This window comes from Camellia sinensis, chromosome 2 (genome assembly GCF_055761805.1).
Source record: "Camellia sinensis isolate YWXY chromosome 2, ASM5576180v1, whole genome shotgun sequence".
NCBI lineage: Eukaryota > Viridiplantae > Streptophyta > Magnoliopsida > Ericales > Theaceae > Camellia > Camellia sinensis.
In genome coordinates, this window is record NC_138962.1 from 57,200,799 (window position 1) to 57,272,887 (window position 72,089).

Consider the following 72,089-nt stretch of genomic DNA (forward strand, 5'->3'; position numbering starts at 1 on the left):
TATAACTTTTTATTTATTTATTTACTTATTTAATATTATTATTTTCAACTGGATGGTTTTCTTCCTACTAAATTCTAACTAGCTTATTTACTATTAATTTAATCTATGTAGTTTTCACAACTGTATTTTGATACAGAAATTTAATCACAGTAAGATAAATAATTTTATTTAAAAGAATTTAATATTGATATTAATTATGGTGCTATTAACATTATAATTTAATAGTTTAATAATCACTATTGATTGACTTAATATTATTATTAATAAACTAATTAGTTGTCTAAAAATTCTGGTTCTTACAGTTTTGTTATATAGATTTTAACTAATTGATCAATCATAAGGAGCAAAGTCCCATCAATCAATTGTTGAAACTCATTGATTAAGTATAAAAAAATAAAAAATAAAAAATTGTAATTTGATTTTCTAAATTATTATATATATACTCTTATATATTTCCCACTTTCAACCCAATTTATAAAAAAATTTAACTGGAATATTAATTATGAAAAATGTGTATATTTTAAGTGAATGATAGTTATTGTGTTATTGTGCTTGCATCTATAAATGCAAAAATAACTCAAAATTATTTAGTAGTGCATGCTTACCATCTTGCACATGATCAGCATATGCGAATATAATAGATGAATAGTGATTCGGTAAAAAAATCAAAGACTTATGTTTCAAATACCAGGAAAAGTTAATGTAATTTACAATTTGTTTTTTTTTTTTTAAAAAAAAGAAAAATAATGGTAGGCCATCACATGCAACAATTTTTGATAAAATCAGACAATATAAAATCACATCCAAAGAACAAAATATCCTCACAATCCCAAGGGAAAAAAAAACCAATATAAAATCAGACAATTCAAGAAATGGGCATTGATAAGAATCGACAAACACAGTTCCAGATCTTCAATTTGCACAAACAAAATGATAAAATAATAATAATAGTTAAAAAGAAAAAAAAAAAGAAAAAAAAAAACAGGATGAATCAATGAATGAATAGAGAAATGGACCTGCAAATAGAACTAGCACGAACATCCATCCAAACAATGGCGTTATAAAGATGGAGACTAGTAGATTTGCTCGAAATGACCGTTGTTTCTCTCTGATTGGTGAGTTCAATTGCCTTAAGTCCACCGTCAACATTGTACCCATCCACAGTTGCTTTGTCAATTGCCTTGCTCATACAAATCCTCACTCTCTAGAATCTCCATCGGATCGTGATCTACCCATTTGCAGATTCACAAACAAAACAACAATAAAAAAAAAACAGAGTAATCACAGAGAGAGAAAGAGAGAGTTCTTCATACCCTGCTTGTGGGTAGAACTGAGTGAACTCGACCTGGTGAGATCCAAATGGGTGGGCATTCTTGTCATAGAGAATGAATCTGGTGCTAGTGGTTCCTTGATCGATTGACCCAATAAACACATTCTCTTTCGACATTTCTATTCTTCTCTTCCTCCTTCGAAAAGTGTTGTGTTGCGTCTCAAATTAACCAAAAAAAAAAAAAAAACAAAGCAAAATAGAGTTATGAAGACGGAGAGAGAGAGAGAGGGGGGGTGTGTTCAAAATTTGAAATCAGAAAGAAAGAGATGGAAGGAGTAAGTGTGTGAGAGAGAGGCATTTTCAGCCCTTAGATTGAATCAATCTAAAGGTCCACATTTTGACAAAGGGACAAAAGTCCCATCAGAATTCAAAAACTATCATTCCTTATTATATAGATTTTATACTATACAAATTTAATTTTAATCTCGCAATACTATTTGGAATAAATTTGAGATACTTAAAGTAAGATTCATAACATTTTTCTAGGATCAGTTGCCTTGTCTCCATAATTTCTTACCTCTCCGTACTTATTTTGTGGGTGTGAATCCGAACAATCATTTAGATTGTCCACCGGCAAGAGCAAAATGAAAATCCCCACCCCCCCCCCCCCCCTCCCCTCATTTTTGTTTCTCTCAATTATTTTGCCATTTATTTTTCTCTTCATTAAATCTTTTCAATTTCTTTTTGCCTCCATTAATTATTTCCATTTCTTTTGCCTCCATTAATTATTTCCTTTGTGGGTTTTCAACACTTTTCCAAGCTTCATTCGAAGCTATGGAACTCGGAACCTCATCATCATTGTGCAATTTTCCAACATTTGTAGAATTCAGGTGACTCTTTTCCAAAACCAAATATGGGTATTCTCCATCTTTGTTCTTTGGATCCAAAATTTCCAATGAAACCTCTCGAAAATCTCGCTCTAGCTCCATTAAACAAGCGCTTAGATCTGCACACTATCCTTAACAATTCTCTGTAAACATCTATCCAAAGTATCTAAATACTTGATGCAGACCAATTTCACAGCAGAACCAACACCAGAACCCAACCCTGAAAACCGATTCATACCCATCTCTCTCTCTCACTACGAAGTAGAACTTGAACAAATCATCTGATTTCTCATCTCCAAGCATTGGAGGCAAAGGCTTAAAACAATCACTCCCAGAGTTCTGTTTGAGTAAAATACACAAGAAATGATTGAACAAACAACGAAGCTTGTCTTCTTCAGCACTACCAACATAATCGTTACAAAACCTGTTTGTTTGAAGCTTTTGGAGGCTTTTGAATCGATTTAAAGCAGACCTATCAGCTATCTTTGACCATGGCTGGATTCTGGGAATTGTGCAGTTAACTGGATGATTGGGGGACAATCGGCCAGACTTCCAGCCAGTCGTCTGGCGAGTCCCACCCCCAACATTCATATATAGGCCAAGTTTGGCAACTCTTAAAAAATCTAAAAAGTCAAAAAGTCACTATCTTATTTAAATCACATCATCTTATTTAAGTCACATCACCTCTCTAACACATCACTTCAAACCCAACCCAAACTCAACCCATATTTCATAAAAAGTCAAAAAGTGCACTTATTTAGTCTTCCCAAACTTGGCCATAGTAAATTAATAAAAGTTGGTTCAGGTCCTCAGTTTGATAAAAAATTTGAGATGTTCTCAATTTAATACAAGTTTGATGAAATTATTAGAGATCAAAAAAGATTAATTTTTTATCAAATTTAAATTTAATGATAGATTTAGTTAAACTTTAGATTTAGCCGGCAAGCTTCGGTTTGGTGGCCGTTGGTTGGATGGGAATTTTGGGCAGTCCAGGGTGGGAAAACCGAGGTAGGTTCTTTCATTGGACTGATATTTGATTGGGCTGAGGAAATTGGGTAGGGGTAGGACAGCAGATTGGATCAGTGGTCGCTATAATTGGGCCGGCCATAACGCAAAATAAGACAATAAACTACACTTTCTACAAAGTAAACGGAATTAAATCGCATTAATTAATTAATTATTATTATTTTTTTAATCTTACAATTACCTTTCAAGAAAAGAAAAAAAAAAAAAACATCTGCTCAAATTATTATTACTTTCTTTGACCAAAAAATAAAAGCATTGCCCTTCAAATTAACTCATTTTTCTGACTACAATAATCATCTGTATTATACTAAGACCTCATTTGTCAATAAACTAAAATAACTAATAATAAAAAAATTATTATAAATTATCACATAACTCTCTTTAATTTTAGCCAAAATAAACAGAATTTTATACATGAAACAGGCGTCTTGTTAATTCTTTTCCTTGCATAGATTTTTGGCAGTGTATAGAACAACCATTTTTTTTGTTTTTTTCTTTTTTCAGGACAATCAACCATTTTTTCATATATTCCTCAATACACAAATTTGGTTCTTAAATGGGACAACTCGTTTCATTTCACACTGTAAATACTCCAAAAAAACATAAAACACTATTGTTATGTTTTTGTGGAAAACTGTTTCTGTGGAAGCGCCCTCCAACCAATGTCTCGACGATAGAACCCACCCTGCCAGTTTACTTCCTCGACAGCTTGGTAAGCTCTATCCCGGGCCTCTTGAAGGTCTATTCCCTTGGCAGTGACTCCAAGAATACGTCCTCCGATGGCAATGAAATTGCCATCTGAATCAAGTGCAGTACCGGCATGAAATATCTTAACAGACGGAGCGGCCTGCTCTGCTTCGTCAAGGTTTTGAATCACGCTTCCCTTCACATAGCTCTCAGGGTAGCCATTGCTTGCCATCACCACCACCATGGCAGAGCCCGGAGACCAGTTCAGAGACACTCCACTCAGTTCACCCTTGCAAGCTGCTAGTAAAACTTGTGCCAGATCAGATTCCAAACGGACCATCAACACCTGTGGATCATAAAAAGTCAATGTTTACTGAAAAGGTTGGATTAATTTATGTTATTATGACCAATAAGAACATGTAGACTGTTCTATTGAAGAGTAAATATGCCTATCCTACATGATGAACACAATGGAATTCTGTGTGCATTTTTTTTTTAAATGTAGACATGGTCACGTGGATGCACCCAAAAGACGGCCGCTACATGAAGCCTCAAAATTACAGCTGCATATCACTAACAGGCAATGGAATCATCATGCTCAAAATATCATTTTGAAAACATGGAGAAACAGACTGGATGGGCAATACGGGAGACCTGACCTATTTTTATTTGTTTCCCTCTTTACTGTTCAAAGAAGTTCTTCTCCATTCCATTTAGTTTCCCATGTCATTCGAAATACGTTAATCCTGTTAAAAGTACACAATCCTCGCCAACCCTTCTACACTAACCCTTTCCTAACAAAAGAAAGAAATAAAGAAATCTTTTATGCTTGGAAAACGGCAAATGAGTAATAAATTAATATCCACGATGACCACAGTCCACCTCAACATAATTTAGTGATGCGGGGTCAAATATGCCATGACAATATCTATGCTTAACTCAAAAACTGGCCATCAAATATATATGTCTACCAAAATATGGTCCATTCCATAGACTCAAATGTTGTTCAATCATGATTCTCTTGATGGTGATGGTAGTTTTCTTATTATAAAGGTAGTGGCAGGGATTTTATTGTTGAAGAGAAAGTGGTTAAAGGCGGTGGTGGGTCATTTTGTAGAGACTGAAAACAGTAAGAGAAGGAAGGGGAGGTGGCGGTGGCGGTTGTTTTGCTATAGACAGAATGTTGTTGTTGGTGGGAGGTAACTCTGTAGATGGAAGAGTAGGTATAGGTGGAGGAGGAGGGGGAAGTGGTGGTAGTTATACCTCACAGAAAGAAAATGGGTGGTTGTGGTGGTTTTTTACTTGAGAGAGAGTGTTATATAGAAAGAACACAAATTAAGTGGTTGGATTGCTAAATTTAGTTAATGAGGATGGAAAAATGCATTTATACAAGGGTAAAAAGGTATTTTACTATATATTTAGTTGATATATTTGGTTTTGATTGTCACAATTGAAACTAGAGAGACCACAGTGGGTTCAGGGGCGAAGTTTAAGAGTGCTAAGTATAATTTACCCAAATTAAATGAAGAAAATTCAAGGAAATGTTCTTGAAGTTGGATGATGATCAAAGCAAACAATACTCTTCCTATATGAACAACAAACACGGCCCAATAAACTATAAGTGTACACATGTATGAGAACTAAGACTTGTGGGAAATAATGAATGCCAACTAATGCAGATTCAATCCTACACAAGTGTCAAACAAGTAGGCAACAGGTCATCAGCATTTTTTAAATCACAATACTATTATAAATGGAATGTCATTTAACTATAGACTACAGTTTACTCACTTGGCACTCTGGATCTCCAAAGCGAACGTTGTACTCTATTAGCTTGGGCAATCCAGACTTCTTTTCAATCATGAGTCCAGCATAGAGAACCCCAACAAATTTGCACCCCTCTTCAGACATTCCTTTTACAGTAGGAAGAATTATAGATTCCATGACCAAAGACTCGAGTTCTTTTGTTAAGATAGGCGCTGGAGAGTATGCTCCCATTCCACCAGTATTAGGCCCCGTGTCACCATCTCCCACTCGTTTATGGTCCTGAGCAGATTCTAAAGGAATTGCATTCTCTCCATCGACCAGAGCAAAGAACGATGCCTCCTCACCCTCCAAAAACTCCTCAACAATGACACGGCAACCAGCAGATCCAAAAACACCCTTTACAAGCATTGAGTCGACAGCTTCAAAAGCCTCCTCTAACGTCATAGCAACAATAACTCCTTTTCCAGCAGCCAATCCATCTGCCTTGACGACTATAGGTGCACCTTGCTCTTTTATGTACTTCTTTGCAGCAAATGGATCCATAAAAGTTTGATACTGCACCACATCAATCAAAGCGAATGTAAAAGAATTTTCCAGTCTATACAGACAAATCACAATCATGTTGAAGTAAAATCCTGTATATTGTCAAAACAAAATGTTGCCACCTACAGCTGGCAACATGGGTGATTCAGTAGATACTGGGATCATTTGTTACTATCCAATAATAATCAACCCCTTTTCCAATGTTAGATAGCAAATTTCAACACCATAATGATAATGGATCATTCTTGTCTTCTATTTTCATACAAAATGAATAAAATTCTGGCATCCGCATACTAGACAAAGTAGTGTGACTATTGAAGGTAAATCATGCTTGATTAAACTTTTATAAGAAAGACAAAGAAAGGAAGGAAACAATATCTTCTATTTTGCTTTAAGATTAAAATGGGGGGCAACCTTAGCAGTGGGAATTCCATATTTGTCACACAAATTCTTCATGAAATTCTTGGAACCTTCCAAAGCAGCAGCCTCTGATGAAGGGCCAAAAGTAGGAATTCCAGCCTTCCCTAGGTCATTTGCAAGACCTGCAACAAGAGGAGCTTCTGGTCCAATCACAACCAATCCTACACCCCATTTTTGACAAAAGGAAATCACAGCCAAGCTATCAGAGGTGTCAAGGTTGGAAATACAAGTGGCATCCCCTGAGCTGGAAATCCCAGCATTTCCTGGTGCACAAAAGACAGCATCGCAAGAGGGAGACCTCTTCAAGGAATAACAAAGTGCATGTTCCCTTCCCCCTCCACCAATGACCAACACAACCATCCTTTCTTCTGCAAAAACCAATTTTAAAGAGATGGATAAGTAAATGGAAAGACATGGCAAAGTAGCTAAGCCATCATTAGTAAATTGTGCACCCTTATTCTCAGAGAGAGAGAGAGAGAGAGAGAGAGAAGGAACACAATGCAGTTAACTGTAGATTGATTACTAATAAAAACAGTCACAAAGATAAACAAGAAATGGAAAGCATATATTATGTATACATACACAACTCTAGCACAACAGACATTCTGATCTAATCTATTGTTTTCAAAAGATGCATCTTTAGCTATGTTTTGTAGCCAAAACTTGCTTCTTATAATTTTAACAAACAACTTCAAAGTTTCTCCATTTGGGGATTTCATATTTTCACTAGTTTCCAATCTTCTTCATGCATTTCATATTTATAATTATAAAAAAAAAAAAAAGCACCAAAAATTCTTGACCAAAATGCATTTTCTAGGGGAGTCAAATTCCAAGCCATAAATTCAAGAGTCCTTGACATTTTCCACTCATCATCAACATAACTAATAAAATAGAAAAAATTACTCCCTTACTAATAAAAATTATTAATAATAATAAAAAACAACTCCAGCAAAAACATACTGACCCCCCAAAAAAACTAATAACGCGGAGAAAATGGGTCTAAATTAATATGTTTTGTTTGGTTTCTAACAAAATGAAGGAAAAATAGGGAACAATAAGCATTAACAATACTTAAATAATCTCTCTTAGTTATGCTTTGATTTTATTTACTTTGCTAGAGAGAATTGTTTGGGTTTGTTCTTACCAGGCATACCGTTATCTAAAGAAATGCTGCTGAAGACAGTAGAGAAGCATCGCAAGCGGTTGAAGAGTTGAGAATCCCTAGGACCATGAGGATTCACAGAGCTCGAATTAAGTGGCTTCACATAGAAAAGTGACGATGAATTTCTGAAGTCGCAGCACCGGTGAATGCCCCAGAACGGCCTTGATGAACGGTGGTGATGACTGCCAAAAAATTTCACTGAAGTTCTGTTATACGAAATGCAAGCCATAGTATTTGTTTGCCCAGAAATTATTCGATCAAAAGGCCTGGAAAAAAGAAAGTTTAAAAAAAATAAACCAGTGTAATCTCACAGCAAGTACTGACTCTTTGTTGTTTCTAAAGTTCTAAATAAAGATTGAAACTTGCAGTAACTACACCAAAAACATAAAACAAAATTACATCAATTCTACATAATTCATTCAACTAGCAATAGAAACAAAACCCCTAATTAATACACCAATCACACAACCCTTAATTTTTTCACCACATTACACTCATGTTAAAACAATAGAAACAAAAACCTAACTTCATAAACAAAACAATATATATATACATATTACCTAATGCACGTCCAGAATACAGAAAAGAAAACAAATTTTCGCAATTGCATTGCATACAAGGAATCAAATTTCGTCAGGAAAGTAGACACTTACAAAGTTTTGGCCCCTGATCGATCAGTTCAGCTGTATCTTCTAATGACTCGCTTCTCCAGATCAGATACAGTTCTTAGACAGAAAGAGAAAGACGCGAAGATAGAGGAGGAACTCCAAACACACACACACACACACACACAAACTCCAAGAGAGAAGATGTTGCAGGAGAGGAGCACCCGTGTACGGAGGAGGCGCCGCCGCCGAGGGCCGTGAGGGTTTCGAACATAAATCAGTGGAAATTAACTTGTTCACACTTTTCAGATTTTTTTTTCCCTATTTTTTTGTTTTTATTAAAATTTTTAAATATTTTAAATAATTTTTTTAAATTTTAGATTCACCTTGTAGTTGTTTGGCATGTGCTAAACTAGCACATGTCATTTTAGCACATCATCTTATTTGAGTCGTTGTTTGGCATGTGCTAAACTAACACATGTCATTTTAGCACATCATCTTATTTGAGTCACAATTATCTTATTTAAGTTACATCATTTCTTATTTGAGTCACATCATTTCTTTACAATATCACTTTAAACCCATTCTATACTTCACATGTTTTCATAAAAAGTTAAAAAATATATTAATTTAGCACTTCCCAAACAATCCCTAATATAAATACATATAAAAAGTATAATTTTGTAAAAAAAATCTTTTAAAAATTCACTAAATATAAAAAATACTAAAATTTAGTATATTTTTCATATTTTTTTGTATTTATTAATTTTTTTGAATATTTTTCACAATTTTTTTAACTTTTTAGATACTTAAAGTGCATCTAAATTTTTTTTTAAAAATGCTTAAAATTTAAAAAATATTCACTAAAAAAACACAAAAAATAAAAAACTCAATTTTTAAAAAACTTAATCTAAAAAACTCAAACTAAATACGCTGAATGAGATTTATGTTTATGAATTTGTCTGCAAATTCGGCATAACTGAGATTTATGTTTCACATGTAGGGATAATAACCTGCCTATTATCTCATTTCTCCATACTAAGGCCTCTTTTGTAATTAAATTAAAAATCAATTTTTTAATTTTTTTATCACATTATTTTTCTATTTTTTTATTTTTTTTTAAAAAAAAAAAGTTAAAAGATTAACTTTTAACCTACTTTTTAAAATGTCTTTAAAAAAAAGTTTCAATCTATACGTGTACAAATTATCTGTATCGCTTGCTTATTTTGAAAAGTGTTTTTGAAAAACTAAAAATAAGCAAAGTAAACGAGATTTAGGTTTATGGATTTGTCTGCAAATTCGGCATAACTGAGATTTATGTTTCACATGTACAGATAATAACCTACTTATTATCTCATTTCTCCATTTTGTAATTAAGGCCAAGTTTGGCATGATTGAAAAAAAACAAAAAGTCACTATCCTATTTAAGTCACATCATCTTATTTAAGTCACATCACCTCTCTAACACATCACTTCAAACCCAACCCAAACCCAACTCATATTTCATAAAAAGTCAAAAAGTGCACTTATTTAGTCTTCCTAAACTAGGCATTAAAAATTGATTTTTTTATTTTTTTTATCACATTATCTCATATTGGTATGTGGACATTTGTTGAGGCATTTTTCTCTAGATGCCAAGAACATAAATGATGTCTATAGTTTGGAATAACTCTTTTGATTGCCTGACGTATTGGCCCATCACCATCTGTTACAACGGAGATGGGTCTTTTACCATCTATGGCCTCCATTAACATTTCCAACACCCACGTGTATGTCTCCATTGTCTCATCAGGCAACATAGCACATTCGAATATAGTTGTCATAAAATGGTTACTCACGCCAGCTAGAATTACAAATGGCTTCTTATATGCATTTGTACGATAAGTTGTATCAAATACCAATACATCACCAAATGTAGCATAATCCATTCCAGACTTACAATCTGCCCAGAAAATCTTGTCCAACCGGTTGTCCTTATCAACGTTGTATTTGAAAAAAAATAATGGATCTGCATCTAATTTAGTTGATAAGTATCCTAACGCACCCTCTGCATCCCCTTCTGCGAGTTGTACTTTGCGCTCAGCTTGGAATTGATTGTGAAAATCTCTGTGAATGAAGCCCACCTTCTCATAACCCCCTGACTGGTGAATCATAAAATCCATGATCTGACTCGTTTTCATACCCACATTGCGCATGGCCTTTGCTTGAGCTTGGTCTGCACTTGTTACAAACCTATGCGACCAAAGAAAAGAGACGTTGTGTGGTGCTGCCAAGGGATGGTTGTGTTCCCCTACAAAGTGGGTCACAACATATTTCCTAACTGTCTTGTCGTAACGCACGCGAAATGTGGCACTACAAAAAAGTCTAGTTTCGGCCCTAGGAGTTCTTACCCGTTCCACACGTTGCAAGTATTTCTTTTCTTTTACACCTTCCCTTGAACAAACCCATTTCCTACTCTCTACAAATTTGTTGTCTCCACTAATTCTTTTCTACTTCTTCGTACGCTAAAACCGATGACCTTAGCGTATGCATTGTAGAAAGTATAAGCATCATCCTCTGAATTGAATTCCATTTGCAACACATCTTCCTTAGTAAGCATTCATAAACTATCATAGGTTTGGAAAGCTAACCCTTCTTTCATATCAACAACATCATCCTTGCCATCCGGAGCAAATTGATCATCAATTTCAGTATTGACCTCTTTATGCCTACTACTTTCAGGTTCATCCATCATATATACACTCGTAAGTACCCTATTAGCAATTAAAACGAAACAAATCAACTAAAAAACACACCTGCCATTGCGCTGCTATAAATTAAATCTTCGGAGCAAATAAATTAGCACACCTGCCAGTGCCTTGCAATCAATTAAAAAAAAAAAATTCGAACATGTTTGCAAGCACCCTACTATCAACTAAAACCAAACAAAAAACAAAAAAAGCACACCCGCCAATACTGTGCTATCAATTATTAATTCTTTAAAGAAATGAACAAATAAGCACACCAGCCAGTGCTCTGCTATCAATTACACGCCAATAATAAAAAAGCACACCTGTAAGTACCCTATTATCAATTAAAATAAAATTAATTAATTAAAAAGCACACCTGCTAGTGCCCTGTTATAAATTAAAATCATACAAATAAATAAAATAGCACACTCGCCAATGTCCTGCTATTCATTAAAATCAAATAAATAAATAAGCACACCAGCCATTACCCTGCTATCAATTCAAAGCAAATAAATTAAAAAACACAAAATCAATTACCCTACTATAAATTAAAATGAAACAAATAAATAAAATAGCACACCCGCTAGTGCCCTGCTATTCATTAAAATCAAACAAGTAAATACACACACCCGCCAGTGCCCTGCTATAAATTCAAATAAAATAAATTCAAAAACACAGAAGCAAGTACCCTACTATCAATTAAAATGAAACAAATAAATAAAGTAGCACACCCACCAGTGCCCTGCTATTCATTAAAATCAAACAAATAAATAAGCACACCAGCCAGTGCCCTACTACCAATTCAAAGCAAAAAAATTCAAAAACACAAAAGCAAGTACCCTAATATCAATTAAAATGAAACAAATAAATAAAATAGCACACCCGCCAGTGCCCTGCTATTAATTAAAAACAAATAAATAAATAAGCACACCCGCCAGTGCTCTACTATCAATTTAAAGCAAATAAATTAAAAAAACATAGAACGAAGTACCCTAATATCAATTAAAATGAAACCAATAAATAAAATAGCACACCCGCCAGTGCCTTGCTATTAATTAAAAGCAAATAAATTAAAAAGCAGACCTGCTAATGCAACCGCTACGGAGGAAGGAATGGAGGAGGTATAGGTTTACTTCTACGTTAAGATGGAGAAATTGAGAACCTATGACAAACAAAAACAGAACATCGAAATAGAGTTAGTAAAGAAGACAATACTTAAGGAAAGTAATGATTATGGCGAGAAAAGAAAGAATCTATGTACGAAAAATATTATTTTGCACATCTTTTCACATTAACAAACTGCATAAGCAATAACAGAGATGAAAGTCTTTTACCTTTGTTCAAAGTATGAATAACCATTACATAAATAAACACTTACACAAATGTACCACAACCAACCGTTTGACTACTTCAAACAAAAATTAAATAAAAATATCTACAAAAAAGGATTATTTGATTGGATGAACTATTGGATTATTTGGTAGATCATTTTTTGGTTAATTTCCTAGTATTTCCTATGTCACAGGTAAAGCTGAGTAGCTTCTAAATCGATGGACTATTGAATTGTTTTTCTGAAAACTTCGTATCCGGCCTATTGAATTATTGGACTATTGGATTTGGATTATTGTTATTGGATTTTCTAATCTTGATAGAACCTTAATGTTGTGCTTCAATCATGTATATGCGTAGAGATTTGAAAAGGAAGTGGAAAATGTGAGTGGAATGTCAATGAACTATAATTACATTCGACACACATTTTCCATTTCCTTTTCCAAATCCATAGCTAAATCCATGATCCAAACATAACATTAAGGACATATGATGGTTTCAGTGTCATAGAAAGCAAAGCACGTTCACATAATTTTCTTCTCCTTGTGTGCTAGTTTATTTTTTTCCAAAACAATTTAAAATAAAATAAAATAAATATGGGAGTGTATTTTCCAAATGTTTTGAGCAAGCTTCAGTCCATATGTCATAGTTACATGAAGTTATATATCATAAAGTGAGTAATTACAAATGATAGCAACTATGAATTTGGTTATAATTCTTGATTAATTATAAACAACAGCAACTAGGACTCACTTTGCTAATTTAATATAAGGATTTTTTTGGTTAAGTGGGGAAAGAAATAATTTTTCAAAAACACACTCGTTCGTGTGGTTGGTAGACAGCATTAAGGTGTGAATAAGAAACTCGCGTGTGTTTTGGTCTTTATGGTCTTCAAGTTCATATTCACTGTTTAGGGTGAATATATATTTTCACGACTTTCACCATCTAATATTGACAAACAATCTTGGAGATTTTGCATGATAGAAGATAAGTTGGAAGTCTTTGTCAAAGAACAACGTAAACAGATATAACAAAATTTGAATTTGAATTTGAATTTGAATTTGAATATACATTCTTCACCATCATAGCAATTACAAGCTTGCTTTTCTACCCAAGATGAACTATAAAAGCCGACATCAGTAGTTTAGCGGTATAGGGTTAGACCCTGAGATGACCTGTAAACCTAGACATCTTAGTTTGACTCCCATTAGTGTCTCTCGGGCTTAACCTATACTTGTGGTTTACCAATGATTGCAGGTATCAAAAGTTCACCCCATAAGGGTGGGTCAAATGTGGCCCTGCCTTTCAATTGCTTTGTCTAAATCTTAGTGTTGAAAAAATGGACCATCATATCAGAAACCACCCTATGAATAAATGGAATTTAACTCAAAATGCACTTCAAATACCTTAAAAATGGTTAAATAAGTTGCATGGGATATAACACGGAACTAGATTTTTTTTATTTTCTCACCTATTATACAGATTTAAACTTTATATAATTTGAATCATACTCAATAAATTTAATCTGTATGTTTTAAATTTTAATTTTTTTTCCTTTCTGAGGGCTGGTTTGGGGTAACCTGAATCAGCCAAAAAGTCAAAAAGTTACTCCAAAATCCAAAAAGATATCACTATTCATCTAAAAAAAAAAATTAAAAAATTAATTTCTTTCAAAACAGGTACACACGGAATTGACAAATAGTCACCGGCTGTGTGCGGCAGTGCAGAACAAAAGAAATGATTGGGTGTGATTTTTATACACACCGTTGTTCGTCCCATGGGGCCATCACGGGTCCCGTTTTAATAATCTGAACCGTTCAATATGTAGAAATCGTCGAGTAATATATGTCTACCAAAAATCACATTAATCGGATATCGATAACTATATGATCAAATCAGTTATGTACAACAAATGGATGGTGTTATAATTAATGATTGAAAAATAAATAAATCTAATCAGATAGCTATCGATATCCGATTAACATGATTTTTTGAAAGTACATAGTGTTCGACGAGTTACACACATTGAACGGTTCAGATTATTAAAATGGGACCCGTGATGACCCCCACGGGCCAAACAAAACCGTCCAATGCTTTGTACAAAAATTAGCCAATAATTTCCAACCCCAATACACGGCTGCATTGTGTACGGCTGGGGTCCACCACTCTCTAATCATCTCTTACACATTTTTTTTATACAATTTTTTAATACACATTTTTTCATAAAAATCCAAAAAGTTAACCCAAACCTCCATATTTTTTTCTCAACTTTTTTAGTCCAAAAAGACAAAAAGTGCACTTTTTTAGAACACCCAAAACCAGCCCTGAATATAACATTGATGGGATCCAATGTGGTTGATGAGGGAGGATATTTCTTGAACAAGAAATGATTTTGGGATGCATATAGGATCCACGTATGGTTTCACTAAAAAGAGCTACCAGGTGCACAAACCCTTTGGTGGTTTTGCACTCAATACCACCAAAGATATTGGCATAGCTGGAGGAGCCATATGAAAAAGCAATATTTATCACAGCTAAGAGTGAAACCCACATGCATTTGAGCTTATTTGGGTAATAAAAAACATTAAAACGGTGTTGTGATTCTCTATAATCTTTACACTTGGTCGATCTCTGTTAGTAGTTTAGTACACATGCCAATGTCATGCCACTCAATTAAAGAATAAATATCGTTAGACAATATTTGAATTTTGAATTTTAATAAAAATTTGTAGAAGATATTAAAAAGAGAATAAAAAGTATTAAAAATATAGTAATTTAGTATCTCGTGTCACGTGAGTCAAGTAAACCAAAAATAATAATGCTATGATTCCAAGAAAAAAAATAATAAAAAAACTCTCCTAAATTTCACATCAATAGTCAAGATTCATTTAGAATGTGGCCCCACAACAGCAACTTTCAATATACACTATTGATTTGAAATTCAAGACAATTTTCTGGTGCTATAGACTTTTTGAACCAAAAATACCCCATTTGCATTTTCGATTTGAAAAAAAAAAATGGAGATAGAAAGGAAAAAAGAACGGAAAAGTAACAAATATAACAGATTTTGATACCCCATGCCATGCGAGTCAATTAAACAAAAATACCTTTAGATTGTATTTGAATCTTGAATTTGTGGACAAAAAGGAAAAACAAGGGAAAAATGACAAAAATTTAATAGTTTAGTACACCATGTCATGCTAGTCAATTAAACAATAAGTATTGATAGGTTATGCTTGAATCTTGAATTCGAATACGAATTGTGAATAGAAACGAAAATAGACCAAATTAGACAATTTTTAATTCATGCCATTTTTTGACAACACTAAATGGTGGAACAAATAAGTGGACGATCCCATAAAAAAAATGTTCTTATCATTATGATGTTACTAGGCAAGCGCACTTTCTATTGCCTACCTTGCTAGCCATATCAGCAAAAGATGCATTACCTCCATGTTCACTGTTAATACATATTTTTGTATTTTCAAACAATGTCACAATCAATTTAAAAGGCTGTTGAGGCTTATGGATTAAGACTCACTTCGAAGATCAAGGAAAGCAGCTTACAACAAAACCTTGCGGCTTCAAAAACCAAAGGCTCGAGCCCAAGAAGCAAGGCTCTTATAAAAGACAAGCATCACACTTAAACTGATCTTATGCCTGCAATGCATGCTTCTCAACCTAGCCCAATGCAAGCAACCTATACCGATCATCACAAACTTACTTTTTAACTATCAGTCTTGCTAGTTTATTTCAACACATTAAGATACACACGTTCTACAAATCACACCACTAGTTATAGATATCACTATTTTTACTTCTTTGCACGGTCAGTTAGAAGTTCAAATCATAACAACTAGGTAGCTAAATTAAATTTCTATAAACTTTGCACAAATAATTTGCTCTTCAAACATAGAATCCCAAAAATAGTTGTAAGACATTGGTGTCCTCATATAGTTTTAAAAATCTCATCATTTTATAACTTTTATTCTATTGTTAATACCTTTTAGATTTTCTAATTTAGGCCTTAGTCCTATCAAATTTTGGCATTTCATCATCTCCAAGGTAACTCATAAACCATTTTAGAGCATCTCCAACCTTTCACCAATTTTTCCAACTAATTTGATTTCAAATTTGAGTAAAAAAAACTTGACTTTATATGAACTACTCAAACCCTTTCATTAAAATCTTTTTAAAAACCTTCCTCTTATCCAAAATTCCCCTTTTCATCAAATTTGATCAAGAAAACCCATCTCCAATGCTTCATTTTTTTTTCTCATCAAATTCAAATTTACTTTATTGGTTCTCAATTTGATAAAAAAAAATAACTCTCCCTTCATGAGATTTGATGAAATAATTAGAGATAATTTTTTTAACACTTTTGAAAAAAAAAACAAAAATAACTAAATGGGTATTCAACGAAGTCACAGTAACATCAAAATATCCATTCGTTTCTCACTTTCCACAATTCCCAAACAATTGCTAAAGGTAATACATCCCAACCACTGTAATTTTCTTTCTAATAGGAAAAACAAGCCACCACAAAATTAATTGTTACAAACATAAACAGATTTCAATAAACAAATAAAAAATTACAGTCTCATATCAGTTACATGAGTACAAAATTCAATTACCCACACATCAAATTTCACACACTCAAGCCAAATTTCAAGTATATATATATATATATGAAATCAAAACAACTACCAAAGCAAACAAACATCAAAAACCCAAACTGATTCAAATCATATTTTCCTAATTTTATAAACCAACCTAGTGAGTTCATAATGGTGAAAGGGGCAGTTTCGAAGAAGGGGATTTCGGTCTAGGGTTTCATAGAATGGAGATGGAGAAAGGGAGAGAAACAAGTTGCAGCGAGAGAGAGAGAGAGAGAGAGAGAGAGAGAGAGAGAGAGAGAGAGAGAGACATACCTTGAGGCGAAGTCGAGGGCACGTTATGTTCGCGGGATAGTCTTTGAGGGCGAAGAAGAGCTTCGAAGTCGTGTCTGAAGAAAGCTCCGGAGTCGTGTCTGAAGAAGGCGAAGAGGAGCTTCGGAGTCGTCTCTGAAGAGAGCTCCAGAGTCGTGTCTGAAGAGGGCGAATAGGAGCTTCGGATTGGTCTGAAGAATGGCTTTGGGTAAACAAAGTGAAGAGGGTTGTGTAACATACAACAATCGGTGAACAAAATTGTAACCGGTTGAGAGGGCATTCGATATTTTTAATCAAATTATTTGATGGTTGAGATTAATTTATAAATATCTAATGGTTTAGAATAAATGGGTACTGATGTGCACTATTTAATAAGGTGCATATTTTATCAGCTCCCTTTTTTCATTGCTACTCGATACTCAAAATTTTCCCACCAAAATTGGTGACAACATTAATTTCTTACCAAAAAATCTCAAAAATATTAAAAATTATTAGTGACAAAAATATATATATCTCATTAATAATCTCACCAAAAAATCTTAAAAATATTACAAATTATTAGTGGCAAAAATATATATCTCATTAATAATTTTATAATTAGTGACAAATTTTTTTCTCATTAAAAGTCTCAAAATTTTAGCGCCACCCAAAAAAATTAGAAGGAAAACCTATGGTGATGAAATTTAGGCTTCGTTTGATAAGCCTCTCAAATTATAGTTTCACCCATTGATTTGAGTGTGGTGTTTGTTTTGAGCTTTCAAATCATAATTCTACACCCATTTCCCAAAACTCAATTCAAAACATAATCATTACTTTTCAAAACTCATAACCAAACACATAATTCAAAACTCTTTTCAAAACTCAATTCAGATCAATATTTTAATTTTTTAAATATTTTAAATATTTAAATATGTTAGGATTTTTTTAATTTTTTTAATTTTTTAATTTTTAAATATTACGATTTTACTTTTTTAAATTTTAAAATATTTTATAAAAATAAATGCAAACTCTATTTTATAAAAATATTTTTAAATATTTTAATTTTTTTGTTATGTATTTGGTTACGATTTGAGTGTAGAGTTATGAAAGTAGAATGGAATTTCGAGTTATGTATTTGGTTATGAGTTTTAAAAATAATTTCTTAATTGTGTTTTATTTTATGTGTTTGATTACGATTTGAGTGTAAAGTTGTTTCTAAATTTAAAATATTAAAATTTTAAATTATTTAAATTTTTACGATTTAAAATTTTGAATGTTTATTTTAATTTTTTACTTATTAAATTTTTTAGATTATTTAAATTATTTAAATATTTATGATTTAAATTTTTTGAATATTTATTTTGAAAAAAAATTATTTTTAATGTTTTGATTTTCGGAATATTTTTAATATTCTTAATATTTTAATTTTCGGAATATTTTTAATATTTTAATTTTCTAAATATTTTAAATATTTTAATTTTCTAAATAATTTTAAAATATTTTTAATAAAAAATGAATTGACAAAAAAATTAATTAACATAAAATAATTGACATAGAAGGTATTTAAAAAAAAATTATTTGAAAAAAAGATTATTCAAAAAAATTACTTAAAAACAATTAATTGAAAAAAAATCATTTTTTTATTTGAGTATTTAAAAAATAGTTTGGTTATGACTGTTGATAAAAAATATGGATATCGAGTTATGAGTTGTGTGTTTGATTATCAATTATAGGTTGAATTAAGTTTTGAAAACTATTTTGAAAACTTATCACTAAACAAATTCTCTTATTTTGCATGTCACATCAAACTTTCAAAACTTAATTTCACATACAATTCAAAACTCAATTCAACACTCTATTAAAAAACCATAACCAAACAAATTTTCTACACTCAAATCATAATTCCACAACTCACAAACTCAAAATACAACTCATACTCTCAAATCATATTTACAAAATTCTACCAAACGCAACCTTAATTTTTTCCCACCTAAAAAGAAGTATTTATTGACGAAAATAAATTTCAACACCTATTATTTTTACTTTTTTTATTATATGTGACAAAATTTTATAATACGTCACGGATTATTCTTCTTTAGTGATGAAATTTATTCTCTTTACTACTTTTCGTCACCATAGATTATTTTTGTTGTAGAGGTTTCAAAATATTTTCAAACTTTGATCATTTTCTTTTAATTTTTTTTATCTAATATGATTTTAAATTTGAATTAAAATTTTGATTTGATATGAATTACTTTAACTTTTTCATTAAATTTTTATCAATTTTTGAAAGAACTTTCATTCTTATCCCATTTTTTTTTTCTTTTCACCATTTTTGATGGAAAAAACAATAATTTTCAATATTTCATTTTTTAAAATTTTTATCAAATTATAATTTGAGAAAAAAATATATTAAGGGTTGAAGATTCTCTTAATTAGAATTACAATGAACTAATATCTTGAAATAGTCAAAATTTGAGTATGTAATTAGTTGAAATGTATAATTTAATTAATTCTCTTTTCATATTTGTATAAAAATTAACACTTATGACTACATCATTATAAGTTAAATTATGAAAAAAAATTGGGATGTCAAACATTTTCCATTTGTAAATATCCTACATATTAAAAAATGAAAAAAAAAAAGAAAAAGAAAAAAATATGTGTAGCTTTTTGATATATGTTTATCAGTTTTGTTTTATGGATATAAACAATTGATATTTCAATTTAAAAAATTAAAAAGTAAAAAAAAAATAGATTGGATTTTTTAGAGATTAAAGAAGCCATCTATTCTTCGATATACTATTAGGATGGATTATTTCAATTTAAAAAATTAAAAAGTGAAAAAAAAATAAATTAGGTTTTTTATAGATAAAAGAAACCATCTAACTCTTCTATATACTATTAAGATGGATTATTTTAATCACATAAAAAAATAGAAATTATATTTAGAGATTATCCCTATATATTATGCTATTATATACAACTATAGTAGTAACAAATTAACAATAATATATATGAAAAATTATATTACGCTTTCACTTTCAATCAATTAAATTATAATTAACAAATAACAGTAATGGTCTAATGGGATTGAAAGAGAATGAAAATCAAGAACACAATGATATTTAAAAGTTTTAAATTTACCTAGTTATACAAAAATCTAATGTTATAGTAAAATCTTGAATTCTCAATAAATTTTCACATTTTTTATAAAATAAAATGACAAAAAACATAAAAAATTTGATACCCATTTTTTTTACTTCAATTTTATGGTCTTCACTGAAGAAAACAAAATTCGATCAAAATTTTTGGCATGGAACGTACATAAATATTTCAATTGCAACTATAATCACCAATAATTATTCTCTATCATGCAAACTTGTAAACAAACGCATAAATCTCACTAAAATTGAAACCAAAAGCAAACCAACAGTAGAGAAAGAGAATCACACATGTAAAAAAAAAAAATAATAAAATAAAAATTTTAGAGTTGGAGTTAAGTATTTAAAATTTTGATATATATACATCATAAAAATAGATAATTATATTACTAAATAATAATTTAAATTTTGATATTGTCATATTTTTTTTGGATCCATATCTAAATTCTTATCTTTTTTTTATTTTTGTATAGTTTCTATTCGGGGGTTTTTTTTTTTCAATTTATTTAAGATGGAGTTGTGGATATTTATTTTTTTTAAAAAAAATTTAATTTATTTGTGGTTTCTATATGTTTTTAACTATTATTATTTAGGTAAGTTATGATGTGAGTTAGATTTGTGATAAACATGTGAGTTTTATTGATTTAAAGTATAATGGTTGGAAATATTTTCAAATTAGATTTGTTTAGATAAACTTTTAAAGATTTTTAAATTTTAAAATTGGATATTGAGATGCAAAAGAAAGATTTTAACTGAATAAATAAAAATCAAATTTATTAATTTTATCTATATATATATCTGATTTTTTTTTTGTTACGTTATAATATAATATATAAGATATAGATAGATATCTACAACTTTCATGAAAAATATTATCTAATTTTTTGGAGAAAAAAGAAGGAAGTTAAGTTTTAATATTTTTTTGGGAAATCAGTGAGAGAGATTAGGATGGAGAGATTATGAAATATTTTTGTTATTAAATAAATAAATCAGTTATTTTTTTAATCTATTTTATAAATTAAAAAAGCAATAATTTTAGAAAATTGATTAATTTGTCTCATTAAGTGATTTAAAATTTTGATAGACATATATCAAAAAAATAGATAATTATATTACTAAATTATAATTCAAATTTAGATATTATATCCTTTTGAGATCCATAGCTAAATTTTTATCTTTTTTATTTTTGTGTGTAACCATAGTGTATGGGAGTAATTAAAAAGGGTGTTGTAGTAATTATGAAAAAAGTCAAAAAAGTTTGTGAGTTGGAGAAATCAATAAATGCTGAGTTTATTTTTATTTTTATTTTTTTTAAAATCAAACCCCTTTTTTCTTATATAATAAATATAGATTTCAACCCACAATAATCAATTCTAGATAACACGTTTCCCGTCATCACCAACTTTGACAACCTTCTCCGGGCCTTTTTCCAAAGTAAGTCAAAATAGTAACCTATTTCTCAAATTAAGCGTAGTTTAGGTAGAATTCTCAAAATAAGTTGAAACGTTATTCCAAAACACGCTTTTATAATATTTCTGGCCTCGGCATGGAAAATTTATAAAATCATAAAAGCGTGGTTGCAAAGCATGCTTTTAATTAAGAAAGCGTGGTTAAAAACTACGCTTTTAAAGAAAACTGTTTTGTAAAGAAAGCGTGGTTAAACTACGCTTTTAATGAAAATTTGGTTTTTAAAGAAAGCGGGGTTCGTAACCACACTTTTGAACCGACACCAACCCACAACTGTTGATTATTATTATTATTCAATCCACATTCTATAATTCAGTCAGTCATTTTGTAGATATCTATATATAAATTATTCATATAAAATATCGTATTGATAAACAATCTTAGCTACCAAATTTTATTATTTTAATATTTAAAAATAAATTATGTAATTTTCAAATTATGTTTCGCATCCATTATTTTTTTTTTAAAAATGATAAAATTATATGTACGATTATCAGATCAATTTAATATTTACATAAATAATTTATACATAAAAATTTTAAAAAATAAATAGCACAAATTGTCTGAAGAGTAGTGATTAAGAGCTCTAAAACTAGAGTTCTGATTTAAGCTGTAATGATGTGGCATAAAAAAAATAAAAATAAAACCACAAACAAGCAAGTATAAATATCATATCAAAGATTATTAGACTAAGATTTTACCATTGAATCAATGATCACCGCTTATGACTTTGAAAATATAAAAGCAAAAAAAAATATGAAAAAATGTAAATTAAATATTTGCTTAATTTACTTGATATTTTTTAAATTGTTATTTAAATATAAATTTTTAAATTAAAATTTTATTTTGTTATATAATTCAAATATAATTTAAAAAAGATCGATGATGGACAAAAATAAAAACAACAAATAAAAAATTAAAAATTAAAAATTAAAAAAGAAAAAGAAAATAATGGCCTCGAGACACTCATCCTCCCCAGAAAAACATTTTGCACAGTTTTGGAGAGATTTTGTCGGGGCTTTACCTAAACATTTTCACATTCACAAACCCTATTCTACCAGCATTTTCATTAATTCACAACATTTTCACATTCACAAACCCTATTCTACCCACATTGTATCCACATTCACATTTTCACAAACAAAACAAACACATAAAATTCAAACTGAGAGAGAGAGACAGACAGACAGTCATACCAGCGAGAGAGAGAGCAGAGAGCGACCCACAGAGAGAGACAGAGAGTGAAAGCAACAAGAAGTGAGAGCAGAGCGTGGGTGGGGAAAAAAAACGAAGTATACAAAGCGTGATTGCAAATGAGGGGGGGAGGGCCAATTTATATGACTTTTAAAAGCGTGGTTACGAACCACGCTTTCTTTTAAAAGAAAATTTTTCTTAAAAACGTGGTTATGAACCACGCTTTCTTTTAAAACCAAATTTTCATTAAAAGCGTGGTTCTTAACCCCGTTTTATTTACAAAACAGTTTTCTTTAAAAGCGTGGTTTGTAACCACGTTTTTTATGATTTTATCAATTTTTCGTAACTGGGCCAGAAATATGGTAAAAGCGTGGTTTGGAATAACGCTTCAGCTTATTTTGGAAATTTCGACCAAATTAGGCTTAGTTTGAGAAATAGGTTAGTTGTTAGGCTTAGTTTGGAAAATGCCTCAACCTTCTCCACCTTTGCCCACCTCTTCTCATCCCGATTCATGCCACCCTATTTATTCCTTAGTCTCTTTTAGTCATTTCCCAATATCAACAATTGCTTTCCACCACTCTTGTAATATCCCACCATTGCAATCCCTACCTCACATCCTTTAACTCTCGCAAATCCTACTTTTTTGACCTTTCGCACACCACCCCAACCCTCCCCACCCTCCAGTGATTGGGGGACATAGAGAAACAAATGGATGGAGAAATGAGCAAAATGATAAAGAGTGAAGGCAACATGATCTGTAGGAAGGAGAGATTGCGAAATAAGGAAATATTGTAGATTGTGACAATAGAAGGGTTGGGGGTGGCGCTAAAGGTAGAAGGATCTAGGGAAGCTAGAAAAAGGGACTGCTAGAGCTATAGTAATCAGGAAGAGAGGATACTAGAGGAGGGTTAAAGGTTCCTACTGCGCCTTATGACACAGCAGCCCTTCTGTGAGGGTCTATAGAGATATTTACCGAGTGTATTTTGATTATCTGAACCGTTCATATTATAAAATTTGTCAAGAATATCATCCATATAAAAAATCAAATTAATAGGACATTTATAACCCATTGATTAAGTCCTAATTCTTTTTAAAAATTATGGTAACCGTTTATTTTTTCAAAAATAAATGTGCTATTATTATATTGCTACAAATGTTCAAATTAGTTGATTTTTTGTGTGGATGATCTACTCGACGAACTTTACAATATGAATGGTTCGGATTATCGAAAAAGATTCAAAACACGCCCTTAATAGGCCTCAAGGTATCCTGCTAGCAGGAACCCCAATTCTTATGAATGAGTTGGCAGGGATGAAGGTCTAAAGAAAGGAGTATAGTAATAGTGGATTAATTTTGTAAGCGAAGGTCCAAGAACACACTGAAAGGTTGAACTATAATTATTAGTAACACTCTTTTATTGAGTATAAACTTACTGCATTTTTATAAATTTATAATTATTTTTTGTTTAATTTATCATTTCTCTAATTTAAATTTGTTTTTTTCTTTTACTTTTGATGAAAATTATTTTTCTTAAAAACAATTTTACTTATATTTTTTTAATTAGGTTAGGAGGTAAAGAGATAAAAGTTGATTTGGTAGATAAAATGTTTCTTTATTGAAGAAATCTTTGATGATTCTTCTCACATTCTACACTCGTTATAGGTGGCAGCTGAATGTACAAATGCTACAATCCCCATCCCTAATTATTGCAAAATTAAAATTTAAAAACATGATAATGATAAGCATCAAAATTTTAGTATTACACAATTTCCTTTCACACGGTGTAGAAAAATCCAAATAACCTCGTGAGCTGTGAGAAAAGAGAAATACGTGACACCAACATTTTCAAATAAAGGACATAAACTGGTTAGGCATTCTCCCCATTGCCCTTGTTTGGTTGGGTAAAAAATAAAGGAAAGAAAGTAAAACTTGTCTAGCTGCAGTGATGCTAGGGCAGCTTGAAAATATTTTACTGCGGTTAAATAGCAAAAGAAAAAAAAGTTATCATTTGTAGCTCAGCATTAAGTTTTTTTTCTGCATCCCCTTAGTAACAAGGCTCCTTACAAAATATGCCTCAACAAAATCAAAAGAAAACACCTCCATTGACATACAAACTCAAAGCCTCGTGTTCCACAATTGTCCTGGGAACTCCATTGTAAATCTTTTGATCGGAGTGTCAAGCATTAATATATAGATACATAGGGCAAGTGGAATTTTACAGATGTCTACAAGACCATACTACCGTTCCAGAGGCAATTTCAAAGACGCAAAAATTACTGAAAACAGCTGCTGCTAGGTATGCAAAGCCATGAACAAATTCTGCTTTCGAGCATGCTCTGGTATAAGCCGATGGAGAGTATCAGGTGGAATGTCTGATAGCTCTGCCATAGAGGATAGAAGCATGTTGTAAAAAGGTTGAGAAATTTGAGACATTAAATACAAGTCATTTCAATTATTGTAAGATTTGCATTTCAACATAATTGTAAATGTAGCCGTATCTTCAGTATCAAAAAAAAAGAAAAAAAAAGAAAAAGGAAGCTGAGGAGCAAAAAAAAAAAAAATGATATCGCAATATGACAAGCATTTTTTTGATTTAGGTATCAAGTCAAAACTGACCTTGTGGTTTGAAATTAAAGAGGGGAGGAAGAGGACGGCCACTCGGAAGGCGAGTGTTGGGGTCCCTCAATTCATCAAAGAAAGGGTGAATGCAAGCTTCCAACTGAAGTACGACCACAGAAACTATGGTAAGCTACTTCACCACCAGTGTTTAATTATATAGCTATATATATAAGATAATATATATTGATAAGCGATTTCAATGAAGGTAGAACTTACAGCAGTGCATCGCAAATTGGGGGAGTACTGAAAAAACCTACAAACCAGGTCCACAGCTTCTGGAGGCAAACGTTTTTGGAAGACCTACAATATGAGAATAAAGTCACAGTGAATCTACCATCCAGAAGGATATCAAATAAAATCAATCAAAGTAAGCTCAGAAATTAAAGCAGAAAGCGGGGCATGCATCATCAAAATTGTGCCAACTCATAAACCGGATAATATTGACAAAAATTAGAATGAACAGGCATACACAAACACAACATACAAGGTTTCAGTTAAATCATTAAAATCCTTTTTCCTGAAAGCAAAACAAGATATCTTTGATTTCCATGCACCACAACAGAGAAATTGTTCACTTTCCACACTATACATTCTTAATGTGTGAAACCTATACAAATCACTGCCACTTCCTGAATGCCAATCACCAGACCTGCTATCTAGCTCATAGGATCCCCGACATCTCACTTCACTAAAATTGAGGTAGTTTTGATTTCACCCAGATCTACAAGCATTTAACAAAATGTCCTTAACTGGACAACGAAGAAATCATCCCTACCCCGCCAAAAAATAAACAAGACTCCCCTTGTAAGTTGAAAGTTGATAATAAAAAAACAGAAGCCAAAAGTACTCCTCCCCTAGCTTTTTTAGCTTATTTAAGCTATTTTGGCTTACCTAATAAGCTATAAGTAAAAGTTGCACCAAACAGTTTGGCACAGACTTCCAGAACAAAATATATATATATATATATATATATAAAGCTATAAAAAGCTCATATAAGCTGCACCAAACAGTCCCATTACCAAGTTTGAGTCCTGTAGTGGCCCACATTTCCCAAACGTGGCCAAACTTTGAAAGAACACCAACCAAGCACTAGTACAACCAGCAAATGATGAATAACACAAACATTTACCGTACAATGGTATCTCAAAATCATTAGAAGAAACGAATAATGGGACTGCCATCTCACTTCACTAATATTACATTGATCCACAGATAAATGAAAATAGTCACACATGGTCATATATCATGCCTTGGGCAAGTACCAGGAATTCACATCATTGGCACCATACATGCACACAGGACAACCCAAGCACATACCCTGAGGCAAATAAACAGAGTGCTTTCAATCACAACTACACGGGATCCTTAGACGAACTTGTTTTAGCTCTTCTGGGAGTTTAATTTTAAGATGGCTTTCAGTTAGGTAACCTATCAAGTCTTTTTTCAATGCCCCAATCCATGTTCCATTTTGGCCTCTTCTCGCCCTTGTAAAGCATTCAAGTTAAACCAAATAGCTCTGTCCTTGTCCAAACTTAGGCCTGCTGTAGTTCACGATGTTGCGAGGCACCTAAGTATGCCATGCCTGTCTCCATACTTCTTTTTGAAACATTTGCAGGCATTTTGGTAGACTGCGACAGATTTATTAGTGCCCCAGATGACATTTTGCTCTGCAAATTTTCAGGTTTCAACTTCCTACCAATAAGCCCAGCCAGATCAAAGGGAAATGAGAAAAAACAAACCCCCTCAATATTCCAAGGGCATAAAAAGACTTCACGTTACCATATTCCAAACCATGTATTAATTAGACTCCAATGTACTTTTCAGGCCTCATTATGGCATGATGCCATCAGCTGGACCATAACAACACATGAATACAAGTGCCAAACAATCAAGACATTAGTCCTAACTTCCAAACTTTAGCTCCACCCAAATATGACTATCATTTATGTAGAAGACATTTTTAACTTCTAAAGATAATTTATTATAAACATCATATAAAAGTGAAGAAAAAGGGAAAATAAATTGGGTATACCTTGTGCCATGGATGAGGCTTTATCTGCGGGAACTTAAATTCAGTATAGTTTGGATTCATGCATTTTATCTCCTCCCTGGTAGGTGTTCCCAAAACCTGTGTAACAATCATTATCCTTTATTTCCATGGGGGATAGTTCCATATAGATTCCTGTTTTCAGAATTTTAATAACTGAAAGATGATGCAAGCTATTTGTTAGAATATTCCAAGCTTAAGCATTATATGTTTCTGTCTTCTGTACTTACAACAATAGAAGTCTATTTTTCCTTGTTTCCTTTTTTAAATACACATATAAGATGAAAATCTCATATAAGGTTACAAATTTGCAATGCTTGATGTTAGTGAACAAACATCAACAGAAATATCCACTTTTGAAAAAGACATTTATCCAAGGAAGACAAAATTTCAGGAATCAATTTCATAACTAGGTTGATGAAAATATGAAGCAGAAATCTAAAACATGGAACCAATACTTAATGTTTTGGTTCTGAATTTCTAAAAACTGTGTCTATCAATCAGTTTTGCATCTACTAATGATTGACAACTGATTTTCAATATTCAAGTCAATGCCTCAAATTCTGGTAAAATTTTCTGGGCCAGATGAATAGAAAACAGAAGAGATCATAAATACCTTGATAATCTCAACTAACTGATCAACTCCGCTCTCTCCGGGAAACAAAGGCTGCACACGAAGCTGTTCAGTCACATGCATATCAATGATACAGAAAACACGCATATCAGATGAACTACCTGTCCAAGAAGTAATTCAGCCATCACACAACCTGTAGACCATATATCTATAGCAGTCGTATATTCAGTGGCACCGAATATGAGTTCTGGAGCGCGGTAGTATCTAGAACAGATGTAGGAAACATTGGGTTCTCCTTTCACCTGATGCAATAATATAACAACTAAATTCAGGGAAAAAAACAAGATACAACCATGATTAGTTGATGTTGCCTGAAAGACTTACCAAAACTTTTGCACTACCAAAATCACAGAGTTTCAGCTGATGCGTGTGCGGATTCACCTGGATGCAATCGTTTAGAAATTAATTGTCTTTAAAAATAAAATATAGATGATTGCATTTACAAGATATCACTACAAAAAAACCTAAAAAATTAACCTATCTACTTGGATTAAAAAATATTGTCCTTTCACCAACCTAGATAGGCACCATATTACATTTTAATTAGCAACAATCCTTTTTTCCTCCCACCATTCAGCTGACATTATAAAATATATTAATCATTCAAAACATCTTTTTGTTAATCCTTCTACCATATCATCTTGCTTTCTAATCTTCCTCAAGGCTACATTTGTTTGCAGGATGGGATCAGAGGAGACAGATTATCTCTTGGGGTAATGGACCAGATGACATATACCACGGAACTAAATTTGTCTTTTATGATTACTCGTACTATATTTGGCTAGAGTAGAATAAAGGATTGGTCAACATGGGGGTGGGGCCAATGATTTTTGACCATTGGATGGAATGGCCAAGATAATCTGAAGTCGTCCTATATCCCAGGATAATAATACTAGGGGGTGGTATTAGTTATCCCACTGAATGTGGGATTACTAGCCCATTTTTTCAGGGCCAAACATGGGATTATGTGCGCCTATTATGATCCCACATCAGTTAACATAGGCCTTGGCCATGTGCATATAAGCCTCTTGGGCACCCTCCCCTTACAAGCCGGTTTTCAAGAGTGACTTCTACCCAAGGGGTTCATATCATTTGGTATAAGAGCCAGCCATGTGATAATACCACATTTTATTTTTAAATAAAAGTAATATGTTCAAGCAAGAATCACCGTGAAGGCCATTAATGTCACCTAAGAAGTACGGATATGACACGAAAATTTTCAAAATATGTAGGACACAACAGGTGAGGGATATGTGTAATATATAATTTTATATATTTATTATATGTCATATATAAGGATAAATAATTATTATATGATATATATATATATATATATCATATAATAAATAAATATATCATATAATAATTATTTATTCTTATATATGACATATAATAAATATATAAAATTATTTATATATTTTATGCGATAAACGAATACCCATTAGACTAAGGCGGGATGGTGTAAGTGGAGAAGTGCGTCTGGGGTATTGTGCGATAAACGAATACCCACTAGACTAAAAGGTAAGTTTTATAGAACGGCTATTAGACCAGCTATGTTGTATGGGACGGAGTGTTGGGCAACCAAGAAACAACATGTAAATAAGATGAGTGTGGCTGAGATGAGGATGCTAAGGTGGATGTGTGGTAAGACTAGACAGGACAGGATTAGGAATGAGTGTATTCGGGAATGGGTAGGAGTAGCACCGATAGAAGATAAGTTGAGAGAGAATCGTTTGAGATGGTTTGGTCATATTCAACGGAGACCAACAGAGGCAGTAGTGAAGAGATGCGATGCTGTAACGGTAGATGGAAGTGTTAGGGGACGGGGTAGGCCTAGATTAACGTTGACTAGCGTTATAAATAGAGATATGAATCTACTTAATTTGACTAATGAAATGGCCTTTGATAGGGTCGTGTGGAGAAGAAGGATTCATGTAGCCGACCCCATTTGATGAGACTTAAGGCTAGGCTTGGTTTGGTTTGGTTTGGTTTGGTTTGGTTTGATATATATATATATATATATGAATATTTAAGTCAAATACAATAAATTTTAAGACTCCGTTTGATTGTCCGGATTGGATATAAAGATTTGATGAGGATATGTAATACCTACGGATAAAGATGAGATATAATATGTTATAGGATATGAGATGTACTATATATACTGTGGGGTCACTTATATTATGTTTGGTTAAGATATGATATAGGATGAGATAAGAGAAGAGTAATTATTTTTAACCTTTGGATCAAAGATTTCCTATATCCGATGGTGGGAGATATACAATACCATGGGGAGGTTGATATTATATTGCATATCCTCCTCTTTTGCACCATATACTATCCAGACTTCCTATATTCGAAGCAACTAAACATGTGATATAGGGAGACAAGAAAACAGGTGGGATCCACCTCATATTATATCCAATCCCACCCTCATATCCGCCCCTTATATACTGTAAACAAATAGGGCCTAAAGTCTAAAGGAGAAGAATATATATAAATTTACATTATTTTTGTTTTATCATTGGATTCCAAATTATTTTATTCTAACTTGTAATGAGTTTCATGTATGTCTAGGTGTTGGGAAGTGTCTGACAAGTGTCGTATCAATGTCGGACACGACACTTTACCTTCTTAGAACTGTTCGTGCTTCTTAGACTGCCACCTATTGTGGGGCAAGGTGCGGGCGGACATTAGAATTTTATCCTCCTAAAGAAAGTTGAAATGGATATTAGATATTGTGCTAGGTTCAATGAATTTTGCCCTGCACCAATGCGATTAGTGAAATCAGATGCTATGCACATTTTTTCTCATAATAAACAGTCAGAACATGCATATTTGCATATCATAACCAGTCATGCACAAAGAATTGCAACTTGCAACTACCAAATCTGTGCTTTCAAAGAAGAATCTTACAAGCAAATTTTGAGGTTTGATGTCCCGGTGGCAAATACCAATACAATTATGAATATAAGCCAGTGCTCTGCATATCTGCACCCAAAATAAACCCAGAAACTAGAAATAAAAAAGTGGGCAATCCACATAAATATAAATCAGCCTCTACCTGTCATATAACAATTCATATGGCACTCAATTTCCCAATATATTTGGTGCAGAATATTTCATATTGACATCACAAATTTATTGCAAAGAACCTAGTTCTGCACATGCAAGCATTAATTAAGTTGGAAAGGCAGTATTAGGAGACGCCTAAACTTTTTGCTTGGAGCATTGTAAGAAGAACAATGTAGCTTTTATAGAAACACCATGTACTATGACATTGATACCACCACATTATAAATTGCAAAAAAAAAAAAAAAAAAAAAAAGAAGAAAAGAAAAAGGATATATATATGATATATTAACTGTTGCAACGACATGTTTGATAAACCAAATTATAAAACTATATGTGTATATATATATAACATATTAACCATTGCAATGATATTAAAGATAAATCGTGTTGTCTATACAGAATTTCATTCACTGCCTACATGATTAGACAGGTAAAGGCATTAACTCAAGCATCAGCTAAGAATATAAACCATCAACCTACAGCATGGGTATAAGATCCAAAAAGGTTAACCAGATCAAATTGGAGAGTGGCCTCTAGCCATGTACATCCTAAGACATGTAATAGACAATGTTTGAATGTGATATTGAACGAATTGGACAACTCTCATCAATTACAAAGCATACTTGCCAAAATGATTGGAGAAAGCTCTAGTAGTACCCGCATCAATTACCATGTGTATTTCTCATACTTAACATGCCATCAAGAAAAGTGTGACATGGTATCACTAATTCACTATACATCTTATTTTTTGATCAACAATTCACTATACATCTTATAATAACAATAATAATAAACTGCCACATTTATTGGAACACCGAACAAAATTAGTCCAAGAAAATTACGTCGCTACAAAAGATTCAATACAACTAGTACATCTGTAAGATTTCAGAATGAAGGGGACACTAAAATGTTACACCAGACGAAACTGCAACAACAGTATAAAAACCAACGTATGACACCACACATCAATGATTTTACAAAATAACATTTAATTAGGAATTTTCAGAAAACCCTAGCATTAATTTAATATTCTTTTGTCCCTTTCAATCATTACGTTAATAAGTTGTTCCAATAACTCTAATAAACCTAAGGGAACTGGTTTGTAAACAATTTGAAACTAGGGACCTAGAAACACCAAGAGAACACCTAAACCAAAACTGCACAAACACTTATGCTGTGTTTGGTTGGGGGATTTGGGGAGGGATTTGGGGAGGGATTTGGAAAGGGAAAGGGAAAAGGTGTGTGAAACTATGTGAAATATAGGTATGATTTATTCACATTTCACCTACTTTTTCCATTTCCCTTTCCAAATCCCTTCACAAATCCCCCAACCAAACACAGCATTAATCACCTGGCCTAGGGAAAGATAAAATTATCTAGATTCTTACGTAAGCAAAAACCTGATATCACACTTCAATGAAAGATTGATGTAGAAAACGCACATACAGATACACAAACATACAAGCATGAGAGTGCACTTATATGAACATGCATACACATGAAGTTATGTGCAGAGTTCAGGAAATAAATTCAAAATTATACGACAAATTATTACATGCCTGATAAGTATAGAGTTTGACATATATTAAGGGCATCCTCTGGTTGATTCTGCTGTATTGCCTTGCAATACGGTTAACAGTTTCAGGAACAAATTCAAGTACAAGATTAAGGTAGAGCTCTTCTTTGTCGGTTTTTGAGAAGAAACAATGTTTTAGAGCAACAACATTAGGATGGTCCATCATTTTCATAATCTGTAACTCCCTATTCTTGTAGCGCTTGTCTTGGAGAACCTTCTTGATAGCGACAATCTCTCCCGTCTCTCTGCATTTTGCCTACACAAGACAGCTTAAATTATCTTGATAATGTAAAATAACGGAAAAAAGTATAACTAGTAAGTCAACACAATATCACAGTTCTTACTTGGTAAACAACACCGAAAGAACCAGTTCCAACCACATGTTCTGCTATGTAACTGACAATCTGTCAACCAAACAAAACACGTGTTACAAAAATATTCACCATAAATAACAACGACCACATGAACATTTGAATTTCATACAAATAAATTTTCTGCTAACCTGCTTGGATTGACCATTACGACCACCAATAGTAGTTCTTATCACATGGCCTGCTTCAGCACCCACACCATCAATTATATCCAGTTCACTATCCTGCAATTGATTAATGACCTCCTTTCTTTAGTGAAATAGCAAGCGGACACTATCAAATACAGCAGAAGCAACTGTTCCTTATCTTGGTCCAAGCTTTGTACATATCAACTAAACATTTTATAGGCAAAATGCCCTTATACATGATTAAAATGCTTCAACACAATACTAAAAAGTGTTCCTTAGTACAGGAAATATTTAAAGGAGCTGAAGTTACTACAAGAGTATTAAAAACCAAGCAAAGTGAAGAGATTACTGAATAAGTAATAAAATGCATACTCTGTCATCCTCATGGTCCACCTTGTCCCTCAATCTCATTTCAAGCATCTCTCTTCCCAGCCAATCAACAGAACTAGATGACCCCTTGAAGCCATTGACTGTCCTGGAACTCCTGGAACTTCCTACCCCTCCATGTCCTACACTAGTAGACGCCATATATATGTTCAATGAGTATTGCAAATGCTATTATTTGCTACCCTCCAGAGTTTTCTCCGTGATTTGGCATTTCGTCCCATCCAAACAATTGTGTTCCTAATACAACAACAATTTCCTGAAGTCAGAATAAAAACCAGATGATTAAAGAAAAAAAAAAAGCTAGTAATATGCACAATGATGATTAAAGATGAATAAAAGGAAAAAGTGCATAAATCATCAGACATAGAACACCTTCACACACACACACACAAAAAGAAAGAAAGAAAGAAAAAGAAATAAGGATTATTACACTCAAGTCAATAAATTACAAGCTTATTATAGTTAAGTACAATAAATGAAAATGTTTCTTGAAAAGCCTTTGTATAAGAGTTTATTTATTGACAAGTCAAAAAGTCATTTTGTCCATGTCCATCTCTTTCCCACCACTTCCATCCTCTCCATCCATCATCATGGCGATTTTCCATGCTATTCCTCACTGCCGAGTGAAAGAGATGGTATGCATTCTGCATCCTGACACCATGGCCCTCTCCACCCAATCACCACGGCCATTATCAATGGTACTCTCCTTGCATCACTATGACCAAGTGATTCTCATAATGATGTTATTTCTCATGGGTTCAGTGGGTTGTTTTCCCATGTATATTTGCTACTGTAATTATCTCTTCAAGCAATGGTGATCTGTCATGAGGAGGTTCAACTCAGAGATAAAAAGATGTTCCAAATGTTATTGTCGATTGACAGCATCATGTTGTCAACATATCATATTTCCAATTTAAAATTTCCTTACCATAAGTCCCTTTTCTTGAACCAAAGAGAAGTAAACTGCTTCTGTGTGATAGGTGCCAAAATCTACACATTGAGGCCCCCTAAAGCACACTTGTTAGGTTGATGGTTTTTAATGGGTTTGCATATGTGCACGTCCTTCGGAATCTTAGGATGATATTGAACTTAATTTGGAAGATTCGAGATCCAAAGAGTAGAATCAATTGATGCCTGGATGCACAAAAGCAAATTTGAAGTTTGAGGTCTAACCGGGTGGAGGTCCTTTGCAAAGAATTGTTTTTTTAAAATTTTAAGGAGTTGCCACTGGCACTGTACGCATGGGTGGAGCCCGTTGTGCGTTCACACGGAGCTCGATGCAAAGAAACACTAAAACATGCGAATTTTGACCTAAGTGGGATTGAACAGGAAACATAGTGTAAATATGTGTCTCCAAATTTAGTCTAAGGTAGTTCAAACTTTGGGAAGCGGCTCCTAAGTGAGAATGGTCCTCTCTTCCTTCTCCATGAGTGACTAGGCTCTTCTTCTTAGGGTTTAGATGAAACCCTAGTCATGTAACGATGATTTGTGTATTGTAACTTAAAGGAATGATTGATAGTACAATAGTTGTATTACCTTAGGCAATTTTATTCAATGGAATTTGAAATCTGTGATTTTGAATGCATGGTTATACAAGAGATTAACTCCGCCAGGGTTGTTTAACAACTCTGTTGGTCCCAAGCCCAGGTAAAGAGGAGGGTTGTGTGTTAGGTAGTCGACAACCAACACGTAAAAAGTTGCTTGGATCCTTTACGAAAATGAATCCTACTTTGAATCGATTAAATGCTAGGTCATTCCCCTTAAGTGATGCGTTGTGCCTACCTCCAGGTGTTTCGAAAAGTGAGCAAGGGGCGCCGCATCGATACCTGGGTGCGGTGAAAAATGAGCAAAGGTTTCCGCTTTTTTTCTGGATGAGTGCAGATAAAGAAGCTAGTTCAAGACTATAGATTTAGGGTAGCCACATGGAACGTACGAACTTTAATTGGTAAAACTATGGAATTGGTAGATGTCATGATTAGGAGGAGGGTTAGTATAACTTGCGACAAGAAACTAAGTGGATGGGTGAGAAAGTTAGGGAATAGAGAATACCGATTTTAACCTATATTATAGTGGCAAGGATGGACACAGGAATGAGGTAGGAATAATATTTACCACGAGTCTTGTAGAAAACGTAATTGCGGTCATTAGGAAAAGTGATAGAATTATACTAGTTAAACTAGTTATTGGAGAGAATATAGTAAATGTTTGATGCAGGACAATTAGGGACAGCAGCAAATCTAGGCTTTTGGGTCTAATTTTAATTGGATTTTATGGTTGCAATTGCAATAAGAATATGGGGGACAAGTAGAATTTGTTTAGGATAATAAATAGATAAGAGTTTAAGCATGAAAAAATTGGATTTTAGCACTGTTTAGGGGCTGTTATGAGGATGTGAATAGTAACTCGTGAACAGTAAACTAAAACAGAAAAGAAGAAGAAAGAAGAGAAGAAGATAGGCCTAGGCATCACACTTAGATTACATAGGCATCACACCTAGGGTTTGATTGCATCACACACCCCATAAAGAAGTTTCAAAGCTCTCAACTTTTTATAAAATATCAACTCTATTAAATTATAAGCATTACATGACTTTATATAGGACTAGGAGACTTCCTAAACCAACTAAAACTAAAATAGGAAGCTACTAAAATATCTTTAACTTCCAAAACTAATTTAAGACTAAATAAGAAACAAAAACAAAGACTAATTAAATGACTTGGCTCACAAGATGACCCATGGGCGACCCTCTATAGCCCATGTAGGCAAATATTAAATAACCAAAATACCTCATGCTTAAAATCCTAGAAACATAAAAATAATCATAAAATAAAACTAAAATAATATTAGAAATATGATTATGTATGATTCCTATCCATTTCTCTTTGAAATTATTCCAATTTTCAAATATCGCCGCTTCTTTAAATTTACTCTTCCTTGAGCTTCTTATATTTCGCATTAACGTTATTAGTGCATACGCCCCCAAGTAGGATTAGATGATCAGACTAAGAAAGATTTTTGGAACCAAATGGATGAAGTATTATAGGAGATACCCGTAGGAGAGAACCTAGTTATAGGTGGGGATTTCAACGGCCATGTAGGAATAGATAAACTAGGATATGAGACGGTGCATGGTGGGTATGGTTTTGGTGATAAAAATGAGGCTAGAGAGTATTTTAAATTTTGCGTTGACTTCTGACTTTGTGGTGGCCAATACTATGTATAAGAAAAAGAGGAGCATTTGATAACCTTTAAGAGTGAGTCAATTAGAAGCCAAATAGATTACTTTCTAGTAAGAAAAGTGGACCGTCTGAAATGCAGTGACTGTAAGGTGATTCCTGGAGAGAGCCTGACGTCTCAACAAATAATTTTGGTACTAAATTTATGCCTTAAAGGGCAATACCAAACTAGGGAAGATAGTGGAGATAAACTAGAAATATTTAAGGATAGAATAGATAAAGAAGGTACTTAGGATTTGGAAGATGATGCTAACACTATGTAGAACTCGATGACCAATTGTATGAGGAGAATCTCAAGAGAAGTTCTTAGAGAGTCAAAAGGAAAGGAACCCAACTCTAGGAAAACTTGGTGGTGGAGAGAGAAGGTTCAAGTGGTAGTAAAGACGAAAAAAAAGTACTTTAAAAAGTGACAGAATGATAGAACTGAGAAAAACCTTAAAAGCTACAGATTGGCTAATAAGGAAGTCAAAAAAATAGTGAAAGAGACTAAGTTGAAAACTTATGATGACCTATACACTAGATTAGATAGTAAGAAGGGAGAGAAGAGGATATACAAAACTTGCTAAGATAAAAGAGAAGGAAACAAAAGATTTTAGTCAGGTTAAGTGCATCAAGAGTGAGGACTCTAAGATGTTAGTGAAGGATGAAGATATTTAGAGGAGGTGGAAGAACTATTTTGAGAAGTTATTAAATGAGGAATATAGAGGTAGGTCAAAAGGGGAGAAAGTAGGCATTAATAAGAAAAACTAGGACTACAGGTTCTATCATAAGATTAAGAACTTTGCAGTGGAGATTGCACTTAAGAAGATGAAATCGAATAAGACTTTAGGACCAAATGACATCCCTATTGAAGCTTGGAAATATTTGGTTAAAAAAGGAGTAGCTTGGTTGACTAGGTTATTTAGCAAGATTTTGTTAACTAGGAAAATGCCAGAGGAGTGGAGGAAGAGTATCTTAGTGCCAATCTATAAGAATAAAGAAAATATCTAGAACTGTAACAACTATAGAGGAATCAAGCTAATGTGTCATATAATGAAAGTGTGGAAGAGAGTGATGAAATGTCGAGTGCGAGATATAACAGAGGTGTCAGAGAATCAATTTGGATTTATGCCTGGTAGGTCAATAATGGAAGCGATCTATCTTTTGAGGAGAATAATAGAAAAATATAGAGAAAAGAAAGAGACATTCATATAGTTTTTATCGATCTTGAGAAAGCATATGATAGAGTACCTCAGGATATAATCTGGTGGGTGTTAAAGAAAAAAAAGGATGACAAAAGGCTACATTTATGTGATTAGGGATATGTATGAAGGTGTGATGACCACTATTAGATCGCTGGCCGAAGAGACAAGTGAATTTCTACTTACTGTAGAGTTACACCAATGATCAACCTTAAGTCCTTATCTTTTTGCTTTAATTATGAATGAGTTGACGAAAAATATTCAGGATAATATGTCATAGTGTATGATTTTTGCAGATGATATCGTGTTAGTGGATGAGACTAGAGAAGGAGTTAACACTAAGTTGGAGATTTAGAGAGAAGTACTTGAATCTAAAGCATTTAAGATAAGTAGAACTAAGACAGAGTCCATAGGGTGTAATTTTAGTAACAGTAACAATAGAAGTAGAGGAGAAGTGAAGATTAAGGATCAAGCACTACCTAAGGGTGAACATTTTCGTTATTTATGATCGATTATTACAACGGCTGGTGAGATTAGAGCGGATTTGGTCCATAGAATTAAGGCAGGGTGGCTTAAGTGGAGCAGTGCGTCTGGGGTACTGTGCGATAAATGAGTACCCATTAGACTAAAAGAGAAGTTCTATAAAATGGCTATTAGACCAACGATGTTGTATGGAACGAAATGTTGGACAACTAAGAAACAACAAGTAGATAAGATGAGTGTTACTTAGATGAGGATGCTAAGGTGGATGTGTAGTAAGACTAGAAAAGACAGAGTTAGAAATGAGTATATTTGAGAATGGATAGGAGTAGTACCGATAGAAGATAAGTTGAGTGAGAATAGATTGAGATAGTTTGGTCATATACAATACAACGGAAACCAATAGAGGCAGTAGTGAAGAGATGCCATACAATTACGGTAGATGGAAGTGTTACGCTAAGGGGCAAACCTAAATTGCCGTGGGCTAATGTGGCAAATAGAGATATAAATCTCCTTAATTTGACTAACGATATGGCCTTCGATAGAATCAAATGGAGAAGAAGGATTCATGTAGCTGACCCCATTTGATGGGACTTAAGGCTTGGTTTGGTTATACAAGAGATTGAGAATTAAGAAATTATACTAAGTTAAACAAATCATACTCAAGTTGGTTGTAGACAATTTGTACTAGACAAAGATAGGTCATACTCAATTATCAATCACGTGATGCTCTTGACGACATCATTGGGCTTGTAGCCACAACGGGTCATGATCATATTAATCAATTAATTCTCTAAACCAATATATCAATCAAAGTCACAAAGTTAGGGTGGATTCGAAGCCCCATGTCATGCTCAACTTCAAATCACCACTACAGATATCAGGTTTTTGCTTACCTGCAAAAAACAAAAAAAAAACCCTCAAATTTGTGGAAAATTTAGGGAATTTGCTTATGCCCTCGTTGGGCTTGGGCATACATGTTCAGGTTGCAAATCAAGCTTGGGCAACATTCAGCATAACTCGAGCTGTACCTAGGCAACCCCTCAAATTGCCCGAGTTGTACCCCTACATTTAATTTAATTGAACTTTAATTTCAGGTTTTAATTTATTTATGAATCCATACAACTTAGCCTCTTAGTCCCCGAGTTTGATCTAGATTCAAGCCACTATTCTATTGAATTTAGGCATTAGTTTGGTTACTGATTTTAAATGATCAATGTGCCACGTCAACTTGAACAACAGTCTCTAAAAATGGTAGGTCATCACAATCAGTTCAAATGAGGTGCGTTTCTCTCCAACCAAATAGAATCTTTATGGGATAAGGTGAGCTATTTGGCTTCGTTTTGGGCTTTTGTGTCTTCTCCCTTTAAAAGAGTTCCATTTTTCTTGGTTTCTAGGGGTTGAGATGCTATTTGCCATCCTTAGTGATTGGATTTTTCTTGTTCTTTCCGTTTTTGTTTTGTTTTGACTTCTTGCCTTGTACGGGGACTTCTTGTCCTGTCCATTTTCTCTTGCTAACGTTTAATAAAATTCTTTGTTGCTATTCCAAAAAAAAAAATGGTTCAAAAGAGGTAGAGCAGGGGTTTAGAATTCTGCATTTGGTAAACTTATACATGCAAAAGAGAGGAACCTATGCCCTTGTTGTCTAACTTTGAAACTCATTATCATCTCAAAAAAAAAAAAAAAAAAAAAAAAAGTCTAGACACCAAAGAGTTCATTAAATGTAGAAGACAAAATGACCAAATAAGGGGATAGAACACCAAAGTTACATTAACAATACATCTGCATTATGTAAATAAATTCTATCCTTGTATTCATAAATGAACTAAAATTCCTTATGAAAAGAGAACACAAAGAACAAGACCTCCTAAAGGAGAAAATTCCAAGCCATCTAAACAAATTCATGGCATAGGGCACAACTTCCCCATATGCTATTTATGGCCATACGATGAAACTCTTAGGTTCAATATGACTTTGTAATTCCGTGGCAAGTTGTTACTCAATCATGTTAAATCAATTGTTCAAGTTTACAAAATGATTTCATGCATATAGCCATCATATGTTGTACTTATCTACCTACAAATTAAATTGGTATGTAGATTTCAATAGCGATGGAACATGACTCAATTGCCATGTTATTTTCATCTCATAATGTCGCCACATTCCAATACAAATACATGCACCCATGCATCCTTGTTAGTTCATCCAAACTATTCTAACTATTATATGATGTTCAACAAATCCACAGCCATTTACATAGAATAATAACTCATAATAAAGTTTTACAAGGGATCCAAATTAAAGCCCCCCATCATGTCCTTCATATAACCAAAACGAACCAATTTGTTCGTCGTCATCATTAGATCAAAAAAGAAAATTATGAAATAGAAAATATTAATATCAGAGCATGGTTTTTATCCAAAAGGGTTATTCAGATGATATTGTCCAGTTCCATAACCAAAAAATAATAAAGAACATGTAAATAATACTTTTAGGGATTGTTTGATTGGATGGACTATAGCATAAGATTGGGATTATTAATTGATGGGATTCACATTACACAGTTTGGTTGCAAATTTTATTATTCAGATTAGATTCCAATGGCAATTCTATCCAACAAAATTGATGATTTTTTAATCCAACAGCTAATACTGCAAAACATAGATATAATTGGGATTATATATTTTTCCAATTTATTGAAAACAAACTTGTACAATAGAGAATTATATATCTCACTAATCCAGGTGGATAAAATCCTACACTAGTCTCATGGCTGTTAATCTCCTCACTATTAATCTTGCTAATCAAACACGCCCTTAAATCTTTTAATTTATTACTTGAAGCCGGAAAAACTCCACTCCACTCCACTCTACTCTCTGCCTAATTGAAGTCAGGTTTTCTAAGTTTGCAAATTGCAATCCAAACCAACATTATTCATCCATAAAATTCAGATTATCTTCTTTCATTTTTTCATTCGAATTCTCAGCAGCCAAAAATGGTAGTTACATTGTTCGACCTATTTTACCTATTTTTCACGCACATCAAACTGATATCTATGCTAGAGTCCAACTCTAAAAAATATATTCTGGTCCTGATGAGATCTAAGCCCAAATTTACTCCAATTTTTTACGAATTCAAATTCAAAACCCGTAACCTAATTTAAACGTTTCAAACATATAATCTGTATACAGAAATTTAAACATATATACCTATGTGTATATATATATATAAGTACAGTAGTTGTCCCTCACCTGGACGAAATTCGCGAAAATTTCGAAGCAGAGTTGGTGCATAACACTGAAAATCGAATCAATTTCACAAAAATGGTCTTTGAGATTGATGGATTACAGGAATAATTTATATATATATATATATATATAACTGTGTATGTGATGAATATGTGAAGATGAGGCGGTGATCGATGAGATTGATCAGGCTCAGCGAAGCGTGAAGTGTCGATCTGATTAGTTTCTCTCTCTCCTGTAGATTGCTGACAGTCTTCTCTGATAGCGTTTTGGCGAAAAACTATTCAATACGTGTGGGGCGTTGCATATTCATATTTTTTTATTAATTATTATATATCATGTCCTCTTATTTTCTCAATTATTCGATACAAAATTATAAATTTTACTTTTTTCACCAATTATAACACATTAAAACACCACGTCCAACAGCACCTAATAACCACTACTCTCTGGATATATATTCAGGTGTCAATGGCATCATTAAGCATTATTGTTTAATTCCACCAATCAAGTTCCGCCACCTTGCTACTTAGGCCCGGGAATCAGCTAATAATTCGAGTCATTATTATCCAAATTGATTATTCATACAAAAAAATTAACAATTATATATAGGATTATATTCACATATCTCCTAAATAATCGACAATTATTATTTTCACCTCTTAAATTATAAAAATATATAAATTAATCTATAAATTATTAAAAAGTATTAATTTATTTCTTAAACTATAAACTCTTAAGTTATAAAAACGTGCAAACTAAATATATATATTCAAAATCTCTATATAATAAAGTAGGAGAATTCTTGTAAATGTGTCAAAATATCTTAAAAATATATTTGTTTTAAAAGTTGAGATTAATTCCTAAATTCATTACGGGACAAGATTTCATTAATTCTCACTCTCCCACCTTTTTTTTCCCCACATTTTTCATTTATGTAATCTCTCTCCTGCCCACTTTCTTTCCTTTTTCTTTTTTATTTTTTTATTTTTTATTTTCCTTCTTATTTCTTTATTTTTCTTTTATTCACTTATTTTATTTATACTATAACTTCAGACATAGGTATACATTAGTACTATATGTATGAAATTAAAAATAATACATTTGATTTGATTAAAAGAGAAGTAGATATAGATTGGTCTTATATCTCTCTCTTTTTTTCTTTTTCTTTTTTTTGTATTTTTTGATATTTGATATAATAAAAAATAAAAGTTAATGAAAAACATTTTTCATGATCAATAAAAAATCAGTCTATTTTGACAACAAATATTTTTCACTTTCAAAAGATGAAAAATATTTTTCAAACTAATTTTACTAATGTCATCACCCCACCACCACCATTACTAGGCGTGTGCGCGGTGCGGTTCGGGCGGTTTGAGAGTAAAATTACAAATCGAATGACGGGTTAGCGGATTAACGGATTGACAAATTACAGTTTGGGCGGTTTTTGACGAATTGGAGGATTGAAGAATATTTTCACTAATTATCATGCATTTGCATAATATATAACACTAATTTGTATAATATTTTTTAAATATATAATACAAAGTAATTTTACATAATATGTTTCATATATATAACTACTAATTCATATATATAACCACTAATTTGTAATAAATTTTATATCTTAAATCTCTCTCACACTCATTTTTACATTGATATTTCATTGGAAGTTAAAAAATATATATGTATTAAATATAGCGGAGCGGAGTGGTTCGGTTGGTGGATTATAAATTTTAAACTTTAAACCACGGTTAGCAGTTAGCGGTTAGAACGGTGCAGATTGATGCGGATCGGTGCAGTTTTAGCGAGTTAGGCGGTATTTTGCACCGCCCTAACCATTACCACTTTCACGTCCACTACCACACCACCATCGCTATGGCCACCGTCACCTTCACTACCATCGTCGCCCTACCACCATGACACGGGCTCCACGCCTACCTTCATTCCACCACTCCCACCACTACAACAATCACCAAACATAAAAAAAAATATTTTTCAATAAAAAAAAAGCCCAGACAAAATTGATGAAAATATTTTTCTTATCTAATATTTTATATTAGATGCTGTTAATGGCTTGTACGAAAATTTATGCCTAACATTAGATATTTTAAGGCCATAGCTTCTTTCTAATTCGAAATCAGATTAAATAGTATTGTTTGGCTGTGTGTGGGCTCGATTCTGGGCTTATATCAATAATATAAACTGTTGAATATGTAAAATTCGTCAAATACATCATTCTTACAAAAAATTACGTTGATCAGATATGAATAGCTATTTGATCAGTTTTTATTTGTTTTAACGGCAATTATGATTTTCCAAATAAATTGCAAACACAAATGCAAGAATGATGTACCCAATTAATGTATTTTTTTTAAAGAATAATGTACTCAATAAGTTTTACACATTGAACAATTTGAATTATTAAGATGAGTTCGAGATTGAACCAATCATGACCCAACAGCACCGTCCAATCTATTGCCGGACTGAGGAGCTGGACCCATATTTTAAGGTTTTTACTACAACAAATGTGTTTGGTATCTATATTTTCAATGTGTTGCCAGTAAGTTTTTATTTTGAGTTAAATTACAATTTTCACTTTGAACTTTCATCTAAATTTTATATTAGTTAATACAACAATCAATTCCTTAAATTTCTTCCCGTATTTTAATATGGACCATCTGTCACCCTGTTCGAAATTTGAATAAAAATTGAGACACTAAGGGATTAAAGTAAAATTTGATGAAAAATTTAAGTGTAAAAAGTGTAATTTATCATTCAAATTCTTTCCTCTAATGCCCATAACATGTCCTCAAGTGGCTTTTAGAGTATCTCCAATGTTATATTTTTGTTTTTCTATCAAATTTGAGTAAAAATTTAAGTAAAAACTTTATTTGATATCGCATGTTCTAGTGGAGTACTTCGATCTTTCATCAAATCACAAGTTGATCGAGTGGATGTTCGGTCGGTCGATCGACCAGTGTAAATTGTAAAAAAGTAGATGTCCGGGGGACAACTGGCCGGTCGTCCAATACTGCTACACCAATGGCTATCTACAATAATTTGATAAAAGATTTCACGCATCCTTAATTTGATGAAAAGTTTTAGTCATCTTCAATTTGATATCAAACTGATGATAATGTTAAAGCAGAATTTTCATCAATTTTTTTATCAAATTTAAATTTGATAAAAGAAAAAGTGTTCGGTTTGAGATATTTTTACAGGAGTACTTTCAATTCATTTTTGTAAGAGTGAGTAATGAAAGGATCACAATGAACTAAGAGTTAAAGTGTGAGAATTTAATTGTTACAATTAAAAGATGATAAATTCAAATAAAATTCAAATGTAAATTTGAGGGTGAAAAGTGTACTTACATTTTTATACACAACATTTTATTCCAATATAATAAACAAAATATTATATATACATATAAACATCATAGACCAATTTATTCAATAAGGAAGCTTTAACTTTTTTGACGATATTGTGCCCACTTGGCCACTTGATTTTTTTAGTATTTTTTATTTTTATTTTTTATTTAGGCTTGGTTTAGCATGCTTGAAAAAAGTCAAAAAGTCACTATCTTATTTAAGTCACATCACTTTATTTAAGTCATATCACCTTTCTAACACATCATTTCAAACCCAACACAAACTAAACTCATATTTTATAAAAAAGTTAAAAAATACACTTATTGAAATCATCTCAAATAACTCCTTATTTTTTAAGTGGAAAAAAAAGTAGCATATTTGAAATATTTTTTTAGTTGAATAGTTAAATATGAAGAAAAAAATGACTGATTGAGGCGTATAATGATATTTTGACTTTTTAAATTTTTTTTTGCAACTTTCGATATTTTTTAATCAGAAAAATTGATTGACAGGTAAAAGCTTAATATTGCCAAAAAATAATATGAAACTCAATTTCAATTTTCAAACTGTATAGTAATTAGCTAAATCTTGTATTCTAGCATTGCAACATTTTATGTCAAAGTTCATTTCCTTATCAAAGTTCTCTACTTAAAAATAGTATTCTTTCTAAGGAAAATTGCATTTAAGTATAAATAATTTAAGGTTATTACAATTTTAGTGAGAATTGTATTTTCGACCATGCTACGTAGCTCGAAACTGCGGCTTGAAATCGCGGCTCGACACCAAAACGACGTCGTTTTGGTGTCGAATTTTTTTTTTTTTTTCTTTCTTTCTTTCCTGGTTTTGTTACAGAACGAAGAAGAAGAAGAAGAAGAAGAAGAAGAAGAAGGGAGAAGAAGAGAAGGGAGGAGGAGGAGGGAGGGAAGGAGGAGGAGGAGGGAGGGGAGGGGGCCATAAAAACCGGTTGGAGGAGGAGGGGAGGCTGGGCAGATGACGGTGGTGTTGCGACGTCGGCGGGGCTGGGCAGACGACCGGGGCTGGGCGAGGCGACGGTCTGCTGCGACGATCGGCGACGACCCACGGCGACGAGCCCTCTCCTCTCCTCTCTCTTTCTCCCTCTCTCTTCCTCTTCCCTCTCTTTCTCCCCTCTTCTTCCATTTTCGAGCCGTTTCGAGCTCGACCCTTTCGAGCTACGAGACATTTTCGTTGTATTTTATATCATAATTTTTGCATCCATTGGATACAAAATTTAAGTAGAAATAATTTAAAGTAATTACATTTTTAGTGAGAATTTGGGATGCAAGTTGGCTTTTTGACTATTTTAACTTAGGGCTAAAATGGCCTGGTTTTGGATGAGTGTTTTAGCTTTTTTGATTTTTGTGAGAAAAAAAATGAAATGATTATGATTTAGATGTAACAACTTCTAACCCAGGACTAAAAAGCCTATTTTATTTTTTTGTAACTAAAATAACTTTAATCTAATCCAAATCTACATGCCAAAGGAGCACTGTATATCATAATTTTTGCATACATTAAATAAAACTCATTTACAATTTCATATTTGGTTTTGAATTTTTTAAAAGCAATTTTGAGAATTTCTTTTTTTGGTAATTTTTTTTTTATATTTTAAGTAAATTTTTAAATTTTTTTAATTTACTTAATCTAGATATACTTCAAAACAAGATATTTGTGAAATTTTTTTTTTTAAAAAAAAATAATAAATGTCAAAAAAAGAGAGAGTACATATTTTTTACATTTATTGATTTTTTAAATATATTTTTCTTAAATATTTTTTGTTAAAAAATTCAAACCAAATAAAATAATTTCAAGGTATTTCCATTTAAATGGAGTTATTCCTCCCTTGTATCTACAAATGGTAATTTGTGCAGGGATGTTCAAATTAAAACTGGATCCAATCGACTTCTATTGATTGGATTGGATTGGATTGGATTGGGTTGATTTTTGAATTTATTAGTTTGATAATGGGTCTTTAAATTATAAAATGATAGGATTGAGTGGGTTCTTGGTGTAGGCACAGGCTAAATCGAATCAACTTGATAATCGCATTTATTTACATGTATTAAATTTTATTTATATTGGCATATCCACATACAAGAATTATTGGGTGAACAAAAGAAGTACTAATTTGTATTGATCGTATTAATGAATTTAATTTACATAAGTTAACTTTAAACTTGAGTTGCATTTAATTTGTATTTGTTGCATTAGACAATATTTTATTTTTTGTTTGTAGTACTATGTTTAAATGTTAAAAATTTGTTTATTTTAATTATTTATTATTAATTGATTCACTTATTTTTAAATATGATAAATTACAAATACACTTTCTGAGACTTACTTAAAATACGGATTGCTTTTTATGATTTGAAAATTTACAAATAGCCCATTTTCAAAAAAAGATCTATTTAACAAAATTAACTAAAAAAATAAAATTCATAACTTCTCTCTTATATAATAATAAAATTACATGAATTATTAATTGGAATATATTTCTAATATCATTAAAAACTGTTAATTGACTTGATAAATTATTAATAAAATAGAATCATTTATTATTAAATTAAAAACCTCAGGGATGAAATATAATTTTCAAAATTATATAGGGCAATTCGTATTTAAAAAAAAAATCTCACGAGGTTTATTTGTAATTTAACTTTTTTAATATAGTGAAATTGTGATTTTAATTAACCTGGGCCAATTTGAGTTGGGTTGGACTGAATTGATTCTAGGGCATAATTAATTTGGTTTTAGATCCAAAAATTTAAAACCAATTATGATAAATTAATGGTTAAATTGCACTAACACTCCTTGAGGTTTGGTTCAATTACATCTCACTTCTTAACGTTCTAGAAATTATATTTTTACCCTTGTGGTTAAAAGTATTATTTCACAAACTTCCCTGCTTATATAAAAGCAATAACTCCTAATAGAAAAACAGAAAAAATTATGTTAAAAAAAAAAAAGTAAAGCAAAAGAAGAAGAAGAAAAAAAAAAGAAAAAAACCAGAGGAAGTAAAGAAAAACAAGAAAAAAGTGTACATGAGTTTAATATTTTCATTTTGTCTAAATAATTATAATGATAAAAGAGTTAGTATAATTTTCTAAATGTCAAGAGTAATATATATTAAGGGTTCGTTTGGGAAGAATTTTTCTACTCTAACTTTTTGATTTTTTGGCTAATTTAGTCTAGTTAAATTAGCTTCGTTTGGAAAGAAATTTTTGGTTTTTATGACTTTTTTTTTTTTTGAAAGAAAAAACGAAATAATTATAGTTTGAATGTCACATTTTATTTTATTAACTTATTTATTTTTTATGTTTTTTTTAGTCCCAACTCACTTCCAATTCACTAGCCAAACGGAATAGACTATTTGAGTACTTTTTTGGGGGTTTTATGAAATATATATATAAAAGTAAAGAGAGTGGTATGACAACTTATAATAATTTTTTGATTTATTTATTTATTTATTTATTTATTGACTAAAATTGAAAGTTACCTGATGAAGTAATAAAGGAGTGGAAGTATGCACCAACCCCATTAATTTGCAACACTACTTAACAGCATACAATAACTTCTCTGTTGAAATAATATCTTCTCATTCATTGAACGTTAGTTTTTTTTTTTTTTTTTTTTTTTTTTTTTCATCCATTATTCTATCACCACACACCCCCCACAGTTTCTCATTTTTTATGAAAAATAATTAAGACTCTTAAAAACATGATGATGAGGCAAGAAAAATGTACATATAAAAAAAATTAAATGGATAAGATATAAATAATTATAAGATCAAATTATATATATATATATATATATTATAATAAATGAACAGTTTATTATTAAAATCATGTAGGCCATATAGATAATAATCATATGATAGGATAATCATTATTGTTGAATTAATTTGATTTTTTGTATAGATAATTTTCTCTGTTAGTCATATAAAATGAATAGTTAAGATAACTAAAATGGCTCCCAATTAATCTCATAATTGGTCATTTTTACTATAAATTTAAGATTTTCAATTTTAACAAATCAAGAAACGACAAAGCAATGAATTAATTGCAAAAAATAGTATGTAAGATTTAATTTTTTTTAGAGAGTCTCTTTAAGATATTTCCGGTGGTGTTTCGGCGATATTCTGGCAATACTCCAGTGACTTCCTTTACACTTTTAAAATATAGATCTATACTCTTAGAGTATAGATATGCCGTTTTAGAGTGTAGATCTAGATTTTTTGTGGGAGTTTTCTCCCTCAATTTTGGTATCAATTTTTGAATTTTTTACACCCACAATGGTTTCCTCCTCTCTCAAGCCTTCTCCCATACTATTGTGGGTATACTACTTCTTCATCTCTAGTTTCTAGTAGTGTTTGAAGTACGGTGACGACAGTAGCAGAGTTGGGTAGCGACGACGGGGACGACGTTGATGGCACTACTACAAATACAGATAAAGATCACACTTTTTTTGTGTGATGTATGTTTTTTAATCACACATTTTTAGTTTTATTAAAGTGTGATCTTTGGGAGTGTGATTAAAATGGGTCATTTTTAATTACACTTTTTAAGTGTCATTAAAAAATGCTTTCATCATATCTTTTAAGTGTGATTAAAAATATTTAGATCACACGTTTTGAGTATGATTAAAAACATTTAGGTCACACCTTTTAAGTGTGATTAAAAACATTTAGGTAGTGTGATTAATAACATTTAAATCACATCTTTTAAGTGTAATTAATAACTAATAAAGCCTGTGATAAAAAAAAGAATTCGACATATTTGAAGAACAATTAATATTATTTTCGTACGCGCATTTGAAGAATATAATACACACTATATTATATTTTGAATCACAACCATATATTGAATGAAATAACGTCATATATTTCATAAATGAAAATTAAATGTTCAAAAGTATATACAAAGAAATTAATAAAAAGTTTTTAACTGTGATTACATATATTAAAAAATAAGAAAAAAACTTGAAAAAATTAAGTTCTTGAATTCTTTGACCATATTTTGCATCTCTCCAAGAAATTTCTGGCCTGAAAAATAAAAAAACAAATTAATTCAGAAACCGCTAGAAGCATATGAAAAAACTTACTATTTTTGTAGAGACTTTTCTTGTCTTACAAAAGACAAAATCGAACATTATCTTATCATACTGACTCTTCATCCCCTGCATCAATAGAAAGAAACAATGAATTTGATTATTACTGGTATAAAATGTTTGTATTACCATATATAAATATGACATATACATATGGAGTATGATTGAACAGTATATATAAACACATATTAGTAACTCATAGCCTTGAAAAGATTTTGTCAAAAAATTATTATAAGAACACATCAATAGAGAGAGTAAACTAAACTAAATTCCAACAAAAATTAAAGCTCAAATCAAGGTAGAGAAAGAAAAGCAATTAATATATCAAGTTAAGATGGGTCAACTCCAAAAGACTAAACAAATGAACAATCCCCCACAGTTCTAGTATTTGAGTGTTGAGCAATTCCACCAAGATTTTAACAATTATGTGCTGGTGTATCTGTTTTTAGATAAGAAAAAATATAAGTAGAGAGTGGATAGAAAGAGAAGAAAGAGAAGAAATAATTAAGAGAAAAGAAGAAAAGAGCACAAAAGAGAACAAGTTTAAAGGAAGGAAAGCCTGGAATAGTTATATAACTACCATGACTCAAATTTGTTTTCAACTTAACTAGAATTAACTCATGGTAATTTGTCCATACACAAAGCAAAGTCGTGAATATACTATCATGTATAACAGTCATAGAAAAGAGAGAAGTGCATATTGCATCATAGCAAAATGCGTCTCATAGCAAAGTGCGTCTGATTGGGCTTGCCTTTCATGCTAATCTAGTTGAGATGGAAGGGTTTTGCTATGATGCAATATTTACTTTTTTTTTTTGTTGTATCATGTGTTGTGCTTTTCATGGTCTTTTCATCAATAAAATTTTCTTTTGCTAATCAAAAAATAAAAAATAAAATGGATAGCCGTCATAACGCTAATCACACCTTTCAAGCAAGATAACAATAAACACTGAAGATATACTTTCTATTAAATGTTTGAGGACATGCTATCTTCAAAAAACATAGAAAACCACCATATGATATATTAAAATCATTAAAAAAAAAATTATTTATTCATTGTGGTGAACATATAATTTTTGAAAACAGTGATGTTCAGAAGCTTGTTTTGTAACTTAGCCTTCCAAACCAAAGAAATTAGAGATTTATGATCATAGCACCCAATAAATCGAGTTGATTTTAACTGTTCCATAATATGTGCATAGTTCACTTATGCAAGAATAAATATACGCTTACCATCACTCAATAAATAACTTTTCATGGAGAGTCTCAAGCTACCATCTCAGATTATTTCAATTTTAGAATCACAAATTAGAAGCTATATTTAAAGATAACTCTAAATTGACTTTGTACTCTTATTGAGAACAATGTATCTAGGGTAGTCAACATTTGGCTTGTAACCTATTACCTACCCAACTTTGTCTATTTCTAATTGCTATTAGTGAAAATGAAATGATGCCAAAGGCAAAATAAAAAAATTACAAAAGATTTATTTATCATATTTCGAATTGGGTTCATCCTTATATTCATTGTATTGGGTATCATGCAATACAAGAGTGATATACAAGACTGATCTAGTGTGAAGCAATCTTGAATTCTTGAGTGTAAGAGTGATATTTTGTGAAGGTTGTGAGTTTTCCTAAGATGTACTTGAGTTTATTATCTTCCATTGTACAAATGCTTTTGTATGAAGTAAAATTTACACATTTTATGAAATTTGTTATGTTCTTGAAGTGATTATGTATTCCTTACCAACTAAAAAAATTGTTTATTAGCAATTTAAAGAACGGAAGTTCTATCATAGTTACATGTTGGATTTCAACTCATATTCTTTAGTGCGAAATTAATCCATTCAACTCGCACTTCATCAAGTTCGGTTTCTGTGTAAGTCTTTTTTCCATTGAACTACAAGAGGTTATTTAGAAACAATTAGCTCATGAAGAAGATGTACAATTATCATGAATATAATAGTAATAAAAGTTTAGAATTTATCTCACATTTTGTTTTCTTAGGATGCTTTAATCTCTAATGAGGTCTTTCATATACCTCATTACATAAAATCCACATTCCACATTTGTAGGTTATTGCAGGGACTACATGAAAGCATTTTCATTATTATTAGAAACTACATATAAAGTGTTATGATCAAGCTAAACAACCATTAGCATAAATATAAGTATGATAAAATTAGAGAAAATGATATTGATTACCTGAATTACTTTCCAAATCGGATTGGTCCTTCTCCTCCTTTGGGTAGTTTCATAAATTTTCAAAGCGCTTTATGAAAGAAATTCCAAAATTCAAAATATTTTTAGGCTAACTCAAATTGCTTAAAAATGTACGAACCAGCCAAACTTACGTGTTTATTACAATTTCAAGGCTTGTGTTTATTTTAGAATTAATTGGATCAAGCTAGTACACAATCATCAATGTTAGATCAATGACTAACAATATCCAATAGTACCTACAATTGAACAAGTCACAAGTATGAGCTTAATAAGTTTATTATCATTTGAACACATGAAATAAATAGTTTTAGATAATTACCCAATATTATAAGGAATTAAAATCAATTGCTCTAGCATAACCTCCTCTAATCTTCTTGCAAGCAACACTGATTTTGATTTCTCCCCATCCATAGTTTTTCCGCTAACGATACACGGGTTAACAAATAAAATTGTTTCCTCCAATTGGAAACTTTCAACACTTGATAGAGATGACTAATAAAAGAAACAAGTGTTAATTAAATTCGTAATTCATAAAATCTGCAGAAATAGCTATTGATGTAACAAATTTTCCTTACCTTATGTACAACATGATACATGTGACAGATAATTCTTTTACATGACATATGTACTCCATGTCTACTTTTTGAAGTTGGATATTGATCTCCACCCCAAATATGTCTTTCTCTAGCGGAATGTCTATGGCTTCATCATACTTGATACGCTCGACTAATGAAACAAAAGATTGAATGGACTCTTGATATTTTCCACATTCAACATTAATTGAAGCTCCCTAAGTTTAAAATTTTCAAAATAAACAAATATAAGTCAACTTTAATTTTAAGAAAGTGTAATAAAGTTTCTAAGTTTGAATATTTTACCTGATCATCGACCAATACAAGATTTTTGGGCTAAGCAACAAAAAATCCCACTGCTTCTCCAACAATAAGCATCTCATCTGGGATAGATATAGGAAGAGGGGCATCTTTTTGAATAACAACTTCAATAGACACACGTACATTGGATTCTCCTAATGGCACCGTATGAATGGCTTCATTGGGTTCAATTCTCTCATACACCGTGCCATGTGCAACAATATTTTCAATAGAACCTACTGTGAGTTTACACGGTTTGCCCTATAACACACAAAGTTAACAATGGAACTTGTAAGAATATAGAAATTATAACATCAATATATAAAAACTACACACCTTTCTCTTATTTTGTTTAGGATCTTGAGGTGGAATGTCGTCCTTACTTCTCACTCTTTTTTCTTGGTAAGATAGAATCATCCTGAAAATTTCCTCTACCACCACTTTTCAATGTGTTTGAACATTTTCCCTATAACAAACACGCAGATAACAACAAAAACACTAATAAAATCACTAACAGTATTAGAAAATATAACAACTTTAGGTGTTCTAAATGCTACATACCTTTATAATCTTTTGGGTAAGAGCTTGGGGTGGAATGTTATCCTTAGTTCTCACTCTGTTTTCTGTTGAGAGAAAATCACGCTGAAAATTTCCTTCATAACCACTTCTCAAGGCATTTGAACTAACATGTTCAGATTCTGGTGTATGTGGTATTTTTTGTTCTACTGCACTAAGCCTAGCTTGCAATTGTACCACCACTGCCTCAAGATCATTACATTTCTTCTCCCAATGTGTCTGATTCCCACATCTAGGCAAGTGAAAGTAGGTGCTACGTGTGACAGAATTTCCTACACCCCTTACTCGACTAGAAGATTCAGGAGTACCCAATGCCATAGTAAGAATGTCATTGCATCCTTCAGTCTTTAAACTCCCATCACTTTTTTGTTTGGTCAACTCATCCTACAATATTACATTACTATATAAGAAAGATGAATAGTTGAGGTAGTATAAAATAAATGCAATCAGTACACACAAATATCTTACAATTCTAGCAGCTTGTTCCATAGTTGTCTTGTCATCATATTCTCTATTTTTATTTTGACGAGCCTTTTTCCATAGAATACTTCTGTCCAAATCTTCAGTAGATTCGGTCATACGTTTTTATCAATCAAACATATATCAATTTTTCAAAATAATCATATCAAAATTGTTATTAAATTATAAAATTTATAACCACTTACATAGTCTTCTTGAAAGCGAGCATAGTCCTTTTGACTGATTCTATGGTTATACTTATTTTAACTTCGTCTCCATTTCTGAACCTGGCTCAAAATCTTTAAAAAGGTAACACACAATGTTAATCCAAATGTATAGCATTTGATATTTTTTTTGGGTGAATAAGTCATAAAATAAAACAGAAAATTTACAAGATTACAAGGGGCATGCCATTGTTATTACATAACTATACAAAGTTTGATGGGTCTAGCATTTAATGCTGACATTTTAAATAACTAAAGTTTGATTATTTTTACCTCAAACTCTTTTGATAGTCGTCTTTCAAGAAATGAGTCCCAATGTCTTTGTTCAACGAATCCATAAATTGCTGGTGGGTTTGATATGATCTCAGGATTGGACTTGTTTTCATGTATGTACTTGGTAAGTTCTTTCTTGAATGTCCTCCATTTTGAACAAATTGAAGATAACACTTTTTTATTACTTCTTTCATCCACTTTGTATGTTAACTGAGTAGTGAAAAAATATAATGTTATAAAATTCAAATTTTGATTGCACTTAAATACAAGTTTAAATGTCTTACGTACCTCCACACAATTCCATAATTTTTCTTTCAGTTCACCTGGCACCTCAAACTAGTCTTTATAGCATATTCGAACCATTGTGCGAGCCTACACCCCATGATAGCTTGAACATTTAATTGAATTGTTTCCAATCAATTGACCATTCTCGTTATAGTCAATGGCTTTTCGTACACCAAAACTCCTATCCTTTATGACACCTGGTAATGTTGTCGAACCTCTGCCTTTTCTTTTATTAGATTTTGGTTCTGTTGCTGGTAACCATGCATCCTCTCCATTAGTAGGCAGGACATGAGAAGTATCCATCCTGTGAATAAAATAAAAAGAAATTTAAGAAAAAAGGTTAAAAAGTTAGACAATTAAATATAAAAACATGAAGAAAATGAATTGTCGAGCCAAGTTCCCTCACAATCTCCTCGCACGTAAGACGGCAAAGAATCATCAACCATATATAATGATTCAACTTCTGGCAAAACTTTTGTAAAGCCATGATGCTCTATACAAAAATCATTGAACTCATCATCCTTTTCACAAGAATATTGTTTTTAAGGAGGTTCTAGCACAACTGACCATCTCGGATCAAGTTGATCTTGTACATAAAAAACTTGCTTAGCTTGGGAAGCCAAAATGAAAGGATCGTCTTCATGGCCTATCCTCCCTAACTCAACTAATGTGAAACCTAACTCATCCACTCTAATGTTGTCAACCCAATCACACTTAATACCGGAATCTTGAACATATTGTAGTCAAGTTGCCATATCTCAGTAATAACTCCATAGTAACTCATATCCGTAAACACTGGGTTCTTATCCTTATAACCTGTCACTTGCATTGTTGTTGCCACTAAACTAACTCCACTGTTTTGGCTGACTCGTGAGTTACCCCGATCTTTTGTGTGATAACGACAACCATTGATGATATAGCCAGGGAATTTTATAACATCCAATCGAGGTCCTTGTGCTATCCACTTCAGGTTATTTGAGATATTATTTTGGCCACTTAATTCCTTTAAGACATGTATATGGTTGAATAGTTAGCTAATTTTTTTCTTAATAATTTTCGGTATTAGAAAAAGATAAATGTTGAATTACCTCAATACCTTTTCACAAAGCCAATACATAAATGTTTTATTATGCTCAATTTGTAGCCATTTTTGACTTTGTGATTGACGATGATATTTTAGCTTCAACCAAGCCATATGCTCCCTATCAAATCATGAAGAAAGCAATATATTATGAGATAAATCTCTAACTCGTGAGAATACAATTTTAAAAAAATGTACATGAAATATTCTTCCTCAATGTATGGTTGAATGTCACTTATATTTTCTAACACATAACGATGTGCTTGCTCCCATTCATTACGATCAACAGTAACAACATAACTACTTGATAAAGGCCTTCCAATTTCTACATCATCATTAACTGTCATGTTCCTATTAGAAGGAATCCCGATTGCATCCACTCTAGATAAGTACTCTGCGCAAAACTTAACAGCTTCTTCTACAATATAACTTTCAACAATGCAACCTTCAGGACAATTACGATTACGAACATAACCCTTTAAAATCTTCATGAACCTCTCAAATTGGTACATCCATCTAAAGTGAACTGGTTGTAGACACCCCATTTTTGACCGACCTTGAGACTCAGACGTCACCAGTTGAGCGCTTGGTGATATTGCATATTGTGCTTGTTCAGAAGTTTCAGAGTCTCGGCTGCGAGCCTTGCCTCCGGACTTCCGGACCCTTTCATGTTTTGCCTCGGTTTGCGAACCAGGCTCGATTTTCTCTGTTTTCTCTTCGCAAAGGGAGGGAGAGGTCTCGTAGATAATCTCTTAATGGCCGTAGGCTACGTTTTGTGGTCGTAGCCCATTTTGCCCGTTTGGAGTCCGGTTTTCGGTTTTTCAGAGCCGTTGGCCGTGTGCCTCGGTTCGGGACCGCTTAACCACCTCCATTTGCTTTGGTTTTTGGCATACTTCTTATTTGCTCCCTTTTGAGGGACACTGTGGTTCGAGAGACCGACTTCGTGGTCGAACACCACTCCTGGTGCCTAACAGCCCGTTTTCGGGGCCCCGAACTGCGTGTTTCGGCCCCCGAACCTTCATTCTGCATTGGTTTTGGTTCATTTTTGGCGGGGACCTCTGTTTCATTGGTAAGAAGGCCGTAGAAGGGTGGGAGGCCAGTAATTGTTCTGTCAGCCAACTTTATCCCTTCATCGCCCTCCGTCGCTCATTTTTCCTCACTTCAGAGCCAATGTTGAACACCCTTGGATCATTTTCTTGCACCCAAAAACACATATTTGTGATGTACACATCTGGGAGGCCACCAATATTTGGTGGCCGGCCAGTAATTGTTGTTGACCCTTTTGAACCCCTTTGAAAAGTGGGTTGTTCTCTCTCCTGGTTCACTTTTTCCAGTGTTCAACCACAGGGTTGTGTTGTGCACACATCAGAGGCCCTCTTTCTGTGGTGGCCGGCCATTAATCACACTTGACCCTTTTGACCCTTGGCTGGCCGGCCATGGGAAGTAGCCGGCCGGCCACCTGCAACCTGGATAACTGGCCGGCCAGGATCCTCACATCATCTACAATGCAGATATGCATCTGTTTTCCCCCCAGATTCTGTATCCGGGGGGCTGCATTTTGGAGGGAAACTTGGTTGGTTTTCCCTCCATTTTTTCCCCTTTTCCCCCCCATTTTTGCCTATATAACAGAGGCTCCAGCTCTGATATTAGGGTTACAAAAATTCCCCCCCTAAGCCTCTTGTTGTATCTCTCTCCCTCTATACACTTTAACCCTCCGACCTCTCAAGTCCTACCCTTTTTTCTTCACCAACCCATAGCCTCACCCTTCCATCCTCCATTCCAACAGCTGGAGGTTGTTCTTCAGAGCCTAGGAGTGCTGCAACTCAGGCCAAAGAGCTGTCAAGACTTGGTCTTCAAAGGTGAGCTCCTTTTTCCTCTTTTCTACCCTTTTCTTGATCTATACATAAGTCATTCTTGCTTACTGTTTTGGGCTCCGACCCTAACTGGAGTTAAGCTTATTTTGAGCCATTTTTCATGTTTCATTAAGGGCCTCTCACTGTTTGAGGCCTCCTTGGTGCACTTACTTCATTATCCCTCTTGTATGCCATTTTCTTGTGTAATATTTTTGGCCTGTGTATAAACTGTTTTGAGCTCTTTCATGAATTAAAAAGTTGCTTATTTTGAGCCCTTCTTCAACATTGTTGAAGGGCTCATTGCTATTTGAGACTTCCATTTACTACTTGCCATTATATCTCTCTTTTGGCCATATTTTTGCATGATTTGTTAGCCTCTTGAGATTCTGTTTTTAGGCTCTGGTTCGAACTTAAAACAGCCTTATTTTGACCCATTCTTCATGTTTCATTAAGGGTCTTTCATGGTTTGAGGCATCTTTTATATACTTTGTGTTATATCTCTCTTTTGGGCCTCATTTTGCATGGTATCTTAGGCTTGCATGCATACTGTTTTGGGTCCGGCCATCAACTGTAAAGTGCATTATTTTTGTCCCCTATTCAACATTGTTGAAGGGCCCCTTTGTGTTTAAGGCCAGAAATCATCACTTGCTTCTTTGGCCCTCTTTTGGCCCATTTCTTGCATGAGAGCTTAGCCATACCTGTGCTGGTTTTTGTGGTTTTCCATAAACTGTAAAACATCATATTTTGGGGCCCTCTTCAACATTGTTGAAGGGCCCTCATCTGTTTGGGGTCAGCAGCTGTGAGTTGCTTCTTTATCTCACATTTAGGGCCATTTTTGCATGCTAGTTTTGCCCTATTTGTGTTTGCTGTTTGGCCTTGCTTAAAACTGTAAATGTGCTTGTTTTGGGGCTGCCTTGAATCTGTCTTTACATGTCATGATCAAATAATGCATGCTTGATGTAGCTACAAGTCATTTCATGTGCTTAATCTTGCATTTCGGGACCATTTTCATGCATCGGGTGCCATGTGTTCATGATTCGGGGCTGTTTCGGGTCATATTTTAGCGCTGAAATTTGCATGTTTGCATGCCATATTCCATGCCTTGCTATGTCTCGGTAGAGTGGCACTTGGTGCCTTAGGGTCGGTCCTCGGTTTGCGTGCATGTGTACACGCATCTCGAGTGTCACATTTTCATCTCATGGCCTCTTATGTGAGTGCGGCTGAGGTCCACTCATGTTGGTGTAAGTCCATTATGCATTGTGTATGCCATTTCATTTCATAGCATTGCGTATGCTAGGTTGTATGTTAGCGCATTGTGTATGCCATGTTATCTCGTGCATCGTGTATGCCATTTCATAGCATGTTGCATGCTAGGTTGTATATTAGTTGCATTCATGCATGTCATGCATATTGCATTGTGCTTGGGATAGGAATTAGCCCAGGCACGGGAAACGAGGTATGTTTCGTACTCCGAGTGACGGAACGTGTCTCAATTCCAAGTCACCGACACTCTGGATTATCCATGATGGAGTTAGGTCTTGTTGTGTCTATATGTGCATTCATTCTATATTGAGTTGCACAATTCGACCCCTCGGCCATCATGCATCGAGATGCGTGATTGGTGGCACGAGGATCGAGGCATGCATACATTTGTGAAAATACATTGCTATGCCCCTTTTCTGCTCTTTGTCGCAGCAAATCAAGAATCAGCAGTCTTCCGGGGCTTGGCGCGCTTTCCAAGAAATAAATGTAAAACAGAGGCTAATTGGGGCATCCTCGTGGATTTCCGCGCAAGGCAGCCCAGACATGCATCATCCATCATCAGAAGAAGAGTCAAGGCAATCCCTGGCTTGCATGCCAGTTTATTATTTTTCTTAGTTAATTTGTAAATTAATTAGGAATTTGTTTATATTCGAACTGTATTATTTGGACTGTACTATTTATTCGGACCCTCCGTGCGAGGGCACAACTTTAATAAGTGTGGGTGAGTGTGATGTATGTCTTCCAACCCCACGTCTTTCTTTCCTTTTATTTACCTGCTTATGATGGTTAGATTAGGGCATGTTTCAATTAGCATACAGTATGATAGCATGTTTGCATTTATTCATCTGTTTTGCATGCACCGGGCTCGGCGCATCATACTAACTGCATTGTATTTTCAATTCCAAATTGAATACATGTTAGCTGTAGCATTTCATATGCCATGTTTAGAATAGCCGAGCCTGCTATAATTGCATTTTTGCATGTGTTGCATTAGGCACTTCTGTATAATTAGGATCATGCATGGATTTCTAATTAGCTTCTTTTTTGGCTTGGAGTACTCGGTAAGTTTTATGCTTTAGCATCCTTACATGCGTGTGAGTGACTGCCATGAATAGCATGCTTACCATGAGGCTATTTGCTTATGTGATATAACTGCCTGAATGCCTGTGGGTGAAGGTTGGGTTATTTGAATTGGAACAATTTATCAAATGTGTGTTTTAAAGCCCACTAGATAGTGGCAAAATCATGTTTTCTAAGCCCACCCAAGGGTGGCAAATCCATGTCTTAGCCTACTTGCGAGTAGCACCATCAAACCATTTTCAAACAAACAAACATGAAATGTTTTGTTCCGATTCAGACGATCCAGTCTATACTTGTATGCTGTGCGTATCACATAGTAAATCTAGGCTAATAACCGGAATAAGAACACACAATGTTTTCAAAACTTGATATCATGGTTAGTAGAGGCCGATCTTTGATCGGGCGAGCGGGGGTGCTCACGAAGTGACCTTCCCCAATCGTACCCAAGTTCCCGAGCCGAGGCAACTTTGGTGATGACGGACACGTGGCCTTAGGCAAACGAGTCAGGGTTTCCTAAATTTCCCAAAAATAAAATATTTAGGTGGCGACTCTGTATCTGGCAAAGCAGTCCATGTTTGGCACTTCTTTCAAAATCTGTTTTCTCAAAATGATTTGTCGGATTTGGACTCTTTGGTTCAGATTAAGAACTGTGACAATTTGAGAGTCCTGAGCTGTAGTGACCCCAAATGAACGGAACGGGACTCACCCTCCCGGGGCGTTCGGGGACGTCTACAGTTTCTGGCAACTCTGCTGGGGATTTAGAGAACTTGACTCGAACTCGTGATATCTGGTTTTGACTACACTTATGTGTTTCTTTGCATTGCATTTGCATTGGTGCGCCTAGGACACCGTGTTTGCCATCTGCTATTTCTGAACGGTTTGCTAGAGGCTTGTCTTGTCAAGACATGACCATAAGGCTGACCGGTTGTGGGCTCTGCCAGTATGGGAACACAAACCCGGTTTTACCGGGGCACCCTCTTTGACCATTCGACCTAGTGCATATTCGGATCCGTAGTGACCATTCCAAACTAGGACAGGTTGCTTACCCGTTTATAGGTTGTTTGAAATCCGCTGCGTGCATAGTGAAATCCTAGCTCCTGACAAAATAGGACAGGGAAACCCTACCCCAACATAGGGGTGTTTTGGTTCTCACTTACTTGTTATGTGCTTTGGGGTGCATCTCCATACGAATGCATGTATCAGTTTACAGGGTTTGGGCATCAGGCCTGCGGGCGTCAGTTAGTATTTGAGAATCAGTTATCTGCGAGTATCAGATTCAGTTTTGAGGACAGTGATTCAGGGATAATAATCAGTGTTGGAGGACAGTGTGTATTTAGCTTGTCAACCGTGTGTTGTTATGCCAGGCTGTGTGTCATGCATTTATTTTAAGCTGTTATGCTGTCCGTTTATCTGTTTATTTATTTCCTTTTCGCTTTATTAATCTTTTGCTAGGGCAGTTCTAGCACAATTGCTTCCAACCCAGCAGACATTCCCCAAGCACTTTGGACACGAGGTCGTCGACGCAATCGATCCGAGGATCTAATTGACAGACAGCCAGTGTTTCATTCTCTACCCTCGGTTGCCAGAAGAAAGCCAAGAAAGCGCAGTGTGTCAGAACAGAGGTTGTCAGAACAGTGGGTTACTCCATCAGAGGACAACAGGACTGAGGTCTCAATTGCTGCTATAGAAATAGACATACCAGTTAGTTGGATGGATCAACAAAATACATCAGGGATGGAGGCCCTAATGCGCCAGATGCAGGAGAGCATGAGAAAAATGCAAGAGGATGCCGCCCGTCAAGCGGAATTCTCCAAACAGCAGGCTGCGATCATGGCCCAACAAGCCGAGCTAATTACCAGACTGCAACAACAGAATGCGGCATCTGCTTCACATCAAGTCCCTCCTCCGCCAGGGGCTCCCTTACCCGAGCAGGCACCCACTGTCCAGAACGCTCTGCCAAACACCCAGAACACCGTGCCAAATATCCAAAACATACAAGAGGACAAGAACCTTCTAACGGGGCCAGCTCCGCCCCCACTTCCGCCTCAACTGTCCAAAACCCATACACCCAACCACCCGGACTCTCTCTTCGAGTTCGAGATTGACCATACAGCTCTGAAACTGAGCAAGCTTGAGAAGCTCTTCAAGAAATCGCAAGGGGTAAAGGCTATTCCGGATATCGAAGATGGATATACCGATGTGGCCGTGACATTGCCCGATAGGTTCAAGATGCCGCAAATTGACCGTTTCGACGGATCTGGAGACCCCATGGTCCATCTTCGGCTATTCTCAGACATCCTGCGGCCAATGGGCCTAACCCGACCACAAAAGCTTTCACTGTTCGGCAGAACCCTGTCGGGTGTGGCCGCCATCTAGTACGCGAAGTTAGAGGACGAGGTAAAAAGAAGCTGGGATGAAATGGCTGAGGCCTTTGTCGCACAGTATTCGTACAACACCCAGATCGAGATTACAACTCGTGATCTCGAAACGACAAGGCAAGAGCCCAAGGAAACTTTCTCAGACTTTGTAACCCGGTGGAGGGCAAAGGCGTCGATGATGACTTTGAGGCCCACTGATAAGGACCAAATCCGGATGATTATGCGCAATCTCTAACCAAAGTTGATGCAGAAAATGATTGTACTCCCCTTTCCCACTTTCTCAGATTTACACGAGATGGGGGTACAAATCGAAGACGCAATGAAACAAGGTCTGATTGACCAGGATAGGGAGCAACCCTGGAGGGCATTCAACCGTAACAACAACGCAGGCCCGAGTGGCGCTGTAACCGCCAGAGCTTCGGAGGTCAGCATGGTCACCACCATTCCCCCTCCTCTTCCAAGGCCCATGGCAGCCACACCCTTCTCCGATGCATCCGGAAGCAATACTCAAACCTCTAAGTACCCGCCCAGAGGCCAAAGAACCTTCACCCCACTATACATGCCTTTGTCTAAGGCTCTGGGGGTCTTGATCAGAAAGGGGCATCTAAAACCCCTAGAGCCGAGGCCATTGCCGAATCCACTCCCTCCCTCTCACAACCCAGCCAAGTACTGTGCATATCACCAGCAGCACGACCATGATACTGACCAATGTTTCAGGCTGCGTCACGAGATTCAAGACCTCGTTGATAAAAATGTGATTTTGCCACCAGAAAAACCCAACGTCACAACCAACCCCCTCCCTACACACAACCAAACTCCACCTCCCAAAAGAGTCAACCTTATCCAGACTGGGGTCGTGTCTTACGATCCTAGCATCTATATTACTCCTACCCATCTACCCAGGCCGGAGGTGTTCCTCCCCGACTGCACTGACTTCTTGTGCATGTTGGACATCTCCACAACCCAACCAGAGCCAACGGTGGTGACCATCGAAGATGGGGAAGGGCAGACTTCAGGAGAGAATGGGATTGTTGAGTCTGGGATTGAACAGAGTTTTGCTGGGAGAGTCTATGATCCGAGTGAGTACATCTTGTCAACGAGCCAGATTGGGCTGGGTATAGAATTGCCAGAGACAGGAGAGCTGTGTGTGATCCGGGGGGATGGATTTGGGCAAGGGGCAGATGATCTGACGGCTGTAGAGGAGGACTTTGCCAACCTGCAATTTTTCGATGACCAAGAATCAGGGGATGCGGCAATCAACTGGTTTGACTATGAGGAATCGGCAGAGGCCACTGGATAGCTCGATGATCAACCAGATGTAGTGGGAGAATCTCAACCGGAACAGGGCCCGGCAGGGGCGAGAGTATCAGCTGTGTCCGGAAGGGTCGGAAGTCAAGTTATATTGCCGGAGAGCGCCGGTACGAAGAATTTCGCTCAGGACGCAAGCATTGTGAAGGTTGAACAACAAACTGCACTGACGCAGGTGGAACAACAGGGTTCTGAGAGAACCGGAAAAGCCAAGATCCATGAAGGGATCGAAAGTGCTGCGGGCACAAGAACAGAGGATGCTGTGAGCATGCGGGCTGAAAGTGCTGTGAGTACGAACATGCCCGAACCAGACAGGTGCCTTCTGAATGCCAGTGGAATGTGGTGGGAAGACGATGACTTATGTCTTGCCCACACAGACGAAGACTGGGGAAACAATCAACCGGATGACACTTGGTACCTCGATGAGGTTGATCACATGACGAGAAGTGGGCGGTACTTCAAGCCCCCGCACCTAGACCAACCCGAGGCATCCGGGAAGGATAGAGAAGCTGAGAAACAGAAGGAAAAGCAGATTGAAGAGGAAGCTGTGCTGAAACAGCTAAAAAAGATACAAGCAGACATCTCCATCTGGGGACTGTTTATGGCGTCGCGAGTACATAGACAAGCTGTCTTATCTGCTATGGACAAATCCAAACTCTCCATAGATACTACACCAGAACACCTGGTTGGGCTGGTTTTTCCGGGAGGAGGTTCCCCGGCATTAACCTTTTCAGACAAAGAACTACCGCCTGAGGGCACAAATCACAACAAACCCCTCTACATTTCTGTGGAATGCAGAGATAAGTGGATACCGGTGGTACTTGTTGATACCGGGTCCGCCATTAATGTCTGCCCAACCAGAACAGCGTATGCGATCGGGTTGAAGCCCGCGGACTTCGTGCCGACTACTCAAGTGATCAGAGCATACGATAATACTAGCAGGGAAGTGATGGGGACTGTCAAAATTCAGACTCAGGTTGGTCTGGGACAACACAACATTAACCTACTTTTGGGGCGACCGTGGTTGCACCAGGTCAGGGCAGTCTCTTCCACTCTACATCAAATGTTGAAGTACCCTCACGGGAAGGGGGTAGTGATTGTTTTTGGGAATTCATCAATCCATCCGCCGCCGGAAGTGTCCACAACAGTCTTGGAAATCGAGCACGGCACGGAGGATGTGTTCTTATCAGGGTTCACTTTGGCTGAGGCTCGAGTGGTGCAAAATATTATGGCTGTGAATGAGGGGGTGTACGTCAATGCTCAATCCGTCTACCTCATGAACAAGTTATAACACATCCCCGGAATGGGATTGGGAAGAAGCGGCCGGAAGGGCGTCGCAGCATTGGCCGAAGTGCCACACAACCCTCACACCTTTGGATTGGGTTATCTGCCCACCAAAGAGGACTGGGTGAGGAAGGGTAGAGAGATAGCCGGAAGAGCCAGAGCAAAGAAGGCTGGGAAGCCTTTTGAATTAATGCATCGGCCCATTTAGGGTACCCTAAACGGACGCTTCGTCCGGGAGGGGGAAGACTTTCCATTTTGCGGCTTCCTAGAGCCATGGCTGAACGCGGAGAGGAAGCGCGTGCCTGGTTTCGAGATCTTCTTCGACTTGCAACTACCCGGGGATGACGTTGCCGAAGAGCAGACAGACCCATCAGCTGAGGTTGAGTAATGTAAGACAGTGGATTCTGAGAGCACCGAACTTGAGATGGGGGTAGCGCTGGCGTGTCTACTTTCAGATCCTTCGATTGACCAAAAGTGCTTGGGGGATAACTCCTCGGTTTCCATGATTGGAGATGAAACAGCTGCGGGCCTTCCAGCGACTATCTTGGATGCATCTATCGCACCCCCTCTCACTTGGCAGTACGAGGAGGGATTTTTGTCCAGCAACACCGGGTCAGGTAGTGAGCCGGAATCTGATTCCACCGAGTCCTGTGAGTCGGAATCAGGTTCCAGCTCGACTGAGTCTGAGTCTGGTAATCCTGGGGATGATAACTCGGATGCCACTGTTATGTCCAGGTCGTCTTTTTCTTTCTCATTTGAGTCTGTTGTAACCGAGATTTCGGACGATTTGGATGAGCTTAATGAGAATCAAGTAACTGTGGTTTCTGAGTACTTTTCTGTGCCCTTAATTTATTGCATAAACTTAGACTTTCAAAATTTTGATAAAAACGACGAGGACGAAATTCCTCCGATTTTGCAACGTTTAATTGAGCAGGAGCAGGAGAGATTTGTCAAACTCTTAACGGATGAAATCATTACCGTGAACATTGGTACTGAGGAGAACCCACGGCTGGTCCAGATCGGGTCCACGTTGTCTTCGGAGGAACGCGAGCGCTTAGTCGCTTTACTAAAAGATTTCAAAGATGTTTTCGCGTGGTCCTACGAAGACATGCCTGGGATCGATCCTGAGATTGTACAGCACCGGATCCCCCTTGACCCCGAAGCCCGACCTGTCAAGCAAAAACTCCGAAGGATCCGCCCCAACTGGGCTCTCAAGATTAAGGAAGAGGTCACCAAGCAGATCGATGCAGGCTTCCTGCTGGTATCCGAATACCCAACTTGGTTGGCCAACATCGTTCCAGTGCCGAAGAAGGATGGTAGGATCCGGGTATGCGTGGATTTCAGGGATTTGAACAGAGCTAGTCTGAAGGACGACTTTCCCTTACCGCATATTGATGAGTTGGTGGACTTCACAGCAGGGCATGCTTTGCTCTCATTCATGGATGGCTTCTCAGGTACAATCAGATAGTAATGGCACCAGAAGATAGAGCAAAGACTGCATTCACCACCCCGTAGGGAACATACTGCTACAGAGTAATGCCGTTTGGGTTGAAGAACGCCGGAGCTACTTATCAACGGGCCGCGACCACAATATTGCACGACATGATCCACAAAGAGGTTGAGGTGTACGTGGACGACATGATTGTCAAGTCCAAAGAAAGAGAGGGCCACTACACCGCCTTGCAAAAGTTCTTTCAAAGGATCAGAGAATTTTGGTTGCGGCTAAACCCTCAGAAGTGCACGTTTGGTGTTACAGCGGGAAAAATGCAGGGGTTTCTGATTACACAAAGGGGCATCGAGGTCGACCCTTCAAAGATCAAGGCCATCTTAGAAATGCCACCACCAAGGACTGAAAAGGAGGTGCGAGGCTTTCTGGGTAAAGTGCAATTCATAAGACGGTTTATCTCAAAATTAACCTTGACTTGTGAACCATTTTTGGTCTCCTGAAGAAAGGCAAGAAGTTCCAATGGGACGGCCGATGCCAAGCTGCTTTTGAATAGATCAAAGAATATTTGCAAAACCCGCCCGTGTTGTCGCCACCAGAGCCGGGGAAACCGTTGATATTGTACCTTTCAATGACTGAGACTATAATGGGCTGCATGCTCGCACAAGAATCGGAGGATAAGGTGGAGAGGGCCATCTACTATCTGAGCAAGAAGATGTTGGACTACGAGACTCGCTACACTCCGCTCAAGAAGGCTTGCTTAGCTTTGGTATGGGCTACCAGGAAGCTGCGGCACTACTTGTTAGCTCACTCCGTAATGTTGGTTTCACGACTAGATCCCATCAAATACCTTTTTGAGAAACCGGCACTTACGGGTAGGCTAGCTCGTTGGCTGCTGTTGCTTTCCGAATTCGATCTGAAATACGTGACACGCAAGTTAGTCAAAGGAAGAGCAATGGCGGAGTTCTTGGCTGATCATCCAGTCGAAGAAGGTGAAGCAGTGGAGTATTTATTCCTGGACGAAACCATTTTGCACATCGACGACGAATATTGGACGATGTACTTTGACGGAGCATCAAATCAGTACAGATATGGGATAGGGGTGTTGCTGATAGCACCCGACAATTCTTGTATCCCTTTAGCCTTCAAACTCCGTTTCAAAGTCTCGAACAACGAAGCAGAATATGAGGCGTGCATTGCCGGCCTAGAAGCAGCCCTGGAACTAAGGGCAAGACGGTTGGACGTCATCGGGGATTCGAACCTTGTTGTTTCTCAAGCAAACGGAGACTGGAAAGTCAAAGAAGAAAAGATGATGATGTACCACCAGACCTTGGACTTGCTAATCCCTCGGTTTGAAAAGCTAAACTTTGCTCATCTTCCAAGAGAGAACAACAGGTTCGCAGATTCTTTAGCAACTCTATCTTCCATGATAGACATCCCATTTGGAATCCGGATGTGTCCAGTCGTCATTAACCAGAAATTTGCACCAGCTTACGAGTCGATTGCTGCTATAGATGAGGTTCAAGATGAAAACCCCTGGTATTATGACATTTGGAATTTCTTGGAAAAGGAAGCATACCCGCCAGGGGTAAATGCCAAGGATAAGAGGGCAATCAGAAGAATGGCCGTCCAGTTCATCATCTGTGGGGGTAAGCTGTATAAGAGAGGTCATCTGGGAATGCACAAGCTATGTGTTGAAGCCGAAGAATCAAAGCGCCTGATGGAGGCCATCCATGGAGGAGAATGCGGTGCGCATATGAATGGAGTAATGCTAGCACGGAAGATCCTCAGACAGGGTTACTACTGGTCCACCATGGAGGAGGATTGTATTAGTTTTGTTCGGCAATGCCACAAGTGTCAGATTCATGCAAACCGCATGAACATCTTGCCGTCAAAGCTGTACAACATGACTTCGCCATGGCCATTTTCAGTTTGGGGAATCGATGTGATCGGGGCTGTCACTCCGAAGGGGTCGAATGGGCATGAGTTCATCCTGGTTGCGATAGATTATTTCACGAAGTGGGTCAAGGCCCAATCGTATGCGGTGTTGAAGGCTTCACATGTCGCGAAGTTTATCAGAAACAACATCATCTGTCGCTACGGAGTCCCAAACGAGATAATTTCGGATAATGGTTCCCACTTCAAGAAGGAAGTGATTGACTTGTTGGAGAAATACAACGTGGCTTTTCATAAGTCATTTACATACCGGCCGCAAACCAACGGAGCAGTCGAGGCCGTCAACAAGAATATCAAACACATACTGCAGAAGATGGTGGAACCTACCGGGATTGGCCAGATAAGCTGCCGTTTGCTCTATGGGGCTACAGGACTTCAATCAGAACTTCTACCGGAGCGACTCCGTATTCATTGGTTTATGGGATGGAGGCCATTCTACCTATCGAGATTGAGGTTCCGTCATTACGAGTATTGGCTGAGTGTCAAATAGCCAAGGCAGATTGGCAGCAGAGCAGATTTGAGGAACTCATGCTTTTTGACGTGACAAGACTGAAAGCACTGTACCATATTCAAGGCTATCAACGCAGAATTGCCCGGGCTTTCAACAAGAAGGTTAAGTCTAGGAATCTAAAAGAAGGAGATTTGGTGCTCAAGGACAACCGAGCTCCCATCCACGACCCAAAGGGCAAGTTCAAACCCAATTGGACTGGTCCCTACATCATCAAAGCTATCTGGTCAAGTGGAGCTGTGGTTCTGATGGATCTAGATGGCCTAGAGTTTTCCCAACCGATCAACATGGACAAGTTGAAGAAATATTATCCTTGAGAGGCTCGCTAGGCCGAAAACCCGAAAGGGCGACCTAGGCAAAAGTTAGAGCACAAAAAATTGAAAAATATAAAAACTGAGCTCGCAAGGTCGAAAACCCGCAAAGGGCGACCTTGGCAAAAGTTAGAGTATAAAAGGAGAGTGAAAATACCCGAGTAAACCTAAGCCTGAACTACGTAAGGCTTGATTCCCATCTTTGGGATACGTAGGCAACTTCACCTTGAAGTTCAGCCATAAACTTTTCCCCGATCAACTTTGTCCATTTTGACCATCTCGGTCATCTTTAATCCATCAGCATTTATCGCGATCTCCGGTACAGTGCTATTCAGACTAGGGGCAACTTTCCATTGCCGCGACGGTGCAGAGCTATTCAGACTAGGGGCAACTTTCCGTTGCCATGCAGTGCCGCGGTACTCTTCAAACTAGGGACAACTTTCCAGTTGCAGGGATCTGGGGTTGTGCATCTCAGTGACAGATCTTCGGCGTGTACAGTTCTGATCCATATTGAAAATGGTTTTGAAAAGTTTTAATAAAAATCGACTCTGTTCAAATTAATCTCTTTACAACCAAGACCATTTTTGGACCAAAGCGGAAAATTTTCAGTACCACAACCTTCAATTTCATTGATTTCAAAACAGAGTTCTCCTGCTCTTGCATACAATCGAAGTTGCTTTTTATTACAGTCATAAAGAAAACTTGAAAGAACTAATAAAGCAATAAATACGGGGCATAGTCAAGTCAAGCATCCCTGCGCCCTCTCTCAGAGCTGGTCGAAGCCTCTGACGCCAAGCTAGGCCCAACCTGTGCCTCCTCGTTGAGCCAGTCCAGGCACTCGTCAGACAAAGTGCAACTGAAAGTGAGAGCAGGAGCCAGGAGCTTTCTAGTCCTCCATGCTGTGGCATATCGGGCAAGCTGTGCACCTCGGACCGGGAAAGCAGCCGGGTACTCAATCCCCTCTGGTGGGCAAATCTGATCATGACCGAACTGGTGCAGGAACCGGAACGAAAAGTAGAACACACAGTGGGTTAGACCAATCAACTGGATCCCGATCAGCCGGGACATGCTGTAGCTCATTGCCGGGAGATTGAGCCAAGGACAACGCCAAGCAATGCGATCTGCGGACAGGTTGTACATCCAGTCAAACCACTACCTTTCATCAGGGGCATTGACTAGGCGCTGTCGAAAGAAAGAGCCTCGAGCTGAGTAGGCCGGGCAAGAGTCCACAACCTGCAATTTGTCCATTAACCATACCGGGGGGAGGGATGAAAAATGAGAGAATAAAGAATAGAGAGATGTACGTTGAGAGAAAAGCGAGAAAAGGGTTTTTGTGAGAAAAACCGAGCCTGAGGGCCGAGTGATGTGAGCAAATACATATGTAAGATTGGGTGGGAAACATTACCTGTAGCAGCAGTGGACTCCCAGCAAATCTAGTCGTCTCCCGGCGATAGACAGAATCCAAGCCCATCAGCGTCTTGGCCAAAGTCATGGCGACGCAGCTCTTTCCTTCTTTCAAGCCTTGAGCAACTTCAATCAGACGAATGCTACATCCGCCAAAGCCCGGGGAAAGCAGAAAGTGAGACAGCAGGCATAAGCAAAGGGCGTGTTGCCAGAAACCTTGCCAATAATGGTTGCTGCGGTCACCGGCGTCAGAAAAACGATGAATCAAACCAAGGATATCCAGTTCCCCATCACAGATCAGAGACCGAGCATCATGCGCGGTGAGTCCACACATCCGCCCTAAAGCCTGGGCGTAGCCAAAGCGGAACTGGGGCAAGATCTCTTCATGACATTCAGACTCCATCAAAACTTGAAAATCTTCAAAAGTTGGACATACCTCTTGCCCGCCGAAGCTAAAGACATGCGTCACCGGGTTCCAAAACCTCGCCGCGGCATGGAGGAAAGGGAGATGTAGCGGAGTGCGGCTTAGCGTGAATAGTGCATTCAAGCCGAAACCTCGGAAGTTCAACTTTTCCGAGCCATCTAGAGAAACAATCCAAGCTGTGAGATTTTCAACGAGAAACGCCTCCATTTTTTGTGCAAAACCAAGATGAATTGAATCAAAACACGAAGCT

General features: G+C 35.3%; 3 protein-coding genes across 5 annotated transcripts; all 3 read right to left on the reverse strand.

Moving 5' to 3' along the window:
• Nucleotides 1-3,611: 3,611 nt before the first annotated feature.
• Nucleotides 3,612-11,023, reverse strand: PUR2 (Glycinamide ribonucleotide (GAR) synthetase). 2 transcript variants are annotated; one of them, XM_028248073.2, is made up of 5 exons: nucleotides 8,416-11,023; nucleotides 7,745-8,028; nucleotides 6,595-6,968; nucleotides 5,662-6,192; nucleotides 3,612-4,216 (listed from the first exon to the last, which is right to left on the reverse strand). In XM_028248073.2, the coding sequence occupies exons 2-5, from the start codon at nucleotides 7,989-7,991 to the stop codon at nucleotides 3,800-3,802; spliced, it is 1,569 nt and encodes a 522-aa protein (XP_028103874.2). In that variant the 5' UTR covers nucleotides 7,992-8,028; nucleotides 8,416-11,023; the 3' UTR covers nucleotides 3,612-3,799. The 2 variants fall into 2 exon arrangements, with proteins under 2 accessions (XP_028103874.2, XP_028103880.2); XM_028248079.2 differs by having other exon boundaries at nucleotides 7,745-7,944; nucleotides 8,416-8,684.
• On the reverse strand, nucleotides 9,957-10,529 carry LOC114303602 (protein FAR1-RELATED SEQUENCE 5-like). Its single transcript, XM_028248741.1, has one exon. The coding sequence runs from the start codon at nucleotides 10,527-10,529 to the stop codon at nucleotides 9,957-9,959; it is 573 nt and encodes a 190-aa protein (XP_028104542.1).
• A 14,141-nt stretch (nucleotides 11,024-25,164) lies between the features above and the next one.
• Nucleotides 25,165-42,451, reverse strand: LOC114302940 (shaggy-related protein kinase kappa). Of its 2 annotated transcripts, none has more exons than XM_028248052.2 (13): nucleotides 42,143-42,451; nucleotides 33,980-34,231; nucleotides 33,611-33,703; nucleotides 33,453-33,512; nucleotides 33,092-33,364; nucleotides 31,374-31,448; nucleotides 28,782-28,838; nucleotides 28,559-28,699; nucleotides 28,440-28,490; nucleotides 27,809-27,904; nucleotides 25,993-26,076; nucleotides 25,774-25,876; nucleotides 25,165-25,538 (listed from the first exon to the last, which is right to left on the reverse strand). In XM_028248052.2, exons 2-13 carry the CDS (start codon nucleotides 34,133-34,135, stop codon nucleotides 25,450-25,452), a joined length of 1,278 nt encoding a protein of 425 aa, XP_028103853.1. In that variant the 5' UTR covers nucleotides 34,136-34,231; nucleotides 42,143-42,451; the 3' UTR covers nucleotides 25,165-25,449. The 2 variants fall into 2 exon arrangements, with proteins under 2 accessions (XP_028103853.1, XP_028103864.1); XM_028248063.2 differs by having other exon boundaries at nucleotides 33,980-34,250; nucleotides 42,143-42,443.
• Nucleotides 42,452-72,089: the final 29,638 nt, after the last annotated feature.

Bases quoted from the DNA above. Each gene is read 5' to 3' on its own strand.
- LOC114303602 (XM_028248741.1), bottom strand. From the start codon at position 10,529: ATGGATTTTATGATTCACCAGTCAGGGGGTTATGAGAAGGTGGGCTTC.
- LOC114302940 (XM_028248052.2), bottom strand. From the start codon at position 34,135: ATGGCGTCTACTAGTGTAGGACATGGAGGGGTAGGAAGTTCCAGGAGT. The intron at 28,839-31,373 runs GTAAGATTCTTC...GATTGCATCCAG, and splicing joins TCAAACCTCAAAATTTGCTT to GTGAATCCGCACACGCATCA. The intron at 28,700-28,781 runs GTAAGTCTTTCA...TTATTGCATCAG, and splicing joins TTGGTAGTGCAAAAGTTTTG to GTGAAAGGAGAACCCAATGT.
- PUR2 (XM_028248073.2), bottom strand. From the start codon at position 7,991: ATGGCTTGCATTTCGTATAACAGAACTTCAGTGAAATTTTTTGGCAGT. The intron at 6,969-7,744 runs GTAAGAACAAAC...TGGTTTTTGCAG, and splicing joins TTTAGATAACGGTATGCCTG to AAGAAAGGATGGTTGTGTTG. The intron at 4,217-5,661 runs GTGAGTAAACTG...TATGATCCACAG, and splicing joins TTGGAGATCCAGAGTGCCAA to GTGTTGATGGTCCGTTTGGA.